At 40.8% G+C, this 72,089-nt stretch overlaps 2 protein-coding genes across 2 annotated transcripts; one reads left to right on the forward strand and one right to left on the reverse strand.

Annotated features, from left to right (window-relative positions):
• Positions 1-22,471: 22,471 nt before the first annotated feature.
• Positions 22,472-25,031, forward strand: MC5R (melanocortin 5 receptor). The gene is made up of 2 exons (XM_075142157.1): positions 22,472-22,694; positions 23,518-25,031. Exon 2 carries the CDS (start codon positions 23,600-23,602, stop codon positions 24,575-24,577), a length of 978 nt encoding a protein of 325 aa, XP_074998258.1. The 5' UTR covers positions 22,472-22,694; positions 23,518-23,599; the 3' UTR covers positions 24,578-25,031.
• Positions 25,032-62,779: 37,748 nt separating this feature from the next.
• MC2R (melanocortin 2 receptor) lies at positions 62,780-63,739 on the reverse strand. The gene has a single exon (XM_075140675.1). It carries the CDS (start codon positions 63,737-63,739, stop codon positions 62,780-62,782), a length of 960 nt encoding a protein of 319 aa, XP_074996776.1.
• Between the last annotated feature and the right edge of the window lie 8,350 nt (positions 63,740-72,089).

Raw genomic sequence — 72,089 nt, forward strand, 5'->3', positions numbered from 1 at the left:
TCGCCTTTCTGTCCTGTTCCTATGCATTCAATTGCATTCATATACAGCACTGACACGATACTGTGTCTGCGAAATTTCGTGTTAGCCTTTGCTAGAGTCTCTCTCAGGGAATATAATTAAGGCATGCCTTCGTTCTTGTTTTCCCAAGGCCGTAGGTTTCTGACTTAGTTCTTTGGACCATGCCTATACAGAGGCCAAGAAAGTTCTTCTTTAGCCCAGCTGTTGTAGCCTTTGACCAGAGCCTTCCTTGCTCAAATCTGCATTAAAAATTGCTGGCAAGCCATATTCTGTGTAGGTAGTCAGAAATAGGAGCAGGGCAGGCAAGAGAAAAATGAAGTCACCAAAAATTTAATTCATACTTTCCACTAAATTTTATTCCCAATCGTCCTCTACGTTCTTTTATTTATTTCCAGAGGCCAGAAAAGTAAAGAAGAAATGATCAGTAATTTTTAATGAAATTTGGTTATGAATTATGAATCAATTTAGTTGATGAACATTTTTATTAAATGAAGGACGTAAGGTATTTATAATTGTTACTCTGCTTGGGAGAAATCAAATCTAGGGGAGGTGGTTCAGGGAGCACGAGTTACTCCAGGTACAGCTCAAGCTTATATGCAGATCTCCAGCTTGTTGGTGGAAAGTGGAGTAACTGCAACAGAGAACTCTTCTCTGCCTGGCTTGCTGATACTCCAAAAGGCAATCCCTTATTGAGGCAAGACATCCTCAAATGGCAGAAGTGAAGGCAGCAGGATCATCTTGAAATAAGGGTAGAGGATATTTCCTTGATATTTGGTGTGTGACTTTCTCTGTAGTCTCAGATTTGGAGGCAGCATTTCACATGCCAGATAGTGACAGTCACGAGAGTTGTGTGAAGCAGAAATAAACATGTGCCCAATGTCACTGTTGTGCCTGGTACTCAACAGTGTAGAAAAATACGTTCAAGCTACAGTTTTCTTGAAGGAAGGGGTCTAAGCCTGTAGGTATTTTTGCAGTAGATCTGTGTCAAAATAGAAGTCCACTTACTTCCAGTCCTAAAAGTATGACAACTGTGAACTTTTTTCTTCTCTTAAACTTTGTGAGTCTGTCTTTGCTTGAGCCCCGTCACGCTTGCTGAAAACCTTTGGCTAGCACGTGCTATTGGGATGAAAAGCCGCATGAAACTAAGATCAAGCTTCAGTCTGACTTTCACTGCGGTCAGAGGGAGTTTTCCCACGGTCTTCTATAACTTGCCCCTATTTTGCTGAGGATGTCCCACAGCTATGCAGGAGAATCTGGATATAACCACACTTTTTCATCTGTCTGGCAGGACTTTGCATCATAAACATTGAATCCAAACAAAAACCATATACTTTGAAAGGTTCATTTTATGATCTTATCCATTCTTCTTTTAAAAGTCAGTTGGTCCCTTGCCTTGGTGATTTCAGCACTAACTTTTCTTTCAATTTCTAGAAACCAAATGATACCTCATCACTTGGAAACTGTTTCCCTAAATCATGTGGGAACTTCAGGCACATTCAGAAGCAGAATTTGCTGGGAGCTGTAATTCAGAGACAAACCCATAACTGACACACGTAATTACAGCCTGACAGAGGAAAAGAAGTCAAGCGTAAAGTAACTGAGGTATTTCCTTAATCACATCAGAGCACTGACATAAATGGAAGGATACAATAACAGCATGGCAGTAGGTTTTATTAGTAGATGACATATTTGGCTGTTGCAGCCTTTAAAATCACTTCCAATGTATCTTTAAATTCTGCTTTTTGCATTAACCATTTGTGTTGGATGATACAATTATTTTCAGCCATCCTCATTACTTGAAAACTTTTTAGCATCAGAGCTATCCAGGTATCATATGGTGTCTGTTCTGGAGGATATTTCATCCAAAGGGCTGCAGGTACTTGCATTTGGATCTACTTTCCCTTGCACAGAAACAGCAGCGCTGTGTGCACTGTATGTTTAGGCATATGTATGTCTACCCTCTTGTATTGTGAATACAGTAGTTTTTAATGTAATAATGTAAAGACTCTTTAAGGCAAGAATCCTCTATTTTCTTTAACGTTTCTCGTAAGCTCCTAAAATAGCAGGAGCTGGGAATTTTCAAGGAGACTACAGGGAGCTGGGATCTGGCTTTGGTTCAAAAGAAATTATGATTTTTTGTCCCCAGTCTTTCTAGGCTCCTTTTAAAATTTTAACTTCTGGCTGTTTTCAGTAAGGGCCAGGGTAGAAAATACTGTGAAAAGAATAAAGTTATGTTACAGACTTCTGGGAAGCAGAAATAGATGGCAATTGGAACTCATTTGTATGTTGTGTTTAGAAGTGTCATTGCCCTTTCCAGTTTCCGGTGCTACCAAAGAAATGCATGTGAAATACTGATGCAGTCAGGGCTTCTTGTGCTGGAGGTGGCCTATTTTTGCTATCCTAAGTGTGTTTGGCTTATAAGTGGAACCACTATACCTTCTTTCTGGAGTAAGGCTGGCAATCCAAGGAAGTGGTTCATAGTTCTCATCAGCCTGCACAATTATTCCTTCAAACTAGTTCACAGTTCAACTTGTTCCTTGGTGTTGATTTTGCACAGACGGGCTGTAATCAGAATGCAGGCTCATCATACGGTCATATTAATTCTGAGCAGCCTGGTGGTTACGCAAATGTGAATGTCGAACACACTATTTGTCTTTTTCTGGCAATTGCCTCCATCCCTTTGCTGAGTAGTATCACATGTCCGAAAGGCATTTTGTCAGCTTCTTCACGGAGGAAAACCCAACGATGCTTAACCTGGGAGCGCCATGATGCACTGTGTTCTTTTCCATCCAGCCCCCTCTTTGTCAGCCCAAGACCAAGGTCAGGTTTCCTCACAGCAGCTTTGCATCAAAGATTTACGCTGCCCCAGTCCAAGACAGTGGCTGCATTCTCCTAAGACAGGATAACTTTTTCTTGTCTCCAGTGTTACAAAAAACTCTGAGCAATCCAGAGCACTAGCAGGGGCAGCATACTTTTTCAAGAGTCAAGATTGCTCATTAAGTGAGGGGGAAAAAGTGCTTGCAAACCTGTGTATAGCCTTGCAAGGTGGTAATACCCATCCTAGCAAAAGTTAGGCCTGCCTGCTTTCCCTTTGGGATGACCCACAAATGGAGCAGAAGCATCGCGAAGTCTTTTGTTCTGTGCTGGTACAGAAGATGGTGGTCAAAAGGTAACAGTGAGGTGTGAAAACAGTAAATGCAGGCAAGAAAAGTAGAAATTGGCTTTCCAGCACAGGGTGTTTCTGCCAGGCTCCTGTGTTTTTGCAGAGAGAGTGGTAATTTTTCACTGCCCTGTGTCACGGTGAACACCAGTACTCTGGCTGAATATGTCTAAGTAAATGTAGGAAAAGGGACGGTGTTCATATTACTCTGCATAGCCATATACTTTCTACTGCTTTACTGTGAATCCCAAACTTTTTTTCATGCATTTCTTTGCCTGCATCTGACTTTAAAGGGCTGCAATAGAAAGCAGATTAATTTCAGAGTAAACATGACCTACCTATTAACAAGAGCCTACAGCAGATCAGCCATACCAGAACAAGTTGGGATATATATTCTTCTGATGTGGTAGTGTCATAATGTTTAGCAGTTGCTTTGGTTTACCCTGCCTGTGACTGGGTCTGCATATTGCCATGTGACTTTTTTTGGTGAGACAAGCCATTTTGTCCTTCCTGGGTGGCTTTCCCTGGGGGAGCTGTTTGTAGCTGATAAGTCACCTTGTGAGTAACCTCAGTCATCACAAATAAAAGGCAACGCTTTCCTTGGAGGAGAAGAAGCAGGAGACAAGACCACTAGTCCAGAAATCTAAGATGGCTTTCTGAGTTGAGAAAGCTTTTTTTCCCTCTGACACACTGCAGTAGGGAGTAGAGCATGTGTGAAAGTTCCTGCTTTTTCGTCTCTCTGGCAGGGCTTTGCATCATAAACACTGATAAATATTTATCATGAAAAAACTCAGTCATTTTTTTCTTCCTAAGAGAAGTAAAAGTAGAAAAAAGTAAAACAAGATAGGCATAAATTTGTTATGATCAACTGATCACTTGTGGAACAAGGAGACATGTTAGGTGGTTTTGGCACCGGTCTTTTGTCCAACAACTAATCCCAGTCTCAAAGTGAAGATATTCTGCAGATCTGGGCACTATGTGACTTTTACTGGTGCAAAAAATACCACCTTTAAAGCTTTATATGTTGGTGGAAACTTTAAAGATCATATTATTGCAGTGTACACTTACATTTTCATCTGGTATTTTGTGTAGTTGCTGAGTTGGACTTAGCATAGGACAGCTACTGAAGGAATAATGAGTGACTGAGATTGGCTTCTGTAGCAATTTGGTCCATTAAACCCTCTCTACTACTCATTACTGCCCAGGAAATATCTTCTGCTTCAATTAGTACGGCGTAATTATATACCGGCTATAGTGGCTGTTTTTCTGCAGCAAGCAGTGGCCCTGCAACATATATTGCAGCCCTTGGAACCCTGTCAGATATAATCAGAATGAAGAAACAATACTACTTGCACAAGCTGAAAGCAAATTGCTCTTATTCTCTTGCTGAAGAAAGGCAAAAAGTAGCTCATAATTACAGACAAATTTTACAATTTTTATCACAACAGGTGAGCATGTAGGCTGTTACGTTAATGAGAGATTGTATATGAAGTAAGAGGTGCTATTCAGTGTGCCTGAAGATTTGGCTATAAACAGACTAAACCTCTGTTAGGTGAGGGTATAGTACTAAAGCCACCCACTGCTTTGAGTGTTTTTCGTATAAAAAGTCCTTGTATGCCTCACAGACGTTGGAATGATTTACCAGGAAATACAAGTGGAGGGTGGAGGGTGGCATCCAGCTGCACAAGAATGCGAAGAGGTGAAAGGTAAAGATGGTACCTATGGAAATTGTACAGAGTTTACTGTTGCCCCTCCACTTCGAAAGAAGCATCATGAAGAGTGCAGAGGAGTTGCGATTTTTTGTGTGTTCGTAACTTCCATGTTAAGACTGCTTCATTCACACGTGGTAAGGTGGATACCTCAGCTGCCAGCCTTACAATGCCAGCAATGAAAGCCACATTGTCTTGTAGACTTTTTACATCTCTCAAGTGATAGTAAAAATCATGCAGGACGAGTTAGCTGACCTGTCTTTGCCTCGTTTTCAGAGTATGTCCTCAATTATACCATACAGAGGTATAAATCGCCTTGCAAAGGCATAGCTTAAGCCACCTTCAGGATCTTTGGTGATGATGTGGGAAACCAATACTTCAGTGTAAAAAGGTTCAATATATTACCCGGACTTCAGGCTGAGTTTCCAGGTAAGTAAGATGACAGTGGAATCAGTAAAGCACAATGCAGAAGAAAGCTGTTCTTCCTATTTGTCCAGTCCTGAGGGAGGAGCTTGTAAGACTTGTTCTACACTGCCAGGATCCTAGCGCTGAACAAGTCCTCCTTAGTCACCAAAAAGGCCCAGAATGTCCTGTTTCCTCGACAAGGGTAGTAGCAATCAGATAGGGATAGCTTCTTTGTCTTAAATGTCTTCCAAGGACTTTAATAAAAAGCTCCTTCTTGGCTCCTTTTCAGGTATTTTTGCATATCTGATGTATAATTGTTCCCTCTTTATGTTGTGTGTGTGTGTGTTTCTGCCTCAGAGCAGACATGGCACTGCAATTCAGATCTGTCTGAATATCATTGCAGCCTGTCTTGTAATAGAGGCTGGATTTCAACACAGCACATTTCACCGGTTCTTTGTTTAACCTAAACAAAGAGTATTTCTTTTGAGGCACTGCCCATCTGCCAAGAGATTTCTTTCAAACACTGCAAAAGAGTTCTGTAGGTCTATGACTAATTGCTCAATTCTAGGAATTTTACTTGAAGAAGACCATCACAGACAAGGTAAAGTTTGTTGTCTTTGCCTCGTCACATAATACATTTTAATCTCTGAATTAAAGTGTAATAAAACCTAATAATTTTGATTTTTCTTAAATGTAGAAATGCAGTGTCTGGTTGTACAATTAGACTGCGGTGTTAAAGCATTGTAATACATATTCTAGACTTGTATTAAGGTGTTTTCCAAGTACAATGCTGTAATGCTTTATGTATTCCAACTTATTTTACTATAATCCCTCTTTTACATAGGCTAAACTCTGAGGGCATTAGCTTACTATTCATTGTAAAAGAGTTACCTTCATTGCCCAGTGGGCTTGCAATCAGCATATATGCCAAAAATAATAGATGGAATAGCACAAATAGTACCTAGACAAACCAATAGTGTCAAAGTCTACAGGAACACTGGAGAAATCAAATATGGAAAGTACTTGTACGGGGTCTGGCTGGGCCGGAGTTCATAGCAGCCCGTGTGGTGTCGTGCTTTGCATTTTGTGGCTAAAGCAGTGGTGATAACACCCCCGTGTTTCGGCTACTGCTGAGCAGTGCTTGCACAGCATCAGGGCTGTCTGTCCAAACCACTCCTCCAAAGGCCAGTAGGCTGGGGGTGGGCAAGAGGGGGAGGGGACACAGCTGGGACAGCTGACCCCCAACAGACCAAATGGATATCCCATACCATATGACATCGTGCTCAGCACTAAAAGCTGGGGAGAAGGAGGAGAAGGGAGGACGCTTGTGGTTATGGTGTTTGTCTTCCCAAGTAATCATTATGCACATTGGGGCCCTGCTTTCCTGGAAGAGGTTGAACATCTGCCTGCCGATGGGAACCAGTGAATGAATTCTTCTTTTTGCTTTGCCTGTGCACAACACTTTTGCTTTCCTTATTAAACTGCCATTATCTTGATCCACGAGTCTTTTCACCTTCCTTATATTTTCTCCCAATCCCATGGCAGAGGTCAGTGCAAGCAGCAAGGTGGGTGTTTGGTTGCTGGCCAGGGCCAACCTACCACAGTACAACAAAGCTGAATTTTAAAAGATTACTGATTTTAAAAATTATGTTTTAAGGCACCTTACTGGAAATAATATAAAAAGATCTGATTTTTTAAAGATGACCTGTTCAGCAGTCATTGAAAATCAGGTCCCTCGCAGCTGGGCATGCAAAGTCTTTCTTAAAATATCCTGCATGTAATAATGAGATAAAGCTACTCTCATTAGCTGCAAAAATGATTTGTGTGCCCTGATATTTGAACATCAGTGTGTACCACATAACAAAAGTAACATGGTAGTAAAACGAGCAAGTTTAGGGGTCTATGATCCTCTTCCTCCTGATGGCAAAATAATAAGTTACAGAGCTATAGGAAAGATTATTACTGGTGGCTACCTTTGTGTTATATATTTGTGCTCAACCTCCTGAGCAATACAATGTCATCTCTCACAGCTTCTGCAGTCTTGTCCTCTCTCAAGTACATGTGTTCATCACAAATACACAGCATAATATTTTGCCTCCTTGAGACCCAATTAAACACTTGTGTTGAATATTGAAGATTCTGTTTATCACTGCATTGTTTTAAGTTTCAAAATTTGGTAGCTGCACAATTAGTGTAATCAAGTGACAGAGCTGGAGAGAGAGCATGATTATGACTCTTGTTTTTACGCAGGCAATTAACAGTGGATGGGGAAGGTGCTAATTACTGTGGCTGGTCGCAATGCACTACCTAATTGCTTGCCTTTGCTAAGTTGGTTCAGTGCAGGGGGTCTTTAGAGAAGAACCTAGATGTTTTTTGGCAATTTGGCAATGTGAGCTGAGTGCTAGCTTCAGTGGAGCAGGAAGTTTTGTAGTAAATTTGTCCTCGATACCACTTTACTCATTGCTCTTCCAACTTCAGCAATAGAAGTGCAATATTTAATATTCTTTATTCACTGCTGACTTTGTAAGAAGCATTTTTTTGGCCAGGCTGGGATCACTTTTTATTTAATTTTGTATTTATTACATGTCCAGAAAGAAAAAAAAGCAACTAAGAAAAAAAAGAAGCAGCCATTATTTTTTCTTTCATATTTATATATTCATTAGAAACTACTGTGCAGAAAATCATTGAATTGATAATCTAAAAAGGAGATGAGGAAGAAAATCTGTATTACATCTGCAACATCAGCAAAACAACCTACCATTGAAGAGAGTATTTGATTTTACACTTCCACACTGCAGTAATGGCACATGTGCTCAAGGATATCAAACCCTAAATCATCAACATGGTTTTGAATAACGTTCCACAAGTCATGGCCAAGGTGAATTCCAGTAACTTCAGTGGGTAAAATACTGCTGTGGTGACCTTTAATAATACCAAAGGAATGGGGAGAGGCAAAGGGGTGAATTTCTGGACGAGGCTTTGCTCACACCTGAAAGTCACACCAGCCTGTTCAGTGCAACTTTCAGCTCCCATCTGTTTGAATCTGTTCCTTGAAATTTTCACAATTTCCTAATCTGTGGTCAAAATGCCCTTGAAGAGAAAAAGTTGTATTAGAAAGCAAATTGTTTTGAACTACTTATGGCCAAATTTACCATTATGTGCTTTAAAGATTGGGTAGAGTGCTCCTGTGAAAAGCTGGAAGCTGGAATTTTCATTAAAGCTGTGCCCTATTGATATTCTGAGAGCTCCCAATGCTTTCTCTGAAATCAGTTAGTATTTCTGCGTGTGAGGATAGGTCACTGTGCCTTCTCTGCCAGTAACAGTTGAACTAGACGTGCTATTAAGTCATAATTTAAGGTAAATGTATTCAGAAGTATGTCTATCTTACATTGCTCATCAAAGTTTCCCTGAAAGTCTTCCAAATTTTTTGACTTGATTTTAATGGTAAAATCCCAATGTGACTTTTACGGCTTTAAAAGAAAAAAATTACTTTAATCTTAAATATGATAGTTAAATATGATCGTTTGTCTCTTGACTGAAAGCAAAGGGCAGAGCTTCATCTAATGGGAAGCTTGGCATTTGCAAAATACTATTAGTTTATTGATCTTACTACTAAGAAAAAAGCCCACTTATCTTATGGATCAATCAGAAGGCACTGGCTTCCCAAATGCTATTTGAAAAAGAAATGATTCTTAAAGTAACTTTTTAATTTGGACCAATGAAGGAAAACTGGGGGTAGCGGAATGTATTTACATGGCTTCCTTTAACTTCTCGCCCCTGCCTGAGAAAGGCAGGTGATCCTCTTCAGGACCGTGTACCAGCTGGGGTTTCCTACCTTCTGCTCCAGCTCCACTGTCTGAGAGCTGTCTCCAGCACCCCGTGATGATCAGTCCTCAATGTGTGTGTCTACTCCTGACACAGATACAACACTTTACCTCTTATCACCTTACGTATCTTACCTGGAGAATAAACTGCTGCTGAACGGAAAACACGGTGTATGTGACGGGAGCCCCCGGCGCGTGTGCTGTTACCTGCTCCGCTGCCGCCTGAGAGGAGCGGTGGGTGCTGTTGGGTGGGCATGGTGAGTCTTCCACTGTGACGGGGAAAATTAAATCTGAATTGAGAAGCGTCTGCGTAAAAAAATTCTAACTGAAAACCAAGGCATGCTGCAGATTTGCAGAGGATCATGTTGTGACCTGAGGTTGTGTACTGCCCAAGTCACAAGTTTGTGTGCACATACTGGAGGAAGCTGGGGAGGAAAGCAGTTGTTCTTATCAGAAGGGCTCAGTAAACACAAGATTTGAAAACCCAAACCCCATATCTTTAAGGCTTGTCTGCATTAAAAGATTACTCTGAAAAGAGGTAAGGGGTTAATTTATACTATAGTTACAGTAGAGCTTATTCCACAGAGGCTTTCATTCTGCAATCGGATTCATGAACCAAAGATTTATGACATAGTAGCTAAGGTATTAAGAACATCAGAAGTAACATTTTCTGTGGCAGACAATATAGCAGCAATCAGAGGCTAGTGAAGAGCTGTTGTCTTTAACTCCAGAACTCTGACTTTCAAAACCAGTGGCAATGTTCAACTGCTTTTTTTCCAGACTCATCCCTGTACTGTATCATAATGGAAGCTTTTCCCCACAGCCTTCCCCCTGCTGCTCTGGTCCACAGACTGATATTCATAGCATCAGATGGTGTAGTGGGTGGTACGGCCTCGCTGTACCTCTGCCCTGCCCTGTTCTTCAGCAGGCACTGAGATGAAAATCCGCTCCTCCGTGAGCTTCAACCCCTGCATCTCTCTTACACAGCGACCTAATCTCATGTGAATAAATCTAGTGCTACAGGAGGGGATGTCAAAACCTTTGGCTGCCAGGAAGAAGCACTTGAAAGAAGTATTCGCTACCCAAGATGGAGTTGTAGGTAAGGAGACTCACACTACTGCCATTGCCCTACTCCTGTGCATCCAAACCTAGCAGTGTGTTTCATGTCTTCACACTTCCTGCTGTAGGAGCTGGAGGTTTTGGTCACCAGGGCACCCCGTGCTAGCAGAAGAGCTGGTGGAATTACCTCCTGCATAGATAACATTTCATCACAAAGACTGAACTCTGGTCCTTGCGCCAAAAGCTAATCTTCAGACATTATTCAGCTGAAGTCCATTATCTGACTGTCAATGCGACTGTGGCTATACCACTGCTTCAGAACAATACCTATCCTTCAATCAAAAAAAATTTGCTAGTCTCCTTTAAAGTAAAAACATTAAAACAAGTCTGAAACAAATTAAGGTTGTCCTGTGCAAGCCTTTTCAAACCCATGCAAGGGAGGCATATGGGGTAGAAAACTTGGAATTCTTTGTTGTTAATAGTAATATTGGCTTTTTTTGCAAACAGCAAATCAAATGCAGTTAGTACTAAAAGAAAAAGTTCATGCAAAAAGGTATTTAGATATAGCAGTTGATTTCAGAGGAAACTGGCAGAGCACAGCTTCTCCAAAAAAGCACAAGGATGGTATATTTTAACCAAGATTTCAGTATCAGGCCTAAAAGGTTTCTGTACCCTTTAACAAGGGCAGTGAGTACCTTGCTGACATAGTTGCTCTGGCTTTTTTTCAGGCAGCAAATAGAAATAGGCTGAACAAATGTGTCATTTCTCCTCTAAGTGGTTGTGTGCGAGGATCCAAATGCTCAGTTTCACTCAGGGCTTCCCTATAGACGGCAGCTGTTTTGCATTAGTGCCACCAAGTGAAAGTGGTACAACTTCTCACTGGAGGTGTAGTTGTACTGTTACAGCCCATTTCCAGATGCAGAGGCAGACGTTATACACAGAAACATCTCTACCCCTTCAAGTACAACAAGGTGTGCCAAGTGAAACCATCCTAGTAAAGATGTCACACCTCTACCTGACATATCTTTTCTAAACTAGATGAAAAAAGTTTAACTGGAATTTGATCTTCCTGTCATGATTGTGAGCATTTCCAACCTTCAAGGCAGAGCTGTAAAAAGATAATGATGCATTGGTGTGGTATTTACAGCTTGGCGTTCCGGGTCTCACTCCTGCTCTGCCAGCATCACTCGCTTGGCGCCGGATGACCCGTGTCCTGTTATGGGAAGGGAAGCTAGAGCTTCTCTTTTTAACCATTGCACCCTGTCTGACTTATTTTCTATCATAGTTACCCTGAACTTGGCATTGCTGTAGGTGAAATAAATATTACATCAGGCTGAATTTGAGCCCCATAACTATAGCCTTGAGCAATGTGTTCAAAGAGATGCCTACCACTTATTGAACAGCTTTGGGGCCCACGCTCTGGCTCAGGGCAGTGGTGCCTCCATCGCAGGTCCCCTCGGGGGGCAGGGGCTTCAACCCCAAGCCTCCCGCTTCCCAAGGAAAAAGACGTGCTCGTCTGACTTCGGGACTGCTGTCAGAGGCAATCTTTTTCTGAAGCTACACCAAAGTGAGCTCTCTGGAGCTGAAAAAGGATCAAAAAAGAGGAAGCTATGATCTCTGAAGAGTAGCTGGTCAATAGGACCCTCCTCTGAGAAAGGAGAAGCTGGTATTTTGGACCTTGTTCCCTGAACAAAGTGTTTTATCGTCGTTGCATTAGAAACGGCAACGTTTCTAGAAACGTTTCGTAGAAACCTCAGAGCACTCAACTCCTCTTCCTCTGAAATAAGTATGTGGTCTTTCAGGCAGGTAAAGACTGTGGTGGGGTCTGGGTCAGGAAAGGAGGAACAGGCAGGTATTTCCATGCTTCTGCTGAGGGAGGCTACCTCGTTCCCTTCGTCTACTAAATGGCTCCCTCAGCTAAGTAAGTTTTTTCTGAGCTAGCTCACCCCCTTGTTAATTGTGCTGTGCTTCAGTAAATACAAAACCCATTTGCTATGCATCCATATTCCTGTTAACAGATTTAGTTTGTTAGCAGATACACATCAACAAATAAGGTCAGTCATATTTATTTTATTTGTATGCGAAAAACATTTAAGCTAGCAGAACAGTTTTGGTTTCTAAGGCTGTGGTTGGGCACAGATTTCCTTTGGCAGCTCTGCTGGCTGCAACAGTTTCTGTCTCCTGTTGGCCACTTTTTCCTCCCCCTTGTAATGCACAGATGTGGATATATAGACCAGAGCCCAAATTTAGCAGAAAAATAAACATCCTTTTAAGAGGTTACTTTTTTTCAACTCAGAACTGTTCCCTGATCCTGTTTGCCATATGGCTTCCAAGTGTTCCTGCTGGCATGGCCAGTGTGGAAGTGAGGGAAGTGAGGGCCATAGCTGTGGAAATACACACGTTTCCACGCATGTCATACTGCGTGAATGCTTCTTTCATGGTTTCATTTTCCAGTGTTTATTTGCAAATGATTATTTTCAGATACTTCAGATAACTTTAGTTATGCCAAAGAAATAGGAAAGATGCAAACCCTTCCCCCAAACCAAACAAAAAACCAAACCCCCAAACCCAAAGCCCCCACTATATTTTCATAACTCTAGGGTGGAAACTGTATAGGGCAAGGTTTTCTAAAACTTCTTTCTGGAGTTAGTCTTTAAGTCAATACTTAATGAGCCAAACATATGTCCTGAATTTCAAAAGTAATGATCATTCTGGAATGTATTTTGGAAAAAAACCAATTCAATGATTGCATAAGACAACCTCAAGAAACACAAATAATGAGAAGTTAAGAATAAAATAAAAAATGGGCTGAAAGAATAGAAAGAAAAATTTTTAGACAGGGCTAAAGTGTTAAAATCTAATGTATTTTCATTTTATTCACTGTGTGTAGTGGACACATATTCACATGGAAAAAACATTATTATTACAATTGCAAGTAGTTGGCACGTTAGAGCCTGCAATATTAAAATTGGCAAAGACCTCAACTGTAAGGGATGTAGGAGCTGTGGTTTGACATGGCAGTAAAGTTAATGTTCTGATTCTCTGTTAGAAATGTGGCTGTGATGTAAAGCTCTGATGCAATACAGACTAATTCAGCTGGCTCAAATTTCTTTAAACAATTTTGATGGGTTAACTTGATACTGGCATGCTTTATGGCAGTGCTTGAACCGCCTGTCCACCCCGTTCTAACTCTATGTCAGATCAGACATTGATCAGGCATTGCAGGGCATAAACTCTATATTGTGTGCTAAATCCTGCACAAACCTTTAGGATAAAAATACTACTTTCACTGATTCAGGTGTCCTGAACTTTTTCTCACTGTATCCTCTAACTCATAGGAGCATGTCTTCGTAAGAAATTCCCATGGCCTTCCTGTTATTCTCTGGCACTTTACAAGCTCGCTATGTTACTCTCAAAATAACATAAGAAAAAGACATTAAAAAGAAACATCTAGTTACTGACAAATTTACTGTCTTTTAGGAAGACTGTAATGAAGATGAAGAGGTGCAAATTTCATTAGTTGATTAAATTATCTCTCTTATATTATCAATTCTATAATAATATTAAACTTTCATTTGCCTTTGTATTTTAATCAATTGTTGTATTATTTATAACTGAGAAGCACTGCAATTTTTTCCTAGTCTTGTTTAGTCTGCTGAGAACAGACTTCTGTAAATCTGAAAAAGAAAACTGTGTCTTACTTTAAGTTTCGTTTTGTCATTATTATTGTCACCGCATTAGTAGCAGCTAATTTTAACTCTCAGTGCCAAAAACAGTACTTGGTTGCAAACCTGAAATTAACTGATCATTCTCGACGAGATAATCGATTTTCTCTAGTTTGCTTCTTACGATGTCTTAAGACAAAACTCCAACTGTCCTAGAACTAAGGCTGAAATCAGGCTGTATTGGGAAGTGTACTTTGTGTTTCCTGGTTTTCAGAGTGATGGTATCATTGAACTTGATAATGTTGGTAACGCAGGTCAATACTGAATTGAAACGTATGCTAACCAAGTGCATTTCTTTCTCATTGCTGGAAATTAGGCTCCTTTTGTTTCATCCTATTCTTTGAATAAGTGCCTGTGAACTTGCTCTGCCTGCACATTTATTCTCTCGAGAAAAGTCAGGAGACTTGCAATTTCTCTTTGTCCCGATTATTCTAATTGAACTGAAACTTTGGATTAACTTGTTTGTCCCCTTCTCTAGAATAAAAAAAAGTTGCATATATATAAGCTGACTACACTGCTACTACTTCCCCTGAATCCAAAGTTAATTCTTCGCTACTCCCTTGTGTGTTTGTAAGTAGGTGTTCAGACCTTAGTTGTTCCCTGCTGGCTTTCAGGGAATTTTTCGTATAAGCTAGTCATTGATGGACCAGGACGTATCAACAAAAATATACTTGGTTTTGTGAACCAGAGCCATGTTCTGTAGCTGTGTGACATTACTGACATTAATGGAGTTATGCTAACGAGTGCAGTCCTTGCTGTTTAAACTTCTGTAACAACATTGGTGGTGGCTCTATATGTCCATGGGAGAGTACAAGGAGTACCAGCATAGTCCCTAGAACTAGAGGGCCATGGTATTTTTGTAGTATCAAACTGCTGCTCCATCAATGTGTCTTACATGGACATGTGGAACAGGAACTCCTATCGTGGTGTTGTTCTGCTCTAAGGTCTACACAACTGCATCTTCCCTTCCGACTCCCCAGTGATTTTCTTCAAAAGCGCTCAAGCTTTCTTCCTGTCAGCCCTGGAGACCATGAAGGCTGGCAACTCAAATACAGATTCACAGGAAGAATTTAATTTGATTTTTCCTTAAGATTAAAGCTTCAGGTTTTTTTCCAGATTTTTGAAGTGCCTGTCTTTCATCCCCCAAATGGAAATATTTCATTTGCTTTCATGAAAAAACCCCAGCTTTCAACTAGCCATAGAGTTTGAGGTGTATTTTAGGCATTCAACATCTTTAATAAGCACAAAGGTCACTTTTTCAAAGATGCAGCTTTTCACCACTTCGAAGGCTGTGACGTTTAGCCAGCATTGACCTCCACGCTGCAATAATTGAGGAGCTCAGCAAGAGGAAGTAAGAAAGATTGTAGATGCCAAGCAATTTTCTTTTTATTTATCAGCAGTTAGAGATGGCATGAAGAAATGTAATTCGATTGAGAAACCATGGCATAGTCCAGCTTAGCTCTTGCAGAAATCAATTTCCCAGTTGATCCAATAGAAATTGATTTCTTGGAGACACAAATCTGCCATCTTTTTTAGCCTGAATGATTAACCCATGCACTGGGCTTTCTGGGTTATTTTCATTAGAATCAGAGCTTGCTCTAGAGGCTGCCCTCTCTCTGAAATCACACTGGGTTTCTTTGGTTGTTTTTTTGGAGGGCCACGGCGGGGGAGAAAGTAAGGGGGGTTTTTTGATTCATGTTTCAAAACCTGCCAAAAAGAAATTATCTTCTTTTATAACCAGGCACTTTGTAAGCCCAGGAAAACCAGAAAACTGCAGTTTATAGGCAGCTTCACCAAACCAGTATGAATTTTCTCAGGTTCTGCTTCACTCTTAATACTGACTTAGACACTAAATACAGCAGGGCACATGGTGTCTGCTTTTGTGAGGGGTTAATAGTGCTCGAAATTTTAAATGCAATGAATTTGAGGGGCTCATGAGAGTCACTTGGTTTTTGTATGTCAGCGAACAGCTTGCCATCGAGGACAATACTTTAGTGTAAACTGATTTAGGTTCTTGCTAGTACAACTGAATGCACTGGTTACTTCAGTATGGAAGACAATATTCTGGGCTCAGACACAATACTGGACTTCTTTCCTTTCTGCAGGTCTGTTTGTTTCTGGCTAACATAATTTACCTTTTAAATTTTTACATCTTTGGTTTCAGCCATAGCAAAACTCCACATTTTCAGCAGGTGAATGCTAGAAGAGAAATAATTCCTACTCCTGAAATAATGTTGTTTATTTTTTTCTTTCAGGACACAGTGGTTAAAAAAACATCCTGACATTAAAAAAAGATACTGTATATTGCAAGCCTGTGTTGTAGGAAAGCTCAGAAAAAGTAGTGTAGTAAGGGCTTGACAAAAAAATTCAGTTCTGAGCTAAATGGTTATTATTTAATTCTCATTTCTGGTGCATTTAGACACCTCATTAAACAGGAAGTAACTGCATTTTTTACCAGCCTGAACAGAGAGTGAGGAAAGAACCTGTATATCAGTACAGAGATATTAGAAATAGCACTGAAAACTACTTCTAAAGAGAGAAATGTTGATATTGCTGCCATAGCGTTCTTGAAAATTGCCTGGGTAGCATGTATATTTACGTTTAATCATCATATGTATTGAATCAGAGACATTTGCACTTGCCCAGATAGGAACTGCATGCACACATTGTTGCATCTGCAATTTTGTGTGTGTGGCAACGTCTCTTTGTGGGTACAGTGAATTCATGATTATTCTCACCGTACGTCTTCCCGAGGTTGTCCTTCATCTTGTTTGTCATCCCCATGTTGGGCTAAAATGCCAACACCCGACTACAGAGACAGCCCAGGACAGAGCGACGCGGAGTTGCCAGGGCTCTCTGCTCAAACCAAGCAGCCACCCCAGTGCTCCCAGGGGAGGATTCACGCTGTGCTCCTGCGGACATCTGGCAGGAGGGAAGTGAGCAGCCGTTCAGGGGATCTCTTTAGACCAGAAGTTTATAAAAACCCAGAAATCAGAATTTTTTCACTCTTTCTGAGGAATAGGTGTCTTTTTATTCTCAGATGGACATGCAGGAAACTCCCAGGGAAGGATGACCTAAGTGCAGGGCACTGGGTTTAGAAGGTTTGTTGTTTGCTAGTGGTCTGTAATCGCTTGGGTTTTATCTGTTAATGTAAATGCAGTGATGTGCTCAGACGCTCTGTGCGGTGCCTGTTTGTACACGAATTTGTTCACATTTGTTTCATGAGGAAGATGGAAACTCTGAACCAGGGAGCTCACAACTTTGATGAAACTTAAGGAAAGGTGGAGTTAAGCTGCAAGAGAAGCCGGAGCTGGACCATGAGGGTAGACAGTAGAAAAGAGAAGCCTGAATTTCAGAATGGGTCTGTATCTTGGGAATGTGTGAAACTTTACTCTAGGGCAGAAGAACGGTGCCTATGTTTCTGACGAGGGAGGTTTAAGTTCAGTGTCTGGGCTACGTGCTAGTAAAGCAGGTGAGAGAGGAATAGCGGATGCGTGGCCAGCCTGTTCAAACCGGTCCTTTGAAAGGCCTTTGTCATCAAAAGGAGACCTCTGTTTCTTGAGCCAAGGGAAATAGTTGGCAGGCTGTCATCAGAGGGCAGGCCAGTTAAAATCAGAGAGGACTTCTGTGAAACAAGCCCCATGTTGGTCCCAGCTGGAACAAAATGAGTCTTAGGCTGGGCTACTCCTCCTTAGATCCCCTCAAGAAGAGTACAGATAAAGTCAGCTGGTTCTTGCTGGGAAAAGAATGATCTGCTTGTGAATGTTTGTTGGTAAATGGGTGACTGGAAGGTCCACCTGTCACCTAATGTGTGCCTGGCACTGGTGTTACGACGGGGACTGGAAAAGCAGGGAATTCTGAATGTGAAGATGGGGTGTTGTATGTCAGCATTCACTGAATTGCCTGTGGTCACTCTAAAAAAGTTAAAATGCTCAAATATCAGAGTCCCACTGAGAAGCTGAATTATACAACAAATTAGCAGCATTTTATATATATATAAAATTATTCTCATGCACAAGCATTTTATGAAGCAAATGAACAATGTGCTCTTAATGTTTGCCTTTGCCATACTGCAAAGCTCTTATTACCCTTTTACAGTTTAGGGGACTAGTTATGATATTGTCCAGTTTAGGTTATTAGGATTTTCTAAATTTCTAAAATGCCTTCTATACTGTATTGCATCTTTCACAGCTTTCTACTCTGATGCGAGAAGCACCACTGATAGGTGCTGAGAGTGGCCAGAGATGACCTCAAACCATTTTGAAGCACTCAGGTGAAAGGGGTGATGGTTGGAAGTGTTAGTGCAGTCATACTAAGTATGGCTGATCCCACCCTTTGACAGGACACAGTTTACCTGATATTTTGATGTCTTTTTTCAGCCTTGCTTTTCTGTGATTCTTCCTGCAAAAAACATTCAAGTGTTGATTTGAAGATTAGGGCCACAAGGGAAAAGAGTGTATTCACAATACCACTGCTTACTGCAAAGCCTAACTTTTAGGCTTTCAGCTGTCCCCTGCACAGGGAAGGGGACTGAACTACAGACGGTCTATCACCACTTCATTCAGCTTTTTTTATTTAAGGACAGGAAGTATTGATGCCTTTTATTTTTGACCTCGATTAATTGCCTTTCTTTATAAAAGGCTAGCTGGATGGTAATGCTGGGGAGGTAACAGTGGGAACCTTGATGGAGCTCAGCCAAAGCTACTCAGCACTGAGGTCAAGAGAAATAGTTTTCTCAGTTTGAGAAGTTAGAGACCATTTGTTATGTGATTCAAATGCAGAGAAGGCCACGATCTTCACTTCTGGTGATCCATGGGTTATCTCTTACAGCGGTCTGAGAGGATCCTCTGTAGCTCTGAAATACTACGCTAATGACAGCATAGTCAAGGAGTAGACAGAAGAGAGATTTCGTAAATAGGCCAAGAGCAACAATCCAAAGCTATATTTTGAAGGACAAATGTATTTTCATCAAACAGATAAAAATAGCTACAGAAGGACACTGGAATTAAATTGCTTCAATGTATTAGCACTAGACAAATTGGGTAGATTTGTATTAGCATCAGTAAAACTCTTCTCTGAACCTGTTAAGATTAGCACAGATTAATACCAGAATGCATCTGGGTGTAATAAGCTCTTCTTACAGAAACTTCTTTGGGGGCATGTTGTACCGTTGGCCTCATTTATGCATTCATTGATAAAATCAGTATCTTGCTGTCACGAAGGCGGCATGCAATTCCCTGCTGGTTTTGACATGATGTAACTTGGCCTACGGGTCAGGGTATTCACGGCCTCTCCTGTCCCAGCGGACGCGCGGGGCGGAGGGGAGCTTTGGCGTGATCGCTGGTGGTGGTGGTGGCAGCGGGGTCTGGGTGTCCCTGCAGTGACGCTGCCACGGCTCCCGTTCCGGAGGCAGGTACGTGGCTGGAGCGGCTTTCTGCTCTCTCTCACCGCTTCACAATGGAAAGAAATGGCATGGGACCGAACACAGGCCCTGACGTCTCTTTCTCTGTTGGCATTGTGTTTTACTTCTTTCTTATGTTCATTCGTCCTTTTGGGCCACTTTGGATCTTTTTGCCTGGGGCCCAAAGCAAACTCTTGAGTTCAGTGGAGTAGGGACTTCAAGAAGTGAGCATTTTTCTTACTCCAGGTAAGATGTTGCATGAACAAACCACCTTTTCCTGAAGATGCATTTTAGCATCCCTTTTGGCTATATGTATACCACGGACCTCAGGAGCACTCCCAAGGGCTCCAAACCCAGGCTCCTTGGTGTATGACCCTGCTGTGTTTGTTTCTAGGCTGCAGGGAGACCTGTGCACCCACACCCCAAGCCCCCAGTCCCCTCCCCTCCTCTTTCCATCTGTGGAAAGAAAATGCTGGTTTGGAGACAGGACGGAAGCTTCCGTGTGTTCCTCAGGGTGCCCGCTCTGTGGGCACTCAAAGGATCAGGTCTTGTGCTGTGTCGGTAGAGCCCCACAGCTAAATACCAGCTCAGGCTTTGTGATGCGTGGAGTGCTGTGTGCCCACACTGGCAGTCCAGTCATGATCCTTGTGGCCCTGGAAAACACCGAGCACTAACCTGTCTGTAAAGACAGAGAATTTATTTAACTGAACAAACAAGGGAGCCGAACACCAAGATCATGAACATCTGAAAGACCACTCTATTCAGTCAGGAGTCCTCCAGCTGGAAGGTGAAGCCGCCCTTGGATTTTTCCTGAGAGAATCCAAAGATCTGCTCCTGTGCCCCTTTACTGACCATCCTTATAATGCACCTGCATGCCTCCACCCACTGCTAATTGGGTGCCCCTTCAGCTACTTCCTTCTCAAACTATTATGCTCATAGCTTCTTGCTGCAGCAATATAATGACAAAACTCTCTTTTTTTGGAAAAAAAAAAGTATTTTTTGCATTTCATCCTCTAACATAAACAAACTACATCTATATCACTACCCCAGTTTCCAGGCAGGTAATTTTTCTGCCGGTTTTGTAAATAAGGGAGTTTCTTTGTCTAGTGTAGACGCTTGTACCAGGGTTTACGCCTGCAGTGTCTGGCTTGTGGAGGAAGAATCCAAAGGCTGATTTGTAATTTATATGTGAGAGACCTGGCATTGCTTAAGGAATAACAGCCAAACCATCCAGTCTGACGTGTGATTTATTTCTTGTAATCAGCTGGTCTACTGAGTCCTACCAGGTACAGTGAGAACTCTTCTAAAGGCAGCTAAGCTGGGCTGCAAAAAAGTTTATTAAACTGAACATACAGAGGAATTTGTAAATGGAAAGATGAACAGAATTTAAAGAAAGAGTGTAATAAACTGAAAAATAGGATACTGGAAGAAAAATAATTGGAAGTGGAAAGAGCGCAGCATCTGCCCATCAGTAGATATAGGAACAGTGAAAGAAGTAAAATTTTACTTTTAGGTATATGATTCCCAGGGTCTACAGTAGGAAAATCAGAAACTATGCAAAAGATAACCAAAGATAACTAAGATAAGTTAGCTAAAGATAACCTAGGAGAAATAAAACATGCTGTACATTAAAGAACAGAAAGAGAACTGCAGATGGGCATCCTCCAGTCTTTTCTTTTGGGCATAGCGAAGAACTATGAGCACACAGACAGGTTGGATACAGCAGGGAGTGTTGCTGTTCACTAGCTGGCATTACCTGCTCAGATCTAACAGCTGCACTTGAGCATAGTTTGCTACCTCTATTTTGTGATAATCTAAATTCTCTTTCCTGTAGTGGGGAGAAGGGGCATGCAAAGTTCATCTCCAGACTATAACTGTATAATGCTAGAGGAGCCATTTTACTGAAATGAATAAAAATGCTTTTCACTGTCTCCTTTGGTGCAGGGACTATTTGTACATAAGAACATTTCATACCATGGCACAGGTCTTTCAGTGTCCCTAGAGTGAAGCTAGCAGTAACAATAGAGGAAGCTTCTGTGGAATAGAAAATCAGAAATATGGGTTTAGCTGCATTATAACAATAAACTCTATCTGAACACTGAAAACACAAAAATGGCACAGGATACAGCAGTAAAATCTGTGTTTTTGTTGGTGGCGATTGTTTAAGAAAAATGCTATAGGTTAAAAATAAACATTTGAAGCTGTTATATACCACAAAAGACCCCCAACCCCTTAATTTGTGGAAAGGTGGTGATTTGGAGAAGCAGAGGCTTTTTATCTCAAGCTAAATTCAAATCATGCATGGTATTTGGCTGGTTAGTGGTTACATAAAGGGCATTTGGTAGTGTCAGGAAGGCGTGTGCTTTGCGTTCCTCAGTCTGCGTGCAGAAGCAGAGCCCATTTGCTAAAGAAAAACTTTCACTAATTTTGCCACCTTTTAGGTAAGGCCCAGAATGAGCATGGGCTGCCTGACTGATAGACCCCCCCAGAGGGACTTCAGCCATTGCAATACTGAGCACTGAGTTTCCCAGTTCTTAGACCCTGTGAAACCTGGGGGAATTCACATCCATCTTGGGAAGCCCTGGCTCCCGGCACGATGCACTGTGCACTCCTTCCACGTCTGCACCGAAATCTCTATTTTAGCAAGGGGACCGGAACACAACCGTTTATTTGTTCTTTTTTTTTCACACAAATTACCTGAGTTATATCTTCTATTAGTGGTGTGATGGGCTTGACTGTATGTTCTCTGAGTTTTGTAACAGTGTGGTTCTTATTCTTGCAAAATGATAACTGTGAATATAAGACAAATGCTTATAACAGTAACAAGCCTCCCACTTCAATAACAGTCTTCTGCTCTCACCTCTTTTGGAGTACTATTGCAGTATGAACTTATTGTCAGTGAGTACTAGCAACAGCAGAGAAAACAAAAAAGAAATGTTTTTGGAAAGGACCATGCTTAGTGTATTTCTCCTTTTAATATTTTAAAATATATAAAGCTCATAATGAATTTTAGATCAGATCACTGTTCACTTAGAAAGACAAGAGAAGACCACTAGATGGTGGTAAAAACCCAAGCCTTTGCTAACAAAATCTGTGAAAAGAGAAGTTCAGAGGGGCAAAGAAGGGGAGGAGGAGCCACAGTTTGAGTACTGAAGTCATTATTGCTTGGAGTCTATAAAAAGGCAGTTGCACAGTAAGTAATTTATACGTGGTCAGCCTTGACTCTATGGATTTAATCATTGCTTTTCCTCTATTTTTGTCATCCATTCCCACCAAGGAGTCCCCAGCCCCAGATGTTGGGTCAGGAGGGGGGGCTAAAACTTCTGCTCTCTGGAGGAAAGGTTGCAGGCGATGAAGAGGAAGAGCAGCTGAAGGAGCAGCTCTGGTAAACAGGTACAGTTAATTCTTGATTGCAAACAAAAGGTTACTTTTAAAAACTGAAAATTTGTTAGCTTGATATGCTTTGGATTTTATTTGCAACAAGTCACTGACAATCAGCTTTGAGTGTTCCCCTTATTAAGAATCTGATGGCTTACAACTTGCCCTGAATATTGTCATTACCAAAAGAGTATTGAATAAAATGCTGATGATCTGGAATAGAAAACTTATTTTTATGACAGAATTCCACCCATACCAATTCTGTAACCTTAGTGTATCCTGAAATGTATGGATTTGCCTTGGTTAGGTCTTTAATACTGTGCTCTTAATTGAGCATGTTAGTATTGCACAGATAAGCTGTTTATAACACAGTTCACGCGAAGTTAAGAAGTACAAAGGTCAGGAAAGCATTTAAGTCTTTCACTGAAAATGTTCAGTTCTTAATTGTGGCAATAATTCAAACTTCTATATATTGTATTCAAGTGAGCAGGTGCTGCCAAACCTAATACTATATTCTCCTGCATTTCTGGGGTCTGAGAATTGAGACTTTGAAAACTGTTTGTTGTTTGGTGTTCAGCAGAATTTCCAGGACATTATGCTCACTTCTGGGGGACCAAATAGAATAAATAAAACTATGAATGAAGAGTGCATGAATCTCTTCATTAGTTTGTGGTTTTCATTTCCCCATAAGGATGGGTAGAAAAACTCTGATTTAGAATGAGTAGAAGAATATAGTGTGGAAGAGGCAGGATGTGTACAAGCCAAATTAAATAGAAATGGGTGATATTTGTTTTGTCAACTTCTGCCTGTTCTCGTCATGCTATGTTTTTTTTGGCAGGGTCTTTTGCCTTTTGGAAAATGCATTCACCACACTCCTTGGAAAGTCCCTCAGAAAGAACAGAACGTGTTTGCTTCCAGAGATGAACACGTCCTCTCAACTGTATGTTTCTGAACTAAATCTGAGTGCCTTTGGCAGCAACTTTACTGTGCCTACTGTCAAGAGCAAGTCATCACCGTGTGAGCAGGTGGTCATTGCGGCTGAGGTGTTCCTAACTCTGGGCATTGTAAGCCTCCTTGAAAATATCTTAGTTATATGTGCAATAGTTAAGAACAAGAACTTGCATTCACCCATGTATTTTTTTGTTTGCAGTTTAGCAGTGGCTGACATGCTGGTTAGTGTGTCTAATGCTTGGGAGACCATAACGATATACTTAATAAACAATAGACACATAATTATGGAAGATGCCTTTGTCCGTCACATAGACAATGTCTTTGATTCAATGATCTGCATTTCTGTGGTGGCTTCGATGTGCAGTTTACTGGCTATAGCAGTAGACAGGTATATCACTATATTCTATGCCCTACGTTATCACAACATCATGACAGTGAAAAGATCAGGGCTTATTATTGCATGCATCTGGACCTTTTGCACGGGCTGTGGCATTATCTTCATTCTTTATTATGAATCAACTTACGTGATCATTTGTCTCATCACTATGTTTTTTACCATGTTGTTCCTCATGGTCTCACTGTACATCCATATGTTCCTCCTGGCTCGTACTCATGTGAAGAAAATAGCTGCTTTGCCTGGGTACAACTCTGTCCGTCAAAGAACCAGCATGAAAGGAGCCATCACTCTGACTATGCTTCTTGGCATCTTCATTGTTTGCTGGGCTCCATTCTTCCTTCATCTCATCCTGATGATCTCCTGCCCTCAAAACCTCTACTGTGTTTGCTTCATGTCTCACTTCAACATGTACCTCATTCTCATTATGTGCAACTCAGTGATTGATCCCTTGATCTATGCCTTTCGTAGCCAGGAAATGAGGAAGACCTTCAAAGAGATAATTTGTTGCTATAGCCTGAGAATGGTCTGTGGGTTATCCAACAAGTATTAAGAAAACAAAGCCAAAACAGTGAAGAGAATCTGAACGCAACACCTTGCCACACCTTGTAATTCTGCTGAAATGCCTGTGGAACATCTTTCTCCATTCAGCTGTCATGATTTCTGCGGCAACCAGAAACCATTTTTTAATATGTGATTTTACCTTTCCTTCCCTCCACGCACCTCTCTCACACTGGCGGTAGGAGCTACTCAGTGCATCTGTATTACGGGGAGAAAGAATATTTTGAATCTCATTTACCCTACTGAAGACTGGATCTTATAAGAGGATTATATAGGGAAAGCCTTATTTTTCTTTCTGCCAAATGCGAGTGTGACCTGCCATGCAAACGAGCCCATCAGCCTCTCAGTGTGTGTTTCTCCTGATATTCTTTGTCTCTCTACATACAGCATGGCTTATTTTGATGCCCAGATTTAACAGTTTTTTTGCTATTTCCTTCTGAAGACATAAAATCAGAGAAGTAGCTCCAATTATCAGGGTTCACATACCTCGCTCAACAGTTATGACCGATATATATGCACCAATATATCATCAGTCTTGTATTCCACTCATGACTGTAACTGTCATAAAATATGTATTATGTAAGAGGACAGCGTTACCACGAGATTTTCATACCTGTGTGTTCTTATCACTGTGGGGTAGGATGTAGCATAGGTGGATTTTAAGGCTGAATATGAAGACTGAGCTGATTCTAGTTTGTCTGTTTTCTTTATTCGCCAGGGCTAGGGACGTAAAGGACACATGGCCTCTAGAGTCATGTAACGTTTTGTGGAGATGGAAAGACTGGGTGAGTTGCTGCCTTTATATAGACATTAGAAAAGCGTTTCAGCTAGGAGTAGCTTTTGTTACTGGAGGAAGCTGTAGTGTAGATTGCATCTTTCAAGCTGGGAGAGACAAAACAAGTTTGGTGATCAGAAGGCATAGCAGGCAATGGCAAAACAGGGATTTCAAACACTCAGGCACATGTAACTATAACAGAGTGTGCTGACTTTTGCTCCCCAAACAAACAGTTTTTGTCTTTGTTGAGAGGATTCTAAGGTGAAACCCTCATGCCTTTTGTGTAAGTAATTTGCGTCTAGTCATGCTCTCATAAACATGCTCTGTCATGTGCAAAATATTGGATTTATCACAGATGAAGGAAGTGCAACTGTGGCATTGAATACTTGATGCCCATGGATGGTACATATGTTGCACTGCGATATAAGCTATGAAAATATTTCAAGCAGTGGTACCCTACTGACTAGATAGGGTCAGAAAATAGCTTGGAAAAATGAATTATTTCTTCCGAAAAGCTGAAAGAATAACCTTTGTTGTACTTGGTTTAGGGATGCTCTAAAACTGGTGTTGTCAATAGAAGGACTATGATTGATTCAATGGGTCTTATACCTTCAAGGTGGAAGTCCTGATCAGGTGTTAGGAAAATTTTTTTACCATAAGGGTAGTCAAACATGGGAACAGGTGCCCAGTGGTTGTGCAATCTCCATCCTTGGAAATATTCAGAACTTGACTGGACGCAGCCCTGAACAATCTGCTCTAAGTTGAAAGCTGACTTTAAGTCAGCCCTGCTTTGAATGTTTTGAAATAGATGACCTCGACAGGTCCCTTCCAACCCAAGTTATTCTCTCATTCTATGGAACAGCTTGCATATTATGATAAAATTATATTTTTTTTCCCTTCTAATTTAATCTCTTGTGTAAGAAGAATTGTAAAAGATTCTCCTCCACACATTTAGAAAGATAGCATACTTTGTGTCTTCATTTGCTTTGGAGGTCTCTGGCAGGATAAGTAGAGTGCATTTTTAGCACCTTATACCTTTTGTCTGCTGCCAACTTAAAAGATACAATGCCTCCAGCTCGCACATATCTCCCTCTGATATGAGTGGGAATGTTATTCTCAGTGGAGACACCTTATTATGTTGACTGTAAATATAATGGTTATATCAGTGCACTAGGTGCTGGAATCTTCCTTCAGCTATATCTGAAAATGGGCTTTCAGAGGTATGTTTGTGGTGAGTAACGAGAATCTTGCCTTGTTCCAGTCCGCCTCATAACCCTACCCATAAATGGCACCTAAGAGTAGGCTCTTGCTACTATGAATGTAAAGAGCAAAAAGGAGACAGTTCAATTGCATAGTGAAAGGCACCAGCTGATGTTGTAAATAAATCATTAAATCTTCACTGGGTATTGCAAATAAGACAGTCTTGTACATAATTGTAAATCAACAAAGAGGAAGCCAAAACGGTAATAGCTTTGGGTATTTTCTTGAACTGAACATTACTTTTTTGTTGGAAGTTTATTTGATGTATAAACACAGACATATGAAGAAGCTATTAAACTGGATTGCTGGAAAACCCACTATTATTTGTTATTCATTGTAACGTGTCCGCTAACCTTATAGATTATTCACAGAGGGAGTATTGCATTACAGGCTTTCACTTCTCAATTTAAACAGATGCCTTATTAAAAAACACATTATGAAAGAGAGTTACAGACTCATACAATGTATTTACATTCATACCTATGTTCCTCTAGGTGTCAGCATCACGCCCTCATTATAAGCTTTACAGGTGGGAGCTAAGACAGCTTAAGGGGGAAATTAAAGTATTTTCAAGAACAGGCTAGAACAGTTCCTGCAAAAAAAGGCTGTTTACACTATAGGAATGCATATAAAATACCTGTCTCTCTGAGGCCATGGCATGTTTTAACCTGTTTCTTTCTCCCGCTTAGCCACAGAATGAAAGCAACATTTAGCATGCTTTCACTTCTACCGGAGCTTGGAAAACACTAAGTATTCTGATAGATTGGGACAAGCAACCATTGTGTAAGTATGAAATTTGCTGTGAAAGGACAGTCATGGAAAAATTAGCTGCTAGGCTGTCATTGCACCGTGTCCCCACAGCTAATGGTGCTACTCCTGCTTACACTGCCAGTCATTTACGGTTTGTATCAGTCATTGGAAAGAAGCTCAAATCACACTATTTCTGTCCCAGAGCTCCAAAACCAACTTCTATTGCTCACTGTTGCTTTGATGACTGAACACTTCACTGCTTCTAACTTGTGTGTCACTATTTTAGAGTTTTTAATAAGAAATTATTTTGAACTCACTCCTGTTGCAGGTGGGGTAAACTTCTATAAACTCACAAAGGGTGGTGAAATTGCACCTGCATTTTAAGTAGATTAGTAGGAGCAGGGGGAATATTAAAAAAAAGCAACCAACATTTCTAGCTTCACCAGAACTTCCTCTAGTGAAGCAGAAGACTGGATTCTTCAGTCTGTAATAATGCAAAGGGTGGTTGATGGTAGCCATGTTGCTCTGTCTCCGGATCGCACTGAAGTACTTCATGTGTCGCTCTAAGTTTTGCTTGCTTTAGTAGATTGAAGTAGACGGTTGGCTTTTGCAAATGATGGCATTGCCTGGATAATCCCATACCCAGCATGCTCCTATACTAGCATTAGGAAAATCTGAATCTTTTCTCCAGGCCAAGGCCATGATAAGGTACCCGGAAATATTAGTTTTCCAAGAGCCTTAGCATCTCCTGTAACACAAACCCGTCATAACTGAATGGAGCAAAGAGGTTGTTTATGATCCTGAGCCAGCCCATTTTCCCAAACGGGCACAAGCCTGTCACAAAGGGCTCTAACTACGGAGTGCTGCCGCCTCTGGGTCTGGGCTGGGAGGGATGGGTGCTTTCAGCTCTACAACCTGCAGGCCTGCAACTTCCGTGCAGCCAGTGTCCAACTCTCTTTTGAGAGTGGTTGCACATTCCCACTGCTTAGGCTTTTCCTCTTAGAAAACCTTCTCTGAGTGGCTCTCTGGGGAGTTTAGTTGCATTTTTCAGGAATCCTGTGCAAAATAACTGCATAAACCACAGGAATTTCCTGCACACACAAACTTTAAGGAAGCAGAAAAGGTTTATACATCACTGGGAAAGCAACCAAGTCCCTCACACAGTCTGCTTTCTGAAATCTCAAAGGACTCTGTTTTGTCTCCAAAGCCTTTTTGGGGATTCTCCTCCTCTCTTGCAGTAAATCCTTCTGCTGTTGCTGGTTAGCCTCTTGCACAGAAGACCAGCTCGTGGTGACCGCTGCTGTGTTCAGGGATTGCAATGGACGGTCCCAGTCTTCAGCTGTGTTGGTTTGCATGCATGGTTAGGAAGGGTGGGTGAATAAGATATGGGATCACGGATGTGGAAATGGGGATCCCCATATCAGGGACAGAGAGTCATGCAGGCTGCGGTGGAGCTGCCTGCATAAGTCTCTGTGCTGCGTTATCTCCCTGGGAGATGCTCTCCTTCCTTTTCCAATCTTATCATGTATTACAACCTGAGCCGTGTGCATCTTGGATCCAGCTTGTTCTTCATACGGGACAGAAAAGGAAAATCTGAGGTATGTGTGTGTGTGTCTATACTTACATACATGCCTACATGTGTATGAGTTCTTACTCCCAAATACAGAGTACAATCACAAACGACATCAACAAACGAAATGTATGTGAGGATGTATAGTTTCTTTTTCCCTAACCTTTCCGCTCCTTGTAATCCAGTTATTTGTTATACTGCTTTCCAATTTGCAGCTTGTTTCTCACGTATTTCCTCCACCTGTGAACAAACTAACAACAGCCTGAATCTGAAGCAGAAGAAAAAACCTCAAGCTTTTTTTTTGTCCTGAGCTTTTGAAAATGGTAGTGAATCAGTGTGACAGAACAAAGAGTTCCCCTAGCACCTGTCACACTGTCTAGTAAAATTTAAATTCTTATGGTCCTTAACCACTATCCCTAAAACAGTTTCTTCTTGCGCTGCTTGCCTAAAAAACCCTAAGAACATGTGACTGGCTGTACTGAGCACTGAGACGGAAGGGTCTCCATCAAAATAAAGAGCAGCTGTTTAGGGGAATTATACAAAGTCTGGACATGTGCATGGTAATCCTCAGGAATACCCTTACAGCTTCCAACAAGCTATGGTTTAGGGGCTTCTCGGGCAGGAGGTCATATTTACAGCTTTGTGACTGATAGCTCTCAATGAATGTCTCTTACAAGAATTTATCTAATCACTTTTGGATCTCTTTATAATCACCTGCAATATCTTGTAACAGTAAGTTTCACAGTTTAGATATGTTGTGTGGAAAAATGATTTTTTTTTCTCTTATAAAACATTTGCTTGAAAGTTTTCTTCAACGTCCCTGAGTCCTTATGTTGTAAAGACGAGAAATAATTGATCCCTATTCACTTTCCCTGTGCTATATATTCCCCTATAAACTTTCTCTTTTCCAGCCAAGAATCCTAGCCTATCTAACCTCTACAGGTATTTTCATACCTTGTTGTCCTTATGCTGTTTTCCTAGATCTACTATATTCTGTCTGACTCAGGGGGGACCAGATAAGCATATGATAATCCAGATATAGGTGAAAACTAAATTTCCACTGTGTGCAAGTTTTGTTCTCTATTCTTTTCTCAGCAGTATGTAACAATATACTTTCATTTAGTACAACATGCTCCATAATTTGGAAAATTTCAAGATCTCTAAAAAAATTCCCCTCTGCAAATGCTCATAGGAACATGTACACTCTGTTCTCTAAATAGGCTTCCGTTTTCAATGGCGAGGGCTTTGGTCATACATCAGCATGTAAAACATATGCCCAAAATACGGTGCTTAGGAGCGCTTCTGTGTTTCCAGATCCAAGTACACGCCTTGGCCGTGTCCCAGGTCTGTAGCAGAACTCATCTGATGGACACAGCTTCCATCTCCCTACCTCTGATGGGAAAGAAGCCTGGCCACAGAGGCTGGAAGGGCCTTGCTGTGTGTCCCAGCCATGCTCTGGGTGGCTGAGGAGCAGGGACCCCATGTTCAGACAAAAACTTCTCCCAGAAGCCCATCATTTCTTGAAGGGTAGTAAGAATACCATTTGTGCAGCTACCTCCAGATGGTGATTCGTCACTCCTCGCCTTTCAATTAGGCTGGTTTTACACCTGATTAAAGCAAGATGAGAATTGGAATTATAAACTTTCTATGCTGGCTCCAGATGAGTTTCAAAGGCACCAAATGAACTTTTTTGATGCCCTGTTGTATAAATGCCCTAATTAACAGCAACAAAACAAAACAAAAACCCACAAAGAAAATGGGATTCATTTTTCTCTCTAGTTTGCCAGTTTTTAACAGGACACAGTTAATTTGGCAAGCAATAAGTGGTGTTGCCCGTAAATTAGTTTTTTCATTGGCTTTCGTGTCTTGCACAGAAACTTCATGCCTACTTCACCTACCCTGAAAAAATGCCCCTAGGAATACCTATCATCTTTGTATTATGCCTTTTGTTTGTCATAGCTTTGCTCTGAACTGCTTTCTGGAAAGCTTTGCATGGGTTTTGAGTCAGGATCTAAATCCCTGAATTTCTATACCCCAGCAGTTCATAGTGCTGGGATAGCCTTACATAGACCTTACTATTATTTCTGCTTCACAGGTTTCTTGTGCTTTTTAAAGGCAGGGGGACCCGTCCAGGATATTCTTCCTTTCAAAGGGTAGCAGGAAATACTCCTATACCTTAACTTTGTTTTAAATCTATAGGAACATAATTGTTAGCAGTGCCAACATTGACCTCAGCTCAGAGATACACTAAAAGTAGCTCTTTCCCAAAAGCTTTCCCTGGAGGACATAAAGAGCCCTGACTATAACAAGGAGAGGAGATTCCTGCTCTCTGCTCATACAGTGGTAGATAAGTGGTGGAGCTTGGGGAAGCAAGCATTTTAAACCTGTGTTAAGTTCACACTTCACTTAAGAGGATGAAGATGAATTGCTTTTTCCTGCTGTGAGGACTGGGCTGTACTAAAAGATGTCCTGGCAGACAAGCTTGTGCCAAATTCAGTTTTAGAGAAAGAGCCAGGCAGTGCTGGAAACTTGACCGAAAGTCTATGTGCAAAGCCCTCACCAGGTGTGACTGAATCCCATTCCACTGAAGTGTCTTATAAGACATCTTCTCCCCACAAAATTATACAGTAGGAATTCAGGATGTGGTAGCTCTCTAGTTCCTTCCTTAGAAAGGAAAATAACTATTTTAAACATTGGAAAATCAGTGTGTCAAGAAATGCATTTATTTCTCACGTTCCTCAGACCAAGAACCTGCCAGCTGTCCACAGTGGGGCCCCAGGATCCAGAGCTCTGACGGGGGGTCTCTGCAAAGTCAGCTCATAGGGAACCTGCTTAACTCACTTGGAAAAGGTAGGTTAAACCTTCGACTTCTCCTGGGCTTAAGTGCCCTGCTTGTAATCACAGTTTGTAAAGCAGGTGCTTAAAAAGCCCTTCTTTCAAATGGCAGAGGAAAGAGATGAATCACTTGAATTTCAAGTGCAGTTCATGTCCCTGCATAAAGTGCATAAAAAATGAAGAAGTAGGAGTCCTTGAATGAAGTCCAGGTCTTTCATCTCACAGTGAAGCTGCTAAATATTCAGGTTTTCACTATGAAAAGGGACGTTGGCACGGCCACCTTTGAATCTGGAGGTGGGTTTTTGAAGGTGTGTAGCCTGCTGTTTTAGTTACACTCTGGGAAAGTCTGACAGTCCCTCTGGTGAAACAAGTGGAGAAACATCTTTAATTTTGACTGGATTTATTTTTAAGATGGGATCTGCCGTCTGTAGCCCTCGGTGCCTCTGCCTCCCAAAGCAGAAGTGCTCAGCTTCCAGAAAACTGGAAGGTGCAAGGACTTTAGGTACAACAAGTGACAGGTGGATTTAGGCTCCCAGCTCCTCTTTCAGCTCCTTGGTTTTGTTAGCCACATGCCTGGCGCTCCAGTCATGCATGATTAATAACTGAACTTAGCCGTGGCATTTTAAGCAATACACTGGAACTGTATTTAGAGTGGGGGATATTGCAAACATGTTCAGCTTAATTAGAAGGGAATGGAAAAGAGGAAAGCCACCCTAGAGCTACCTCATAGGAGACAGCCCTGGCATACAGACGAGCAGGGGATCAAAGGCCTGTTGCACAATGTAATGAGTAAATAGATGACAAGTGCAACATTAGCTCTGGTGGACCTTTAGAGGGGAAGGCAGGCGATACAAGGAACACCATGTGTATTTCAGATGACCTTTCACTGAAAATGTCAATGAGAAGATTGTATTGAATTTGTAAATAGGGTAATAAATAACTGGACTGAATAATGAAAGTTTTAATGCTCAGGGAAGAACCAGAGCGAAGATTCCGGGAGGCTGGACACCTGGAATTACACATACTTTAAAACTTTGCTGAATTAATAATGGCCAGTTAAGTGCCAGCATTGTTAGTGCTGTGAAAAAAAGCATCTAATGACAAGAATATGGCTAATAATAATCAAGGAAATCTGTAGTGAACTAACGGAGTTGATAGAGGACAGGTCCCGCAGAGGCTGCTCCCAGACCTTGTCCTAGGTCACCACTGCCTGCAGCAGGTCCCCCTCACCCGCACTCCAGCTGTGGAGGGGGGTGTCTGTGAGGCCCTGACAGTCATGCACTTTGGGATAGGTATAATAAGCCTTCTCCATAGACAAATAGGGAGGTATTTAACCATCTCCAAATTGATTTTTGTTTTGTTTTGTTCTGCAGTTTACTTTTCTATGATATTTTTAGTCTTTCAGCTTGACTGGGTAAAATAACTTCTGAACAGAGCTGATTAAGCAGGTATTTAGAATTCAGTATCATCTCCCTTCCGAGAGTCTCAAAGTATTTTGCAAACACTGATGAATGAAATCTCAATCCATTGCTGCAAGATTGCTTGCAGAAGCATAGCATCACACTGAGGGTGAAGGTAGAGAGCTAAAGGTGAGTTATTTTTGAAAGTAGAGCCCTAAACTACTGATTTTGTCCCTTTGCGGTTAAGTAGCACTTCTCTGAAGTCACCACACAATCTGAAGAACTGGGCTTTGAGACACCAGAAGGACATCCACAGTGTGACATGGAGTGGTAGGATAGTCCCAAGCTTAGTTTTCTCCTGTACCAGATCTGAGAAAAAGGGTTATGCTCTGTGCTGTGGTACCAGCCATGTCTCTGGAGTCCCTGCGGGGCTGCAAGGGCAGGCAGGGCATTTCCTGCTCTCAAAAAGTGGATTTCCAGCCCTGACCCTTCCTCCTCTCCCCTGGAGCCCAGACACGGTGTGAGCACAGGAGGCAGCGTTCAGATACCAGTGCAGTGTTTGCTAATGAGGTTGCCCTCTCAGGGGATAAAGACGATTGGATATATTCCTTTTTTGTTTTTTTTCTAGTTTCTGGGCTGTGGCCGGTGGCCTATGAGTGGCATCTTTGTAACAGGTCCAGAACCTCTTTGCAATGTAAAAAACTGTTAAGCAGCAGCTATGATCACTTCAATGAATGGAGCTTGAATAAATAAATAAATACATTGCTAAGACATTGGTTAAGGATAAGGAGTGGGACACTGTGACTTGCAGGACGTGGAAGTGTCTGGAGGCTTTTTCAAACTGTTTGAGAGCACTTTGCACACTAGTTACCCCGCCTAATGCATCCTTGGTCCTCTGAAATGCTTGTACTGCTTGTACTGCTCTGCAAACAAACCAAATACAACCCATTTTCTTTATTAATTAACAGATACAGTCACAGTCAACAGGATTTCAAGGCTTACGGGTGTCATATTCATTGCTACAGACTTGGATGTTAGGTAAGGTAAGGTTTTATTAGACTGGCATGGCTTTTCTAATAAGCCAGGTCACAGGGGAAGCACACCTTAAGAGTTGTGCTTGATGGGTTTTTGCATTTTCCTACGATGTTTTAATTTAACTGTACTTTCAATATAATATCTGCTTTCGTTTAAAATGCTTTTCAGACAGGGAAACTTTGTAAGGCAGGGGCAGGTTATCGGTAGTACAAAGATATAGTAAAGTACCTCTAGACTGAAGTGACCAATGTAATTCAACTTGACAATCTATTGATTCTTAAACTTAATAATTTTGCCACTGGAATTCCTACCAGGTACTCTTATGAGAGCGTTTACATCCACCTTCTTTCAGTTTTGGCCTGTAGCGTGAGGCTCAGTAGTTCCAGAGGGAAGAATGCTCAAACAGTAGCTCGAGGACTTAGAAAGGGTGCTGGTAGTCTAAAAACATTATTCTTCATGCAAATGCCTTGGCAAAACCACAAACAAGGCAAAGACAGAAGCTTGTGTCAAATTCTCCCTGTTATTTTCTGAAGGAGTTAGAAAATTCTCTGTAAAAAAAGGGAAGTTAGAATATTAAATGCCATTTCTTGCTCTTGAAATGTGCAAATTCACGGAAATTAGATGGAGATTTGTTAATGACATCCACAGTTTTAAGCTAAGATTTTGCTATGACTTGAGGTATTTATAAAACCAATGGAAGCAATTTTTAGTCTACAGAAGTTATTTTTCTTGTATAGGGTAGCAATCACTTAAAAATCTTTTCTACTTCTCTACTAAGGGACATTTGACTCCCAATTTGTTGGGGGCATTAGGGCTATTGCTGATCAGCTGTCAGTGATCCTCTATTGCTATTTTGTATTGCTTGTGCTGCAGATGAGGCAGTTTTTTGTTGCACTTACAATGGTTTTCTTTCCAGTTTTACTCTTTCACCAATCTACTGTTCCAGTCTGGTAGTATTATGGGTCCACTGAGAACTTCTTCCTTAAGTAACCGTGGACTTCCATAGCAGCTAGGGATAAGCACTGCTTGTGCCTCCTGCAGCAACACATTCCTCTGCACTGCAGAAACAGACTAAATTTAAAATGAATTCATCCTGTGGGAAAAAGAAAATCAGTGATGGATGAAAACAAGTAAAGCTTTTTACAATACCTTAGTTTTACTAAGGCTGCTGTCTTTGATTACTCACCCTATATGTAGCCATCTGGTCTAAAATCCCCTTAGTCTATCTGCAGTCAGATGGCTTGAGGGTATTTTTTTCAGTTTGCAGGTTTTCCTTTGGAAAGATCTGTAGTTGACTGGCACCTGCTGTTCATTAACTTTATGGCAGCGTTCTTGGTTTAGTCTCCAATTCAAGCAAATTGATAAGAACAGTCTGCTCTTTACAAGTGCAAACCGGCTTTCTGAATTCTGCAGGACCGTTTGCATACTTGATGCCTCTAGGTAGGAGGACAGTGCTAGAGATCGCACGACTAGATGCAATATCCCTGCATAACACAGCAAAATATGGCACGAGGACTGACCTGGGGCTCCCAGATAATCCAGCCAACTAAATATGGTATTGTATTTCGGCAAAGTGTAACAGTCAGCCGCTGACAGCAGCGTCAGTGCCTGTTATGCTTCTCACAGTCTTGGCGCCAGCTTGTTTAGGGATGCTTCAGAGATCTCTGTGCTGTGGCCCAATGCAAGGGGTAGATGTACCCTGAGTAAATTGCTTAGCTGGATCATTGTCTCCGTATTCTGTACTTGTCAGATTTAAGTGCCTAATGATGTTAGATAACTCTTCATGTCATTTATTTTTGCAAAGTGTCATTAATCTCTGCCTCTTCTTCATACGGTATGCACGTATTTCATTCTGGAGCTACAATTAAGCAAGAAAACTTAAGTAAAAGGATTGTGTAGATACTATCAATGGAGTAAATTCTTCATCAGATGTGGAAATGTGAATTTTCATGTCTGGTGCCACTGTTGTATTAACATAATGAATTGAGAGGCTGTGAAAACAGTTGTGGCAAGAACTTGCTGAAACTGAGTTGTTAATAGTGAGGAACTAATACCTCAATGATTTTGATGCAGAAATCACAGATTGAGATTTTTATGGCCTTTATTACGAAGGACAGACTCGTTGATCATGTTAATCTGTTCTGGTCTTAAAATTTTGAAATAAGTTTCATGAAAAGTTAGCAAATGTTCAAGTCTCTTTCCCAAGAAGCTAATAAAGAGTGATAACTCTGTCCTTCCTAAGGGATAAATTAATATGGTCCAAAAGAAGTTTACCTACATTTACAAATGTGGAAGTTCATGCCAAAAGCTTTCATGAGACCAGGTTAAGACCAGAACATCAAAACTATACAAAGGTTAACATAAGAATTGAATCAGAAATCAGACAGTCTGAACTGTGAAGTAGCTTTGTACAAAATTTTGCTTCAACTGAAAAGTGTTGAGAGTATAATTAATTGATAAAAAAACAGAAAGAAGAATTAAGCTCATGGAATAATTTATGTTAAAATTAATTTATCCAGATCTAGCAGTGATATGACATATTTATTTCATCAGCTAATTTCCTGGAATTTTTAACCTTATTTGAATCAACCATGATTAACCTTATTTAGTTTTGCATTGATTATGGTTACTGCATCTCTAATTATCCAGAGCTTTGGTTATTTGTGTATTTTTTCTGCCTCCAAAATATTTAGTATAGATAGCAATGAATTACAAAGTTTGGAGGAGGTAATATGCAAGGGAATAACAAAAATCACCTTAAATTCACATCTGTCAATGTTCATTTTTAAATTCCCACAAGTAAAAGGATGAGCTGTCATTCGAGACATCCATTCAACCATCAGAATGGTAAACTGTGTAAATAAAATTGTAAAAGATAAATGATAGAATAATTCCTGATTGAGATGGGAGAACTTGTTTGGAATAAATTTAGAAATAAGTAAAAGTGTTTAATTATAGGTTCTAGAGCAGTTCTGAAGTTTTCAAGTGTACATTTAACTTGATTTGAGCAGAAATTCCTGTTTAATACTAACATCTATGAAGTCTGGATATCGTTTTAGTAGCCCCATAAACTAGCTGGTTAAGAATTATTTTCAAACAGTTGTCTTTACTTGCTAGTGCTTGTACAGTGCAAGATTTTTTTCAGTGGGTCCTCTTAAAACTCGTTTGAGTTCCCCCAGTGCAGACTGTTTTGCCAACTTCTCTGTCTGCAGAGCAGGGATTGCAGGGCCATTAGGAGTTACCAGCACCTTGACTTTTTGTGTCCTTGGCACAGGGAGGAGCAGTGAAGGGTGGTGTGGTACAAAGACTCTGGCTAAGAAGTTGATTGGCAAATGTATAAATAAGCACCATGAATCTTTATGCAGCGGGCAGGATGTTTGGAAGGAAGACACATGTTCCAGATGTCCTCTGATGGTATTTTTTTTTTCTTTTAGGCAAGATAAAATACAGGGAGAACTTTAAAGAGCCTGATTAATTGCCAGTTATATGAATGGTATTATGCATTTTACCATTATATAACCTATGATTAGGCGACAAAATAAAAGCCAGTCATTACTGGGGACTTGAGATATTCTTCCCTCAGATGACTGTTTTGTGCAAATTCTTACTATGGTGTTAAAATATTCTGATTTAGTTTTTTTTTCTCCTAAGGAATGGACTTAAAAGAGAATGAATGAAAATAACCATTATGCCTCAGCCTTTTTTCTCAAACTAAAAGCGAGTAGAAATGCAGTAAATGCAAGGTAGGAATTTCCCAAAGACAGTATCAGCTACAGAACACCATTAGACACAAAATACCTGAAAATACTCATCTTAATCCAACCACAAATTTCCTGGGAGTGCAATGGACTTTTAAAATGAATGGAGAGTTGAAGAGGCAGACTATTTGAATCCTGCTGGGGGATACTTCGCATCGTGTATTATTCTACTTATTTCAGTTCAACAACTTGTGGGCCAATTGTATATGAAGCAGGATTTTTCTCCTCCTTTGTGGCCTAGACTGAAAGTTGCAGCCTGGCCACAGGGGGAATAAAGGCACCCGCACAAATGCAAGAAGACAAAGCAAAAACCTGTGACTAAGTTTTCTCTCTTGTTCCAGTCATGTCATATTTGTGCATTCCCCTCATGTGACGGAGAAGGGAAATGAGAGGCACTACCCGCTTTCTTAGCGTGGGACACCGTGGGAAGTCGTTTTGCCCAGTTAGGACCAAGCAAACGGCTCAAGAGTACTGAGCTGAACATGTCATCCCATCGCTCCCCTTTATCAATCCAGTGCCACTGGGCTAATTGGCTTGGAAAGTGGGATCAGGATTAGGATTGTAATAAAGACACTTTAGTAAGTGTTATAATTGCAATCCTCACCCTCCTGCTTTATGTAATGTAAACACAGACTAATTCATACATGAACAATCACCATGTATGAGCCAATGCAGGGGTAGGAATAATCGAGACTTAAGGTTTTAATACATTTCAATTAGTAACTAGTGAACTTTCATGACTGGAGGAAAAATACACACTTTACTGCTGCCTCTGCCAGCCTCTTGTGCTACAGCTTATGGGGCAGGCTCACAATTTAATTAAAACAATGTTATTGTTTTACACAGACTTGCTTAACAACCTTTTTTCTCCTCTAAGGCTTGTGCTTTTGTCTATGGTGTTGCCTTCTTGCTTTGGAAAGTAACTTCTCAAGGTTTACCGACCTCATAATTATTCTCCGTATAATCTGAGCACTTAAATAGCAGAGAGTCTAACATGTTGGAATTGTTACTAAAAAGGGGAAACCAACATTGTATTACGAAGTAGATGGATTGGTTTGAGGGGAAAGAAGAAAAGAGTTAATTACATAGTCTGTCTGAGAAATAACAACTGAAGTATGGGATTAAGGCAACTGGGGCATAACAGTTTGTGAAAGTAGTCAGAAAGGAATTACACAGGGTTGTGCGCCAGCTGAACAGAGTGGCAAGGCCAGTGCAGGCATGGCTGTCTGTCAAAATGACAGTTTCAGAGAGACTCCCAGGACACAAAGCCTGCTAAAAAAGGGTGGCCACAGGGGCTCTAGTGACAAGACATTTATGATCATAGAACTGGAGCCTGACATCCCTTGCTCCTCTTCACGGTTAGTAAACCGACCTTGCTCTTCTCTCATCCTGAGAAAGGAAAGAGCACGCTCTGCCCATCCACCAGTTTCACAGGTAAGCTGCTTATTTTTGTCTCTTGTCTACTGCTATGCTATTTCAGATGCCAGTGTCTTTAGGACCTTGACCATGGAGGCCTTCTTGTGCATCCTGGTTGTTCTGAGATGGGCCTGGCCATGCCTTATGACAGCCGCAAGCCACACTAGAAAGTTTTTTTCTGATAATGTATTTAAGTTGGTCTTCTTATTCTCCTAATCTAGATTTGCTGTGGATGCTCCTGAAGCTCTCATGGAGTCAACTGCAGTTACTTCAAAAGTAGCATAGGCAGAATAGAGCTGATAAAAAAGAAAAATGTTCCCAAGACGTAGCTTCTGCTATTACCTGATTTACTCTGAAGAGTTTCCCCCCTGAGCTGCAGCATTTGTCTGCAGCCTTGGTCATGGCGTATTCCTCACTGGAACAGGATGAAGTCTTCCATTCAAACCACAGCTGAATGAATGTCCACAGGAGGACAAACACACTTTATGAGATTTTTAAGGTTCTGAAATTTGTCGTGCTTTGTAACCCATTTTTATGAAATGTGACAGTCTCAAGGTTTCAGATTTAAGTCTCAGGCTTTGCCTGTCATTTCCTCCGGGCTTCTGAAGTACCAGGGACCCCTTGGCTTCAGAAGCGTTCCCTTACAAAGGCCATTGAAGCTGACACCCTTCTACAGAATGATTTGGCTTTAGCAGTACAGGACAGTTCCGGCACTGCAAAAACCTTTCTCAAAAAAGGGTAAAAGGTGATCATTGAATGTATTTTCCGTTATATTTTCAGCTTCAAATGTACTTTTATGAAACTTCACTGTTTTTTAAAATGGAAGGAGTGATTCTTCCTGCTGATGCTCACCAAATTTTATTGGTGAGGAAAAAAGCTAAAAAAGAATGAAAAAGGAAAGGGAAGGAATTGTTTTATTTAGTTTCAAAGAGGGTTGGGCTTTCACTTTTTTTTGAAATAAAAGTTAAATTTTTGAGGGGGTTAAAAGTTCCAGATATTTTCTCTGAATGCACTTCCTGTTTTTTCACCAGCTCTACAAGATCCAAAATTATTTCATCTGTAGCTGGCCAAATGATTGGGTCTCATGTAGCAGCTTGCTCCTTCATAAGTTGAAACTGTATTGCTGTAACTCATCCTATGTTGTGATAAGCACCTTCATAACTGAAAAGCTTTATTTACTTTAAGACAGTCTCCGAAACATCTGAACAACAGCTGCCAAAAGGAAAAAACACTTTGGGTCTCTTCTTCTTACAGACTTGAACTCTGGACTTGAGTGCTAATTTTCCATACCCAATTGAATTGATCCAAAATGCCTGAGAGGGAGGCTCACAGATGCCTTGTTGAGTTATTTGCTTATGTGATTACCAGGAGTAAAACATTTCCACCCAGTAACTGTCTTATACACTGAAAGCGATATATGTGAACCTTTTGAAGATACAGGGGTTTCTCTGTCTGAGACGTCTCTTCTGTAGGAGCACAAAGGGAAAGTACTGTTTATCTGCAAATGCATTTCAAAGGATGTTACCGCTGAAGGAGTACAGTCTTGTGTTATCTTTTTCTTAGAAAAATCTGTAATGACAAGACCTATGAAGCCAGTTAGGATTTAATTTTTAAATTACTCCAAAGCTCTTTAGATCTAAAGGAATGGATTTCAAATTTTTTATGTATTCAGGCTTATCATTTTCCTATCTCCTTTTACATTAGTTGAGAGATGGTGTTACTTGATTTTTCACTGTTTTGTTGCTACAAAGGAGGGAGCTAGGAGATTTTTCTGGAGAGATGGATTACACAATAAAGATCAACCTTTCTTTAAAGACTGGAAACAGTGTCAAAACATGAAACTTATGTGTTTCTTTTGAATAATTCTGCTTCAGTGAGTAGCTAATACCTGTTAAATAACTCCCAAGAGGACGTAATACATATAATTTCCTACAAATGGCAAATTTGAAAAAGAGTGTTGCTCCAGTGGAATGTGGTAAGACTTTAGATAGCTGTAGGAATATCTGCTAGGCGAGTTTCGTGCTGTGGACTTCTGCCAATGTATCTTAATTGGCAAAATACACTTTGTACGAGTGTTGATCCTGCTAGATTGTCTGAACTGTATTAATGTCAAGTCTCTTAAGGGTCACGGGAAAAAGATGATAGTATTTAATTCTCTTCTGTATAAGCATTTGAGTGTCTTGCCTCAGAAACTTCAGCTTCTTTCATTTGACAGACGAGGAAGTATAGACCCTTGACTGTTCCCAATGTCCCAGTTGAAAGTGAGATACGCTGGTGGGAGCCAAAACAGGAATATACATCCTGCTTCTCCACTTCCAGTTAGTGAGGTTTCCTGCAAGTTCACTTCAGCTAAGTGTTGTTTCTGTAGAGCAGAGGCAAAAGTTAGAACAAAAGAAGTGAGCAAGCATTTGTATATAAACAAAAAGGATTTTTGCTCTCTCCTGTGTAATGCATTCTTGAGGAAGCATTCATTTGTAACAATATGTTTATGTATAAAAGAACAGCAAGCACAAAAATATAAACCTCCGAAAGTTCTATATACCCCTGTCTGGGTCTATTTTAAGACACTTCACTGCTGTATTTGGTAACTAGTACAATTGTACTCTATAGTGGTATAGTATATATTAAAAAAATGTGAAAAGTCCATAGATGACTTAGAATTTGAAGTTCCATCTTAAAAAGCAAAGAGGGAGCCAAATTCTGGATGGAAAATTATTGGCACATTTTCTCACATTTTCTCTTCCTTTAAGGTGACTTAGGTATTTTAAGAGATTAAAGATCCATCTGGTGCTACTCTTATTTTCTCATTTCAGCTTTACTCATAGTATTTACTAAGTATTTCTTTCTTTTTTTTTAATTGATCATGCTTCTTATAGTTGAAGCAAATATAATTTCTTTATACTGATGTACTGGTTTTGGCTGGGTTAGAGTTATTTTTCTTTGTAGTAGCTCGTATGGTGTTATGTTTTGGATTGGTGACCAAAACAGTGTTGATCATACAGGGGTGTTTTAGTTATTGCTGAGGAGCGATTACATAGCAACAAGGCCTTTTGTGTTTCTCATGCTGCCCCACCAGTGAGCAGGCTGGGGGTACACAAGAAGTTGGGAGGGCACACAGCCAGGACAGCTGACCCCAACTGACCAAAGGGATGTTCCAAACCACATGATGTCGTGGTCAGTGATAAAAAGCTCAAGGAAAGGAGGAGGAAGGGGGAACACTTGGAGTCATGGCCTTTGTCTCCCCAAGAAACCGTTACACGTGATGGAGCCCTGCTTTCCTGGAGGTGCCTGAACTCCTGCCTGCCGATGGGAAGTAGTGAATGAATTCCTTGTTTTGCATTGCTTGTGCATCCAACATTTGCTTTCCCTATTAAACTGCCTTTAACTCAACCCACAAGTTTTCACACTTTTACGCTTCCATTCTCTCTCCCATCCCACTGGGGGTGAGTGAGCAAGTGGCTGTGTGGGGCTGAGCTGCTGGCCGAGGTTAGCCCACAACAACTGACTACTTAGAACAGAACAGGATGGACTCATAACCAGCAGAGGCGGAAGAGTGTTTTGTAGAAGCAGCAGCCTTGCCCTTTTGCTGAGAAACCTGTGATGCATGAGCTACAGGTGTCACTATGGTCCTCTGAAGACCTTTTTCCAAACAAAACTCTGTGAAAGAATAATTTCCTAAGGCAAATTATGCTGCCACAGGTCTAAATATTGCAGGGCACTGAGAGCACATCTCTGTGAAACTCTGCAAAATTCTCTGGCTCTTTGTGGCATTCTGTTTCAAAAAAGAGTTTCTGTTCTTCTCAAAGCCTTTGTTGTGCAGTTGGAGGTCAGGGGATTATACAGGCACAGAAATAAGTAGATACAGAGCTGAATACAACTTCCGTGCAACAAGACTAAAGCAGTGACAGAGGCACTTCACAGCTCTCAAGTGACCCATGTTATTTTGAAGGTATGACACTGGAGTTCACTCAGACTTTGCCTTCCCGCTTGTTCTGTTGGCAAGGTGAAAGAAAAGGAGGAAACTTCCTCAAGCAGTTTTGATCTGCTTGAGCAATCCAAGTGACAAGGAGCCCTGTGATGAAAGGTGAAGATGTCAAAGATGATTCAAGATTTTCAGACAGAAGCAGAGAAGTTAATGAGTTGACTGGGATGACAACTTTCATGGAAGGATAGAGGGGACATCATAAATGAATTAGCTCCCTTTTCTGCTTCTCTCCTTTTCATTGTGCTGTTATGACAAGTCAATGAAGATTATATACTTTCAACATCAGAACTCTTCATGTTTTAAAAATTAAGCTCTCTCTTTATTAAGAAAACTATGTCAAGCATAGTTGCTAGTAGCAATCCAGCACATGCCGACAGACTGACTTATTTTTCCACTTTCTTCTCTTTTGCAACATATGCTGTCCTTGCCAAGTTCTTTATAACATCTCTTTACAGACGTTATTGTTGCTGAAGTGTTTTTGTGAAAGCTATTGACAATTCAGGGGGACTACAGGGATTTAAAGGTTATTAGCTCATCACGGAGAAATAGTTTTACTCTCTCCTGGCTGCTTTAATGCTACATCATGTTAGATCTTGGTGCTCTTGCAGTATGCAGTTCCCTGGATCATTCTTGTTTGTGTCACTGCTGACTGCAAGGTAATGGCTCCTATGCTGTTGCTACCAACCTTCCTTTGTCAACTTCAGGTTCCTTCTACATGAAGCAAACTGAAGTTTTTTCTAGGTCCTCCTGGTCTTGTTTGGCTCAATGAGCCAAGTAGTTTCATGAGTTTATCCACAGCTGCTGTCAGGCTACTGCCAGCACTACCCTGATTCTGTAGCCAATCTGAACTTGAATCGCTGTGTTGTTCTCCACTTGTGAATGCTGCATTTTCAGATCTTTTCTTGAAAATGAAGCCAATCTTCCTAAGCTAGTATTTGCCTGTCCATCCATCCTTCCTTCCTTCCTTCCCTTTTCCCTTCCTTCCAAACAGGCCTGCTGAAACACCTTGCTTCTTACCTAACAGGCCTGTCATCACATTAGACAGGGAAAAAGCAGGGATCCTAAATCTGCCAGTGAAGTAAAATCACTGAGACCACAACTTACGTGGACAGAGACTTCTGAGGTCAGCATTCGTGGCAGAATCCAGAAGCAGGTAGAACCTACCTGTATTAACTTGTCTGGGGGAAATGAAAGTGAGTGAAGGAGCAAGCCTGGGCTTCAGCTTCAGGTGGGAGAAGGTTGTTGTGTTCCCCTTTCCATCAGTCCCAGGATAGTCAGGATCAGGATTCTTTTTCTGATCCCCCAGTAAGCCTTGGAAGACACCTCAGCTTTAAAAATGTGCAAAACTGCCTCAAGCAGTTTAAAAGAGCACAGAATTAATGATGGACTTCTATTAGAAGCTTAAAAACTGTAAGTTCTGGAGGGAAATATGGTGGATACCTAAAGTATGTGACACTTGGAATGATATAGTCATGCACTGTTAGATGACAAGTTGGAGAAGGAAGTCTGCCTGGGAAGGGTTTTCGTTTCTTAGCCAGCATACTTCTCAGCATGCTCTTTTCTTCCCTACTGTTGTAGATGGGAGAGGGCTATAATCTTTTCCATGTGTGGACCAGGTATTGTAAGCAAAGAGTTCTAGTTTTATGTGCTGAGGTACTACATAAAAACAGCTATCATTCTGAGTATAGTTAAGCAAAATGACTATGCATCTATGGCGTATGTCATTCCACATGTAAGTGCATGTGGACAGCTACTGCTGATGTGAGTTCCTTATGAACTAGAGGACACTACAAGATTATCCCATGTAAGTCACTTGCCTAGAAAATTCAAGCCAGCAAGTAGAAATATCATGAAGAATTAAGGTACTGTGCATTACTGTTACTGTGGGCTCTACTCTGAGCTTGGTGTTGTGCGTATGCAAGAAAGTATGGACGTACGTGGAAACGCTCTTGCTGTATTAGGGAGATCCACTATACTGACAAGTCTGTCCACAGAGAAAGGAGCCATCTCTCTCAGCAGGAAACATTTCCCTGTCTCCATTGCGCAAGTGTTTGGGAAGGTCAGGAAGCTTGGTTTTACCCTCATGGCACCAGCTGGGAGAATATCCCACTGATAACACAAAAGTAAGAGGCAGAAGAATAGGTACTGGCTGGGATGTAGTGTCTGTTTGGGTTGTGGTTGCAACATACATCTTGCCAGGTCTTTAAATGTAGTTTCCCAGTGGCTCAAGAATGACTTCAGGCATCAAAGCTGGAGTGATTGCTGAGTGGCAGCATAGGCCTGTACATTGAAATCCACTTGTGCCAAAAGAATGTGTCCCTATATGATCATTAGAAGTGGGAAGAAATGTGTATGCAAACACAGACCCGAAAGCACAATACATTATCTTTATTTATGCTGTTGTGCCTGAACAAAACAGATCTTCTAATGACAAAGCTGGTCATCAGCCAGCAACAAGGTACCAGGCCAAATGCTCTTCCAGGGTGAAATACGTGGCATTCCCAGCTGCCTACTTACTATTTTTCCTTTGCCGTCATCTCTCCAGAGCTCACCGCATGTATTTATTCTATTGCCTACAAACACACTCTGTCTGTGAATCCTCAATTACTCACTGTAATTATAATAATAATAAAAGAAGCTGAAACATGGTTCCCTGAAATACAGATACTTATCTCTGCCTGGGTAAGGGACTAATTAGTAACTATTCACTCTGGCTTTCTGCAGTTTTAGGTTTTTTTTTTTGGCAGTACTATTGGTTTGTTTTTTCTACTCTCTTTCAAAATCTTTAGTTATGCAACAACTAGAGATGGAAAGGACTGTGGTTACCAACCTTTGTCCCCAAGATAGCTGCCTTCACATTATCAAAATGTCCTTTCCCAGTTCCATTTATCATCTCAAGTAACATTTATAGCTTTCTAGTTCCTGAAGAAAGTACAGGTTTTGGACTGGTTCTGTTTGAAACATTTTAGTTTTAACATAAGCTCTTAAAAATAAAATCAATAGATTTTTTTTTTGTGAGAAAAGTAGTTTCCTTGCAGAATGCTATTTTAATTAGCTGGGAAAAAGGTAAATTTATACACAAGACAATTAATCTATGAAGCGCTTTTTGAGCAATTTTAATTTTTATTAACACCATGTGTTAAAACAGGAGTTACAGTGGCTGGGAAAGTAATGAAAAATACTATGAATATAGCTGCCATGGTGGTAATGATGGTGCAAGTACTGAGATTCCATCTGACACAACTAGGTGAAGAAATAGTTTTTTACTTCAATCAACATGGCAAAAAGGAAGTGAACAACTTATTATTTTCTGATAGCCTTTGATTTAAGTAGATTTAATAAAGCTTTCTATGAAAGATAAAGAAAACTTCTTCCCTAAGTGAGATCTCCTGCCGATGTCACACGTCTGTTAATAAACCAGATCAGGATGTGTCTTTTAGGAGGGAATACATTATCCCCTTTAATGGAGATTCCATTACTGTTCCTTGGTTAATTACTATAATTGCTTAATTTTTCCTCTGTCAGAGATAAAAGTTTTTGATCAGTGGAGCTTTCAGAGGTCAGGCAAAATAATGACTTGTCTGCAAAATATTCTAGAGATTTCTTTCAGTAATCATTTCATTGGCTTTAAATCAACAAGTGCTGTCATGGGTGAAGGCATAAAATTGTACTGTGCTTATCTTCAACTGCAAAATAGGCGCTTTTTGCATCCAGAGAAGCCAATGGCTGCAGTAACTGATTGTGAAACTCCTGTCTGTAAAAAAGATGAATAGAAGTAGCAAGCCACTTACATTCTGACAAATAAAAAACTCTGCCAAAATGAGGTGGGAAATATAAGACATAGCTTTATACTCCCATTTTGAGAAATTTTGGACCTTTCATTGGAGTGCAATTCTGTCTTTGACACTGACATGAAAGCTGTCTTCATTAGTATAATAATTACATTCACGTAGTCCCTGTAAATAAAAGCTGCAGCTATAATAACTAGTAAGAAGATTCTGACTCTACAATTCCACGTTCATTTTTTTTCCAGCATTTGAATGAGTAATTCTTTAGGATTTTTAGAGGTTTCCCTTCACCATTAAGGTTTTGGACCCCGTCAGTGCTGTAGATCGCAACACTAATTCTGTTTTTTGTTTCTGCTCCATTGTATACTAAAGACAATGATGTGAAGTTCTTATCTTCCCTAGAAACCACCATCCCAACAGTGCATTTGTTAGTGAGAAATAGTTGTCCTTTGTGCTTTGATCATATTGGCCTCATTATTTGGGCTGTTTCTGTTTGTCCTTCCCCAAAAATGTATTTTTTTCTTACCAGTCAGCTTCTGTCTCTGAGGCTTTTGTACTGCTTTATCGAGTGTCTAACTGTGCTTCTAAAGTGGCAAAATAGCATGATAATGATATAACATTATTATCTATTTATCTATCTATCCTTTTCTTTATTCATCTGACAAGTGATACATGTTGGTGATCTAAACATGAGCTAACAACTCATGAAACACATCTGAACCTCCTAATCAAAATTTTTGGGTGGCTATTGTTAAACTTCCTATTTTTTCCACATGTACAAACAGCTCTGTGGAACTTCATCCCATGTCAGAGATATGCACAGACTGTTGAGAGCAAAGAATATGTGGTTTAAAAACTCAGTCAGTCTCATGGAGACAAACCTGTGGGATGACTAGTGAAATGTCAAAGAGTCACCCAGTATTTCTTTTCAGTGGTTTTCAGGCTAGGTAGAGCTCACTCCCTTTAAATGAAGGCAAGAGGGTTGCTCCCTGTAATGGGCTCCTTTGAGAGCCTCTGTTTAGACCAGATTCTGCATGGGAGCTCGTCCCTCTGGCTCTTCCAACTCCCCGCCTGCAGCAGCACAGCAACTTGTGACCTCTCTAAGGGACCTAAAGCCATACTGGTGCAATAGCTCAATTCTTTTATAGGACATTTGTGCAACCAGCAGGGAACTATAGTTGGGAAAGGCATTTTTTCCTAGAACAAAAAGGGTACTGAACAACAGGCATCTGTATACAGATCCAAAGGTCATGGGCTGCAAACCTAAGGGTAGACTTAACCAAGTTGTGCATCAGCATAAGGGACATGCAGTCCTTGTCGGTTCTTCCTCTTGTCTTGGTGGGTTGTCATTTTATCACCTCCTCGTGTCTTAAAAAAGGGTCTGCTTGCATTTCTGCTCCCCGATGTTTGCTCTAATGCAAGTTATTGGTGGACAGGTGAAGCTCTTTGTTTCAGACTGTTTTTCTCAGCTGTCGCATTCTCAGCCTTGGGGGTATGTACAATTATATTTGGTAATGCACTACTTGTCAAATGGTCTACAAAACATGCCAAAGATAATACATGAACTTACTCTAAGTCAGCTGAGGACAGACATCTGAATCTTGAACATGTGCACAGACATTTGAAATGTAGACAGCAAAATGTGGCCAGGGAGTGGAAGGGAAGCAATGCTGGCTGAAGTGTGGATACAGTCCTTCCATATATTACAGCTAATTTGCTCCCATGGAAACATATATTTGAAAGCTTATTTCAAGTATCTGTTCTTTACTCTCACCATTACGTTTTGCTACAGCAGTTCTGCCCTGAAGGGATGCTAGTATTCCTTAAGGGAAGCTAGTGTACTGGCTGTTAAATTCCGCACAGTAAATCCACTGCTCCTGTTATATCTCTTCGGTAAAAACAAGAAAGTCAAAACCCAAGAGTTAAAAACAGAACAACCCTATTAAAAAGCCCCTGTGATTTAAACAGGGGCCAAAATACCATAAACAATCACAGAGAGGTCAGTCTACACCGCTAAGTACTAAAACTAATTAATTCACTGCTCTGTTTGTTGTAGGGGTGATTTTTCTACCTTTACCTTCTTTCCTGCAGGGATGAATTGTGTTTGGGTTTCGACTCACCGTTGTTTTCTTCCCTCCCTGGAGTATCAGCCTATGCCTTACCTCCTGTTTCCTTAACCTCCTCCTCAGAAATAGAAGCTGGCTGCATTCTGGTCTCTATTTCCAGATAAAGTCTTTCTTGCCCAGCTAATCTTGATTATGTCTTTTAATGTCATGTACTAATTTACTTAAAGAACAATTTTCAGCTGCAGAGACCTACTGGTGTGTGTGTGCGCTGATAGCACAGAGTTCATACTTCTTGGGGTCCTTCAGCTACAATGGTGAGGGTGGGATGAAATGTTTTGTAGCTATTCCCTGTAATGGGGCTCAGATACTACTATTAGTCTGGCCCACCTTGGGTGTTACGGAGGAAAGCATGAGGGAGCTTCTACCTCTGTTACAAGAACGTTTCCTCCACATGGTCAAAATATGTCCTCCCCACTTTTCAATGTGTTTATTACTTAATCAAAAATCAGTGTGCACTTCAGGTAATTCACAGATTGCTAGGCTTTAAGCAGAAATGTTAGAATTAAATTCCTTTTCTACCACTACTGAATTATATACTGTTTTAAATTTAATTTCTAATACTCTATCTTTAGTCCTTTCTCATTTCTTATTGCTTGAATATTGTGCCAAGGAATTCTTTCACAACCTGGAACATCTTGGGAGCAGTGGTGCTTGACATTTTTCTCTTGATAATTATAACACTATTTCTACTGTTGCTAGAAAGCACTACTAAAATGAAGCCGTTCGTTTCTTTGCTTTTTCTTTCTCTTAAGGTTACATTTGCTGTCAAGTCCTTTGCTCTGCATCACCTACCCTGTAACTCTGGCTGCCTACCTGCCAGCAGCTGCCACGCTTTGCCGCAGAGGTTTGTGCACTTGAAAGTGTGGCTTCTCCTACCCGTACCCACTTTCAGAACCTGGGGGGACTGTCTCCCAGTGCTCTGCAGGTGCTAGCAAACATCAGATTTCTCTTCTGTGGGAAAGGCCTCTTCTCCCCACCGCTGTCCTGCTAGTCCCGCAGTCTTGTACTAATGAAGCTGGGCTCTGGGCCCCTGAGCTCACAGGCAAGACAATCTGCCTTGCAGTCTGTTGCGGGGAAGCTGGTAACTGGTCAGGTGCACAAACCACTCCAAGTATGCCTTTCCAGGACTTATTAAGCAGACCTGAGCAAAGATATTTGTTGAAGAGATTCACCAAGGGACAAGAAAGTGTCCTTCAGCTTGAAATTAGTGTGAGAAGAATTGAACTGATGTAAAAACACTTTCATTTCCATATAGCTTCATCTGTGACCCAAAAATACTGATATGAAAGTATCATTAACAGAACAGATGCATTTCTGAACTGCCAAATGCTCTTTCTGACTCTTATTCTAGGCATTTGTTTCACAACATTGCCAGTTGGTAAGGCACACTTCTTGTGGGGGAGGCTTTCTCATCAGTATAGCCAGAAGGGCTGGGAAGCAGACTGACTTAATTCAGAAGACCTTTTGTTTCCCCCTCATTTCCTATCATGTTCTTTCAGGAGAACATTTTCCAAACTCTTAAAGTGAAAGTCTGGGCTTTTACAAAGCTAACTGCAGGCAATATGAGATCATTTAGTAAACTTAAGTTTACCTGTCTTCTCTAGGAGACAAATTCTCCGTTACAGGCTTAGTGTAATACAGAGTGCCTCTTAACAAAAATAAGATGCTTTCTAAGTGGTTCAAAACCAGATCTTTCTTGTAATCAGGAGGAAGCAGAATTGCTCTCACTTTCCAGAGATTTGCTTTGCAGTTGAGCTTGCAGTTGGGAACTACGGTTATGCAGTACCTTTTTCATACTTTTTTTCTGGATGGTTCATGCTCCACAGTTTGCATAGGCCAAACAGCTGCCACTGAGCTCTGATTTTGCTGTGTACTAGATACCATTCTTGTAAAATGCTGCCATTGTCTTGGTTGTAATACTATGAGCTTCATGCAATAGACTAATGTTTAAAACACCCCTGCAGAAGTACGTAAGGCTGGATTCTGGTCTCTCTGTTACCTGAGGGACTTCTAGTTCAGACTTCCTGGGGTATCACTTTGTTAGATTCTTGCTGAAGTGAAGTACATCAGCAGTGCAGAGGGGAGGACCTGGGTCGCAGAGCTCCTTGACCCACAGGGGTGCTTCTGACCCACAAGTCTCTCTCTTCCCCCGCTCCAGTGAATGCTGGTTTCTTCACTGCACAGTTCCAACAGTAGGAACATCTTCAAGGAAGAGCAACCGGAAATTTTTCTACCTACCTAAACCCCTGTGGCCCAACAGTTGCTTTAGAAAGGCTGTAGATGGGGTTTTGAATTCTCTCTGTGTAAGAAGAATGTGAATCTTGGTCTCCCGCTTCCTGGGGGTTGCTCGTGTCACTGATTTTGTGTGCATTTGCTTGCAAAGAAAACAGAAACAGCTGTAGATGTTCCTGTTTTAGTCACCAAATTCCACCAAAGTCCTTCATTTTATTTAGTCCTAAAATCTTTTTTTCACAGTACTGCCTTTTATTCACATTTTCTGTTACAAATATAAGAAGGCAAACATTTGAATAGACTACTGACTGTTAGTTCAGATATGACATTAGGTAATTTTAGTCATTTAAGCTAAATTTTATGATCATGACTTAGTTGCTGGGAGGACAATCAGCTGAGGAAAGTATACTGTAAGGCACTTAGTTATGGAATGAATATAAAGAATTTTGCAGAGATAATGCATGAAATATTTTTTGAAACCTCAACATCTGAATTTCAAATGAATCTGCAATATGTTTTAAATTTTATTTTTGAAATACCAGAAGCACCACACTTAATCTGACTCTAATATGATTGACCCCCAGACATGATACATTAACAGGGACCAGGATCACAACAGACAATACTATGATGATGATTTAAGGAAGAAACTGAATATTTTTGAAAGGTACGGGGAAGAAAATAAAAAATAAATTAATAATTAAGCCATCAAGCACAAACATAACCCCTGTTCATATTATAGATTCAGGAGCTGTTTTGAATTCCTTCCATGAGATACGATATCACTTTATTTACATATATCCAAAGAGATGATAACACAGGAAATGCACTTTAAGGCTTCTTTGGTCACTAAATCAAATAGATGCAGGACTGAAACTGAAAGCCTGTGTGACTGAGTTGAAAGAACCTTTATGAAGAAAGCAATAAAAAGAAAGTATATCTATTGTATGTCTGTGAAGATACGTACAAATATTTCAATTCCTTTGTGACATGACATTGAGAAGAGCCACAGCAAGAGATCTGGGTGAATCAGATAGTCACAGCCTGTCCGTTCCTTCCAGGCACCAGGTATTCCTTCCAGCTGCTGCCACCACTGATGTCCCTCCTCCTTGGCAGCAGTAATGGCTGATGGTGCTCAGGATAATTTTTCCCTATTAGCCAGCTCTTCACTGGGATTTCTGAGGCAAGTGCTCTTTTTGCCATGTGGTACTGTAGCTCTGGCACTAATATGTCAAACAGAAATAACTGCTTCACAGGCTATGTCAGGTCTGCCTCCTCTCTATATCTTGCTTGACTATGGTCAGAAAATCTTGCCTTTGACATGCCGAGACTGACGTTGGTTCCACAAAAGATTACAGGGTTCGAGCTTGAACAACAGTTAAATAAACAGTAAATATCTGGACCATTTTGAGAACACTCCTGAGCAGCTGTCATGGGTTATTCTGTTATAAAAACCTACTGCTCTGCATTTTCAATATAAAATATTCTCAAGTGTTCAGACTTTACTTGGCACCATCAAGGCAAGAGTGCCGACCTCTGAGGCCATTTTATTATCACCCCTCTGTTTAACTCAGGTTGCCTTCTAACAGTCAGAGGAGTTTTCACCCAGTTTTCATGATGTGATGGCAGAAAGCTAGCAGATGGTACTCAGCACACAAAGCCATGTATACCTGCAAAGTTTACTCTCATCACTTGAAATGAGAGGATATTTTTTAGTTTATCCCAGTGATTTAAGGTAAGTGGATGTCCAAGGCTTATGCACAGAACCCAGTTTAACATTATTATCTGTAGTTTATTTGTCGGTTAGTCTAAGTCAGCAGTTTTTGTCAGTGTAAGAGCACAAAGGATGCTTCAGGTTGGGATATCTAAGAAAGCTGGTGCGACTTCACTAAACTAGTCTACTGCAAGCCATTTCCTTCACCTGTGGTTTGCCCATCCTTGCAGTCCTACTGCATCTGATTTCTAGACTAGTACTGTTAATCCTTATTTGTAGGATTAATCAATTGTGGTGGGTTGACCTTGGCCAGCTGCCAGATGCCCACCCAGCTGCTTTTTCACTTCCCCTCCTCAACAGGACAGGGGGAGAAAATAAGATGAAAAACCTTGTGGGTTAAGATACAGACAGGTAGATTGCTCACCAGTTACTGTCACAAGCAAAACAAACTTGACCTGGGGAAAAATAGTTTATTGCCAACTAAAATGGAGTAGGATGGCGAGAAACAAAGGCAAAACTAAAAAGTCCTTCCCTGCACCTTCCCCTTCTTCCCAGGCTCAACTTAATTTCTTCATTCCTGACTCCTCTATGTCCTCCTCTGTCCTGCAGTGGGACGGGGAATGCGGGTTGCAGCCAGTCCGTAGCAGTTCCTCTCTGCCGCTCCTTCCTCCTCATACTTCTTTTCTGCTCCAGCATGGATCCTCTCCTTGGGCTGCAGCCCTTCAGGGTAAGCCTGCTCCAGCATGGGCTCTCTGCATGGGTTGCAGTTCTTTCAGGAAATGTCCACCTGCTCCAGTGTGGGGTCCTCCATTGACTGCAGTGTGAATAGCTGCTCCGACATGATCATCTCCAAGGGCTGCAGGGAAATACTGCTTCACCATGGTCCTTGCCACAGGCTGCAGGGAGGTTTCTGCTCCACCCTCCTTCTTCTCTCACCTTGGTGTCTGCAGGGCTGTTTCTCTCACATTTTTTCTCATTCTTCTTTCACAGCTGCTGCACAGCGTTTTTACTCTTTCTTAAGTACGTTTTCATAGAGGTGCCACCATCTTGTCTGAGGGGCTCAGCTGTGCCCTGCGATGGGTCCATTGGAGCTGGCTGGAACCAGCTGTGTCTGGCATGGGGCAGCCCCAGCCTCTTCTCACAAAGGCCACCCTGCAGCCCCCGCTGCCAGCACCTGGGCACTTGCACCCAATACATCAATATTGAACAGAAAATGCAGTTGGGAAAAAAAAAAAGCAATTATTAGTTGTTATTGCAAATTAAGAACAAAAGCCCTGTTCTGGACTTCTCTGCTCCTTTCACTCATCTCTTGACATTCCTTTGCTTTGTTTGACTCTGAATGTTACTTTCTTCATTTCTGCTTCTCTCTCAGGTCTGCACACTTCTGCCCAGCAGTTCAAGATGAGTGTGTCCTACCCAATCCTAGAAATTACTTCTTTCTTCCCATCCAGGTCTCAGCACTGCCCTTTTCCCTCCTAGCCTGACCCTGGCTTTGCTGACAATGTTTCCAGCCTGGCAGCCCAGGGACCCCTCTGCCTGATGACCTTTCTCATGCCCCTGATACTCCTGAGCCACCCAGACAAAGCCTTCAGTAAAGACCCCTATGTACAGAAAAAGGCTGAACAATTGACTTAGTTCATTTAACATCGTTATTTTAAAAAATGATTATTCTTCAGCAACCCTTTTCCTTGGGTCTGTTCCCAGACTTCTGACAACCCCTAGTGCCAGCTCCTCTAATGGGAAACGCTACCAGTCTCAACCCCTTATTAACCAGCCAGCTCTCACTTGCAAGGCTGCGCTTCTTTCATCTGCCTGCTCATCCAGGAGCCAGCAGCTTCCTTTTATCCAAATTTCCCCCTCTTTTGAAGGCTCTGCTGTGATCTGAGAGGAAGCTAAGCACAGACGAGAGACCTGAGGCCTCCATCAGTTCCTCTCGTCTTGGCCTCTGACGTGGACCACTCCGTGCCAGGCTGAAGCGCTTTTTTCTCTCTTCCTTTTTTCCTCATTGCACAGACTGCCAGTTAAGACAGATTTAGCTGTCACACGAGATGATGTGATTACCCAAATTGCTTGGCTGTGGTTTCATTTCTCAAGTAAATGAAAATGTAAGACTGTAGACTGCAAGACTGAAACGGTACATCAGTGGAGCAGACTCCGTAGATCATTCTTTCAAATTCAAGTAAAAGCTCAAATGCATATTTAGCATGGTGGATAATATAAATTAATTTTGAAAGTGAGTAGCTGCAGGAGTCCCTGGGATTGGGAAGCTAGTTTTGAATTGGAAGACATCTACCCTAGACTTTCAGTGTCACCAAATACTGAGACCAAATTTAAATTGTCAGGAAGGGACAATTAGCCAGAATAACATACGTGATAGGATTTTAAAGGGCCTGAAGATATTTCTTGCTGGCTTTAGAGACTGTATTAAACTACATGGGGTTATGCTGACACCGAGGCTCCCTGCAGAGCTGAGTGCTCTCATGCTATGCCGCAGAGGCTCCTGTGTGGTTTCAGATTCTGTGAAAGTGGCTCCTAACTGCCTGATTTCAACTAACAGCTTAAAGCCAGGGTGCTGCAGGGGCCAGTGGCCACGGGGCTTCTCTGGGGTCCATCAGGGCAGGGCCTGGCAGCCAGGACTCATCCCACTGCCCCAGCCAGGAGCAGGGCAGCCCCAGCCCTGGGGCAGTCCCAGCCCTGGGCATTGGGCACCTCCTTGGGGATGGTCCAAGGCTGGGCAAGGGCATGGGCCCGCGGGCGGGCCTGGCTCGGCAGGGCCCATGGTTGGGCAGGGCAGGGCTGTGGGGAGCTGGAGACCATCTGTGCTGCAGTGTTGCTGAGGTAGGGGCTGGTGGCTCTGGGGGACTGACACGGGGTCCTGGGCCACAAAGGTGGAGGGATCCCCGGGGGTGGGCAGGGACAGTCAGACCTGGCAGTGCCTCAGGGCCATGACGCTGAAGTGTGTTATTGACGGTAAAGCTGCATACAGTGCAACCTGCCTTTTTGTGGCAGTTTGGGTATCCATGTAAATCATGCATCTGACTTACTACAGCTGGATTGTCAACAAAAGTATCTCCCCAGGCCACGTGCTCCATCTCTTCCATCCTTGGTCAGGTTGTCAGAGTGTGTAAAGTTGCCGGTGAAGTAACTCCTCTCATTAGCAAATGGTTTTTGACTAGCTGTACCTTTATTCATATAGTTCATATGAAGTTTAGATGTAACTGTTGAAGGACTGAAGTTGTAATAAATGGTAGTGTAAAGGTGCTGCTGAAGCAATAGAATGTGGAGTAACAAACCCATCTCATGGTCTTAATGTAAAAAAAAAATTATGGAAAGCAATAAATAATTTTATTAACTCATTAGGCATTTGTACTCCGGCTGGGTTATCCAGAATTACTTGATAGCTAATGGTCACTCATTAGACTATGTGTGACAGTTCAAAAGTATGATCTTTGTGTTATAGCAGTAATTTGAGGAGATTTGCAGACGTAAGAACTGCTTTCAAGTGGACATGAAAAGTTTTCTTAAATGGTCACACTCATTTCTCCAGAATTGTACTGTAAGTCCTTTTCTTTGAATCAGAAGCTCACAACGGCATTGTGTCTTCTGTAAAAGTGACACTTCAAACAAAGCTGTATCAAAGCACTATCAAATGATGAACACATAATATCTTCATAGACGGCTATCTGCTCTAATTACCTTGCGAGAATTAAAAAACAGACCCTGTGCCTGCTTGGGGAATAGATTCTGTTTGAATAAATGTATCATTTGAAGAGTTTAATTCAAATCTGACTTAAAAAGATTTTTTAAAAAAAGTATTGGCTGGAAATGTAGACATTTAGTACTGAAAAAAAAGTACTGAAAGTTCCAAGCCTCCAACGCTAAACCAAATCCAAAAAACCAACCAAATCAATAAGGTTGTGAACATAATCACAATTCGGTACTATTACAAGCAGTATTAGGTCTCACGATAAATAGATACTTTAAAATCCTTTTATTGTTTTCCTTGCCTGTAATTTTAGCTGTCTCTAAATGAAGTACCTAGCTTGAGATTTTTAAAAAGAGAAGGCTAACATTTGCCTCAACTCATATTATAAACAAATATTATAAATAAATATTGCTTGCCTTTGACGGTGCTCTGCACTTCAAGTCAAGTTTCTTTTTCAATTACTTAAATATTGTTTGAAAAACTGAAATTTTGTTCAGCTAATAGGAGTCCAAGACACCTGTTTTTCTGAAAGTCTTGCCTAGGACCATGATTCATGGAAGCAAGATTTTCCTCACATAAATAAAGTCTAAACTATATTTTCTCACAAATAAACTATATTTGTCTTGCTATTTTGTGAACAAAATCGAACTGCTATGCAAGTCTGTCTCTCACTGGCATACCAACTGCTTCAGTGGAATTAGTTCCCCTGGGTGCCTTTATCAGATTTGTTCACTTTGTTCCTGAACATGCAGTTCAGTTCGAAACAACAGAAAGCAAAACAACAGGAGCTTTTCTTCTTTGATTTTTCCGTAAGTGAGTAGGAAACGTTTTGTTGCCACAGGCGTGTGAAGTTCTGTGGGCCTTTCCACATGAAACATCAATTGTAGTCTTGCCTGTGATTTTCAAGGGACTGGATTTTCCTTCCAGGCTTATTAGCTTCTGGTAGGATCCGAGATGAACTTATTTCTCCCAATGCTAAGGTACAGTTCTGCCCCCCAAACACTTGTAATTTATAGCTGGGCAGATGAAGGAAAGTCCCAAAATCTGAAAAAAGTGTTCACTGTTACACATTAATGTATCAGAATAGAGTTTCAAGAGTGACTTCAGTACAATACAATGAAGGCTTCGCAAATCATGGCTTAAAGAATATGTTCAAAGAGCAACACAGGGAAATATATGGAGACATTAGTATGTGAAACAGAAAAACTTATTTGCTTGGAGACTGCACAACAGTTAGAATGCAAGCCAAATTTACAGCCAATTAGGAGATAACATATGGAGATTTACCCATCTGCTGACATGCAACAAATGCTGGCAGACTTAAAGATGAAAATCTTCCTAGAAGCTTTTTTAATCAAGAATATTTCGTGCTCTTCCTGAGTCTGCCTCCCCTGAAATGAAATATTTTCAAAAGAATGTTCCATTTAATCATAACTGGTGCACACTGAAGAAAAAAAAAGGTCTTATATGTGTCTTTTGAATTTTATATTGACTCTTTTATACAACTCTTAGGCTCAGCTTGAGATCCGATATTCTGCCGCAGATTTTAGCTGTATTGCAAATGCGTAGGATCTGCATTCCTTACAAATTTACATGGAGAACATGCCAAGTTCTGCTGTCCTGAACCCATTAAAAATGGAGACCAACAGGCAGTTCTCATAATTTACAGCCTGCTCTCTCTGTGCTTTGTCTTAGATCCCCTCATGTAGCAGCTTTTTCCCCACCTTGCTGGCTGTCTGGATATCGGACACACAGTCTAACAGTAACAGCCATCAAGTTTCTATCACCAGTTTAAAGACATAACCTCAAGCCATAAGTTTAAGTGTTGCTCAGGCATCATGACATGAACAACGGGATGTTGTTCTGAGTGTATCCACAGATGAGACCAGGTAAGCTACAAAGAATAGGCAGTTAATTGCTGGTAATGTTAGGTAGGAATCACTTCTTGACACTGCTTGGATCTCGTGGCAATCTGAGAACCAATGTCAGTAACTGCAGACATACTTCCAAGTCAAAGAGAACAATGTGGGTTAGAATCTGCCAAAAATTTGCTGCCTAAGTGTTGACTCCTTGTTTTAACAAGCTGGGTGGAAAAAAACATCTCACTGGGCCATAACGTACATAACCATGGCTGCTTCTGGTTTTGCAGGTAAGTGGTGGCTGGAGGCTTGGGGGTGCTGAGAAAGGCAGTGGGACAGCCCGGGGAGGAGTGGACAGGTGCTGGGTTACTGGAGGCCAGTTTGCTCTGCCCTTGAAGTGGGCCCAAGAGGAAGGGGGTCAAAGGTGTGCTGTAGGACTGATTTTGTATTTTAAGTTCTTACTTTAGGTGCCTTTCGGGTCTTAGGTCGAGGGTGAAGCTGAGGCATGGGTAATGAAAAGGAAGGAGTGAGCCCAGCTGCTTGGTGAGCAGTTTGTGCCCCAGGCTGTCCAAGGGCTCCTAGTGTGGGTCTGGAACCATGGCAGGAAAGTGCCACCACTCTCAGCCATGTCCTGAGGGTGCAGCACAGGCAGGGTGGTGTCGAACCTGTAAGGCAGGCTGGAGGTCTGGGATGAGGGTGGGCATAGCGCCTCATCTAACCTCCTTGCCTCAGGCTGCTCTCCCCTTGGCACAGCCTGCGGCAAGGTAGGAGCCCAGGTCCTTGTTGCAAAGCAAAGTGCTGGCAGTGTGGGGATGAGAGTTAGGCTCTGGCTCCTAGGGTCTGTGAGCGATGGCTTGCCCTCCTCTCTCCCTTGGGCCTGGGGATGCCGTAAGGAAGGTTGGTGCCAGCCAGTTCCTGAGACTCTTGAGTAGGTGGGGGTAGTCAGATGAAGGTTGAAGGCAGCCAGGTCCAAGTTGTCCTGTTTCCTCCAGGCCAAGCCAACACTGTCTCAGGGCTACTCTGAGCTGCCACATGTTGGTGTGGTAAAAGAAAGCAGTAGCTGGTGGTCCCATCTGGGGCCTGCTGTAGACATGGCCATGTCCACCCTCAGCCTGGGCTCTCACATTTGTCCCTTTCCTAGCCAAAACTGCCAGTGTCTCCACAAGATGAGCGGTCCTTTGCAAGGGACTTTATACAGAATTTCAATGATATATTTTACTGCTGAATTTTGGATTTTGACATGAGTCCATCTTGAATGTTCCTCTTTGCAGTGCTAAATGTATGTTCTTTATTGATTACTTCTCCATGTTTAGAAGTTATCCGTTAATTTCTATTGTACATATTTTATTAAAACTTACACTTGGAGATCTCAGTCTGAAGATGGAGATGTTGCATCTATAGAGTTAGAATGGACTTCCTTACAATGTGCAGTGACTTCTAATATGATGGAGGTTCTTAGCTCTCTTAACTATGTCTGTTTTAGGGAGGCGGATGGAAAATAAAGTTTTGAGGGAAGGTGCATTTCGTAGATATTTCATGTGTTGCAGAGTTAACATACGGGTTGCCTAAATAACAATTTTCTGTGCAATATTTTTTATCATTTTGAAGGTCATCAACTGTGTACACAGGCTGTTATGGTGCTGTAGGTCTTTTGTTTTGCCTTGTCTTTAATATTGTATACTTTTTTCTTTTTTTCTTAGGTCATTTTTTGCTGTGCGGCTTTACATTTGTTCTGCTTTTGATGGAAAGGAAAAAGTTCTCATTAAAATAAAATCATAGAATCATAGAATCATTAAGGTTGGAAAAGACCTCTAAGATCATCCAGTCCAACCGTCAACCCAACACCACCATACCCACTACATCATGTCCCTAAGCGCCTCATCTACACGTCTTTTAAATACCTCCAGGGATGGTGACTCAACCACTTCCCTGGGCAGCCTGTTCCAAGGCCTGACCACTCTTACAGTAAAGAAATTTCTCCTAATGTCCAGCCTAAACCTCCCTTGGCGCAACTTGAGGCCATTTCCTCTCATCCTATCGCTAGTTACTTGGGAGAAGAGACCAACACCCACCTCGCTACAACCTCCTTTCAGGTAGTTGTAGAGCGCGATGAGGTCTCCCCTCAGCCTCCTCTTCTCCAGACTAAACAACCCCAGTTCCCTCAGCCGCTCCTCATAAGACTTGTGCTCCAGGCCCTTCACCAGCTTCGTTGCCCTTCTCTGGACACGCTCCAGCACCTCAATGTCCTTCTTGTACTGAGGGCCCCAAAACTGAACACAGTATTCGAGGAGGTGCGGCCTCACCAGTGCTGAGTACAGGGGCACGATGACCTCCCTACTCCTGCTGGGCACACTATTTCTAATACAGGCCAGGATGCCATTGGCCTTCTTGGCCACCTGGGCACACTGCTGGCTCATGTTCAGCCGGCTGTCAATCAGCACCCCCAGGTTCTTTTCCTGTGATGTGTGATTATATCTGAACTCCCTTCTAAACTTGCATTTTATAGATAAAAATTTTTTTGTAATAAATATATAGGTTTGAAAAGTTTTCATTTTAGTATCTCTGTTCTCATTTAAGATATTTTCTTTGCTTAGTTCTATAGAAGCTTTCAGGTTTGTTGTCCCTTTCTTATATCTTTATCTGTAAGCCTAAGTCCACCTGAATATGTATGGTTTTGTCCATATTCCATACATCTTGAAATTCCTGTTTTTCTTAGTGTTCCATCAGAGTAAATTCTTCTATTTATCTATGAATTCTAATAGATTTTATCTTTTCCTCTCCTTCTTGTTCTAGCTGTGCTTTGGCTTTCTCGGTTTCATGGCTGCCTCTTACTAAATATTCTGTCTCTGTCACAGCTGAATAACTCCACTGAATTATTGTGAGGTTAATTCCTCACCATATGCTCTGGACTGCTTCAGGATGTTTTGCTGCTGAAAACTATTCTGCCTTAAAGTTTTGTGAGTTTTGTATTATTTTGGCAGGAACAATCAAAAATTTTCCCACTAGGATTTTGTAAATTACAAACTGCTTTTTTGCATCCTTCCAGACTGGCTAGCTGATTCCTTATCCAGGTGACTGATTTCCTTGGAGGTCTTTGAATTTTCTCTCCAATATTTTATTTTTTGAATTCTTTGTTGTGGCTTGTTTAGAAAGTCATGGCTTAATCAAAGTTCTTTTACCATCTGCGAAGCTTATTATTTTATTAAAGCAAACTGGCCCAAGGACTTCCAATGGGGAGCTGGCAAGCTCAGCAATTCCCTTTGCTAATCCAGACATGGCTTTGAGGTTTTAAAATTCAAAACCTGTCTTTGCTGCCACAACAACTTTATGTTGGAAAAAACTTTTCAGTCACTAAAAATAGCTTTTAAACCAAAACATCTTCTTCTCTTGGACTCACACTCCAAAAGTTATTTTTGAAAGTTAGAGAACACTAATTGCGTAATTTTAAGGAGACTAGATGTTAAAGAACAGTCATGAATTCACTTTTCCAGCAAAATCCAATTACATGTCCATATTTTCTGCTTTATCATAAACTTTTATATAAATGTGCAGCTTAGCAACAAATGTTCATTTCACTGTGATTTAAACAACAGAATTTTAAAGCAGTATACACCTTAAATTCAAATTACTAATACAAAATGAGTTGGCATAAACTCATCTCTGGGGTGATGCAATACTTGCTGCAGAAGATTTGTATCTGAATTTTTCTGAAATGACAAAAGATAGATAAGATATTTTTTTACTTGCACGAAAACTGTCGGCAGAATTAACTTCATCAGTAATATTTCTGGAAGTCTGGTTGGCAAAGATTTGTGTGCATACTTAGTTTTTATGCATTCTTTGGTAGCCCTCTGAAAATCACTGGCAGTATCCTACAAGCATAGTATTACTTAGGGCATAATTGTTAGTATTTTTAACTCTGCAAACTGATGTTGCACAGCACCCCATAGCTGTGCTTCTATAATCTTCATTTTTCGTGGAGTGTTTACCAGTTCCAGTTTGACCTGGCACAGCAGAACATCTTCTTAAATGTACTCCGTAATTCTGGGCTTCGGAATGCAAAAATCATAGGGTCGATGATCGCATTGCACATTATGAGCGTCCCATTCACATGGAAAATGGACATGTAGCAGGCACAGTAAGGGTTATGTGGGCAAAACCTTGCTAAGAGGATGTGAAGAACAAAGGGGGCCCAACAACAAAGGAAAACTCCAAGGAAAATGGTCAGTGTAATGGCTCCTTTCATGTTAGTTCTCTGATGGACTGTGCTGGTTGGCAGTGAGGCGATCTTTTTAGCATGAGATCGAGCCAGAAGGAACATATGGACATAGAGGCACAGTATAAAAAACATCATTAGAGGGAACAGGATGGTGAAGGGAATGACTGTTGCGGCTTCGTAAGAGAAGAGGGCAATAGCAATGCTACTGCCAGCACAGAACGTCCAAATGATTGCCAAGATAACCAAGGCCCTTCTTAGTGTCATGATGTTATGGTACCGCAAAGCGTAGAAGATAGTGATGTATCTGTCTGCTGCAATAGCTAGCAAGCTGAAAATTGACCCCAGTAAAGACAGAATAAACATGGAATCCATGGCATCATCCAGCTTTTTCTCAAAGTCCCCACGACGTGTCAGGTACCCCATTTTGCACAAGATGATAAAGATGTTCTCCAGAGTTTTGTACAAGCTACCTAACATGTCTGAAATGGCTAAACTGCAAATGAAGAAGTACATGGGCAAGTGCAAATTCTTATTTCTAATGACAGCAATAAGGACAAGCAGATTTTCCAGTATTCCAGCAGCAGCAACAGTGAAAAAAACTTCCTCTGGCACCACAACCTGGGTGCAGTCAGTGATATTTAAGGAGAAATCACTTATATTTTCGAGGGAAGGAATGCTTGTCTGCCCTGGGTGTTTGATTAGGTTGGAAGGTCTCTCAGTGCTCATTTCTTCTGGTCATGGAAAGATTCTGGATTGTTGTTTCCCAGGCTTGGCTTTATTCTGAAGCTGACCTGTCAGTCAGAACTTCCTTCTTCTGAGGAAGGTTTTCTCCTTCATCTGGAGCAATTTTAAGACTTAACTGAGATGTTTTGAATTTCTCCTACAAAAAAAATGTTGAAACATAAATATCAAGACAAAATTTATCACACAGAGAGGGTAAAAATAGACATTTGAAATATCACCTGTTGCAATGGAATGAACATAGATCATCATCAGAGAGAAGCAAAGTTGGTTTGCATAAAATAAGAGCTGCTCCAGGCTTCACTGAGCCTCAGAGGAAAACAAAGTGTAAATTCTCTTTTAGCTTCAAAGCAGTTTTAAAAAATATATGTAGTTTTGTTTACCAATGAGCATTCCACGTTTACTGAAACTGAACTGACAGACTTCAAGAGTTTGGCAATCTTTACTGGCCCAGCTGTTTGCTTTGAGAAAGTCTGGCATTTCTCACAAGACTTGCAGTATTATTAGACACAAATGAGACCAATGCCAAGATAAACTGTTACCCAGGACAGTAACATGTTTACCACCACACTGTTGATGGTGAAATAAAATGCCCTCAATTTAGATGTGAACATTTGTAAATATTGATATTTTTCTGAGGCATGCTAGATACCAGTGAAAGGCTTCCTTTTCATGTAAATTGAAACCGCCTTTTGATTTGATGAACATATTTCTAATGCAGATTAAGATCCAAAGTACAATCTTTTCTTGGCTGTATTTTACAACTATCTAAAAGACCAAATGTTTATTTCAGCATCAAGATGATGTTTTTCTTTCTCCATAATGATCCTGATCTAAACTACATTAGAGCATATATGAATCTTTCCAAAGGATTAGGCTTTTTAGGCTTTTCAGGCTTTTCATTAATGCATAAATGGATGTGATATTAATTTAGCTTGGATATTACCCATAAACAATAAGACCCACTTTTTCTTGTAGTTTTTATAGCCCCATTTGTGAAACACAGATGCTGTTGCTATTTGGAATGTCCCCTTTTCTAAAGAACTGATATATTCCCCCTCTGTTTTTAAATTTAAAACAGCTTTTAATTGCTTGGCACTTTCATACCAGTAAGTCTTGAAATTCCTTTGGACATTTGTTCATAGTGAGGGTTGCTGAATGCCATAACACACTTTATGTGTTATTACTGTTTCAAAGAGAGAAGCGAAAAGTTTTAATTACTTTGTATATAAACAATGTCCTCTGCAAGTGTCAGTGGGTATCTGTAATTAGGACAGCTGAACTGCTGCTTGAATATGATTAACCTTAATGCAGATGGATGTATTTGGCCACTTTTCAATGGAAAACAGGTTTCTGACCTGGGTTTGCTAATGTTATCTGCTGAGATTGCCAGTAAGGTGCTACCTGTGGTGAAGAATGCTGAGATTTGGACCACCAGCCATCATGAATTCAACAGAAACAAGCTCACTTAAGAGAAAGCATTCAAGAGAGTACCCATACTCATCTGAAAACAAAGTCTGTATAGTGGAATAAATGACCTGTATTGCACTGCAGCAGGTGTGGACATTCCCAAAGACAATTAGGTCAACATTTGTCAGTATGTGAAGGAAGGAGTTATTAACAAGAATAAGAGACTCAGCAATGTCTTTGTAATGATATGTTTTTCCTATTCTGACCTAGAGCTACTATCACAGTTAAGTTTTATGATTCCTAATCTAGCAATCTGCTTGACAACTTAATTTTCACTCTGAATAGAAAGTCAACACGGACACTTCAGGCAAAGCCTCATTTCAACGGGATTTAAACAGGACAATCAGTTGGCAAAAATGCATCTGTTAAGTCACTATTCTCTCAGAACAGTTTTTCAATAATGCTTCTTTGCTGATATAGTCATATTGCTGAACTAATCTGCCTGACAAATATGAAGGTTCCTGTACTGAAAACATGTAGTATTAGGAATGGCATGTTATATTACATCTGCTGCTTATAATTTTACAGTAACTTCATATTAAGTACAGCATTTGGTTAGAGCAGAGAACTTATAAGGGCTTTAGAGCAGTTACAGTAAACTGCTCTAATATAATATAATTTTATTATAATATATTATAATTACATTATACCACTTAATGTTGTTTTCAAACAAATAATAGAAAGCAAGAAAAAGATGTTCTTATTTCGGAGTTTCTTGTTTCAGCACGTATACATGGCTATTGCACACTGTTTTATTAGGGTTCCATCAAGGATGTTGCCAATTCTCTCCTTTTCTGATACTTCAGTGTGGTGCACAGCCATATTTCTGTCTCAGACCTCCCAGACAGAGATATCTGTGTATACAGTGTCATACACTGGTAGTAAATCCAGTGCTTGATCTACGCAATAGACGTTGTATCATACATCTGCAGTAAGTCCCACATTTACAGGATTCTTTCACTGCTACAAATCTACCAGGTAGTGTGCTTGAAGTAGTTTAACATTTCTAAGGAGTGTAGGACAGACTACAAATGGGATATAAAGCTGTTGTGAACACCTTCAGTGTGTCCTAAAAATGGACAAGTGGAAAAAGACGACACCTTGGAGCTTGGATGCATATTTCCACTGGCTACTGAAATTAGAGCCAAGGTAATTTCACACAAAGCTATAAATAACCATCAGGTGAAAAAAAAGTTCACCCTTCTGTGTTTTTTGCACTTCCAGAGACACCTTGGATGCAACAGATTTCCTCTCTACTGCCAATACCTTGCCAGTTTGCTTCATCATTGTATTATCCAGACAAAGGGTTCATGCCACCCACTACACCATTCTCTGAAAGACCTCAGATTTATCTTTTGCAGGTATCTCCAAAGTCAACCTTTCAGAGCTAGTGTTTCCGTGTCAAAATTGTTAAAAATAGAACACAACAGTTTAACAATAAAAAAGTGCCTTATACTACAATCATTTCTTCCTGGCAATGGCTGAACTATTTGGATTTTACTTTTCTCAAGGTCATTCACGGTCTAAGTTTGCCTGACTGTAGCAAGAAAAGTAAAACAGTCAAAAAGCAATAAATGACAAAAAAGACCCTTTAAGTTTGAAACACATTTGCAAATGTAGCTGTATCACGAAAACTGCAAAAACCTCAACCCATTCTTTTTCATGTTTAAATTAGGTCCTGGAGGGAGAAATCAACAGCTCAGTAACATTGGATATTCAGAAACATTATTTATCTAGAAAGAGGCAGTCTCCTGAGCTGGTATAATGGGCAATGAGCTGATGGCAATAGTGAAGTTACTAAAACTGCACATATTTGTAATATTATCAGCAATTTCTATTCGATTTGTAGTTATCTAAAGAAAGATGAAGCAGGAAACTGGGAGACTGGAAGCCAGGACCAGAAACTATACTGACAATATTGTACAAACTTGGGAAACAAAGAGAATTCAGACTACCTTTCAATTGTATTCATTCATCATGGTTATGGTTTAGCTCTTTACAACACCTGACACTTGCGAAGCATGTTCACACTGGTATATATTACACAGCTAAAAGCCAGCCCCAGTACTTCAGCTTGTGACAAGGCTGAGAATGCCTCTGTGGATGCTGGGAGTTCCCAGCACTGTGCAGGATTAGCCTTGGACAAAAAGCATAATTCTCTCCTGTGTGCCCAGTGCCTATTGATTACAAAAATTCAATTTTCTCTACAGTAGAAATGCAATGACTTAGCACCTGAAAGGTCTGGGAGTAAAAGGTCTGCACTTGATTTTATTTTTTTTATTGGATGAACACTTATTCATTAAATAAATAAACAACACACTTCCCTCCATCCCAAAATGTTAAATAAACTGGCCTGGTCAGCTGTAATAGCAACAAAAGTAATTTCAGCTGTGAACTATAATGATAAGATATAGTAAAGAAATTATATAACTGAAATACTGTATAATTTCCCAGGGTTTTATTTGCGTCTATTAATTTTTTACTAGAAAACCATACCTCCCTTTATTGAAAAGACTCCAAGCTGTATTTGCTCTCTAAACAGCTGGCAGTAAATAAAAACTGAAAGGGTACTGAGTCGTCTCTTCTGCTTTTGGACCACACAAAACAGCTGAGTTAACTAACCAATTATGTAGACGCAAAGATTTGTTTCTAGTGTTTCTAGAGTGATGAAATGTATTAATTCCCTGTCCTTCTATGTATATATATATTTTTTAAAAAAAGTAATTTACTGGGAATGAAAAAGAACAAGTTTTTGTGTTTCAGACACAGTATATACAGTATACTTCCCCATCCATTCAGTATATACAGAGGTACTTATTTGACACTTAAAATACCATGACCTTTTCTCAATCCCAAAAAGTCTTCAATGTGTTAACAAATGCCTTCTGATGATATTGTCTCTAGCATTTCATCCCCAAAGCTATCCGGTGTAAAAACACTCTTTGGCTTAAATATAAGTACCTCGGGCATCAGGGCACCTGGTGACCCGTTCAGCTTGGTTCTCCTTCTAAAACTTGGTCATAGTCGAACGCTAATCCCTTGTGGAGGTGGTCGGACAAGCTGTGTGTGACTGTTACGCTGTCTGGTGCTGCTTAGGGTGACCTTTTCCTGAAAATGCCAGCATAAGTCCCATGTTCAGTGGGTGGGAGCTACATATATTTTCAGTCACTTCCATTCAAGCTGCTACAAATTTGTATCAAAATATGTTTGACAAAAAACTATGGACAATTACCTTTTTTTCTTACTTCCAGCTTTGACATATATACAAGACATTTAAGAAGGAAACTAGCCACTTAAAAACATTGATGTGGAGGCTTAGTTTTTAAAGCTGTAAAATAAGTAAAAGGAGAAACTTTTTCTTTATTTTCTTTTTTTTTTTTTCTTCAATAGGTAAGCAATGGCTTTCATGGAGACAAAGAGGACTGGACCTGTTATAGCAAGGTAAGCTATGAGGACAGGATGTTCCCTACGCTTTCTAACAGACATTTCTTTTTGTCTACCAGCTGGGCTTAGCCCTGAACGAGCAGGTAGGTGAAAAAGGACACACAGAGCCTCATTCTGCCTTGCCCTGCACATGGTATAGTTCTTTACAGGTGTTGAAAGTAACTGAGTCGGAGGAATTACTCTACAATATTTACAGACTCTTAAGGGCTCTGGTAGCTTGCAAATTGCCTGCTCTACCTTCCCTAGCTTTTCTGGCCGTAGCTAAAGTGAAGATCACTGGCTGTCTCAGAGTACTTAAAATATCTCACTGTGATTAAAGTACCTCAACATGGCCTGTATAAAAATCCCAAACAGAAATCTGTCTTCTTGATGAACAGTAGCAGATCATATGTGAAACATCCTCAGCTGCAATTGTTAAACTCTTGAGGAAAATAGTTTCCTCAGATGGCTTGGGTTTTAAATCCCTCACCATTCATTAAACGGACCCAAATAACGCAGGAAGCATCTGAGAAGTTGTTACTTAACTTTAGTGGCAGCACGGTTGTTCAATAACATATAAATATTGCTCCTTTTTGTGAAGTGAGACGGAGCATTCTTTTTTTCTGTGTGGAGGAGAGCTGACTGGTAACTTTGTGAGAGGTTACAAACAAGCCGTGAGCCAGTTTAGCAGCTCGCCGTGCTGAAAGGCAAATTTCCAGCTCTCCCTTCCTATCTGCGCTTCTCTCTGCTCCTGCCCTCTCACACCTGTCATCTCCCTTGAGGCTATACAAACCTTTCCTTCCCTAAATAACAATAGTAATTATTAGTGTGTATATCTCACATTTCCTCCTTACACCCTGGTGTACACTGAAAATGGAGTATGCTGGCTGTGCCGACTGGTGCAGGGGCTGCAGTATGAGGTGGCTGCGATCTACGATGCGTAGCAGTTTATTCAGGGTCAACTACCCCTAACTTTGTGAGCTCTTTGACAATAACTACATTTCTACCAGTGCCAACACCATGTTGTTTCCATCCAGCTCAGACATCCCTACCAGCATAACAATCTCTGTACAAACCGCGGCATGAGTAGTTCCTTGGTTGTGAAACTCGGATGCCAGGGTTCCTCCTCTGCTACGGCTGATTAACCAGGTCCTTCCTCTTAGGAATCTATTCAAAGCCCTAAGGGCCCTTCCTTTGGGAATCCTGCTGAAAGTATTGGTATTTCCCAGGAGTGACTGAGAGGGCAAAAAAGAGTGCATTTGATAACTTTCTTTCATGCAAAACTCAAAAATGTCTGTATTTTAAAATATGCATTTTATGTTACAAACTTTGTTCAGCAAATACTGAACAAAATGACAGTTGTATGGCAAAAGAGTGACAGCATTAATTTCCATCCTGTTCTGAATGCGAACAGTCTCAGTTGCTTGCCTTTAGGTCTGACAGAAAGACCTTTCTAGGGAAGGTCTTGCAGAAACACGAGTTTCCCCTGCTTACGGCGGTAGGTACATACTAGAACAAAGTACCGCATGTTCAGAGAACAGTGAGATAACTGGACTCTGTGCTTATTTTTCATTTTTCCGTTGCTAAAACCTCTATCTTCTCATCAAAGTAAACATATGTCATATGAAAAACTAATTTAATACAGAATACATTAATAGAGGTATTGATATAAACACAGTCCTCTTCCTTCTAAGTCTTTTTTTTTTTTCCATTATTTAAAATTACATTCTAGGTAAAACAATATTAAAAAAGGATATGTGAAAACTGCGATGAAATATTAAGATAGTATGATAGCTGGTATTTTATCTTCTCATCCGTTGAAATTTTATGAACAACTCCAATTAGTATCCATAAGCTATTAGATCATTTATTCTTTTGCTTTGATCTCCCTCTAGTGTTCGATAAAATAGGATTAGCCAGGTATTAATGAATGATTACAGCTATTCTGGTTCCTCACATGTGCCCAAGACACTATATAACGTTATGTAGTCTTATTTAAATTTCACGAACTGGCATCAGACCTAGATAAATGTCTGTTGTATAAAAGTGTTCACTGCCATTTGTCCTGGAGATTTACTGCATCAGAATAATGAATATATGAAAATATATGATTTCAGTGTCTAGTACTTTCTTAGAACTAACTTCACACTGATAGACATAGAGACAATACTTTTTGAAAAAAACAGCAAAGAAACAAAAAAAGGGAAGTGTATACGTATACAAGCTAAATACAGAAAAAATATTGTTGTGTCTAAAGCCACACATGTACCAATTGGGCTAAATACTGGCAAAATGCTACTCGCACGATTGTAGCTTCTAGTGGCTTCCCTATAAGCAGCATTTCCAGAATGAATTTAGGCTGCAAATCACACTTGCTGAAATCTTAATTGTCAGATATGTATGTGTACACTGAAGAGAATTCTATATACTAAGTTTTTTCCCGACTTTGGGAACTGTGTAAAAAGAATTTTCTGACTGGATCAGAAACTGGACAGACTGGAGGTCTTGCAAAGAATACAGATGAAGAAAACCTGAAAGATGGGTTCATTTCTTATGGATACTTCTTTTTCTTTTCCCTTTAAGATCAACTTTGAAACAACACAATTACACGTTTGTTTTATGAATAAGGAAAAATGTCACTTTCAGGAGAGATTTTCTCACTCATATTTAAGCTTAGGTATATTCAATATGCCATGATTTTGTTGCCAACAATAAAAACTGCAATAAAGCATGTAAGCTATGCAGAAACTTATTGGCCAGGATTGCTTCTCTCTATACAATGCTAGTGTAGCTCCATTCAAAACATGCACAGCCCTGGGTATTTCAGCAAAGATACTGAAAGCAAGAAAAGATGGAATGAGTTCTCGATATACTTCAAAAAAATCTTTGCAACAGCAGAGAGGAAAAGGAATTATTTAGGATGTTTATGAAGGAAATGACAAGGGTCATTAAAATGACAGTGAGAAAAATAAACTAAAGCTGAAAAGTCAGGAAACGCTTTCTGATTGATTAACTCCTTGCAACAGTATTATTTTTCACATACAATTGCTGAGAGTGTAAGCTATGCTGTTATCTCGAGTATCTGGAACTAAAAAAAATTGCATAAAGTATTCGAGGTTATATAAAAATGCTTGTCTTGTCATGAGGCATAAACACAGAATACCCACAAAGTCATTAGTGAAATAACCCTCTTCACATCAAGTGTGTGGACAATTTATTGAAAATGAGCAATCTATAGAGAGAGCAACTAGAACTTGTAGAAAATCAAGGGCTGTAAATGCATTAATGCACTAGTGGCTGGAGTTTTGCTTCCTTATCCAGTATTTGCACTTTGGAGGGACCTTCCCACCAGTGCAGACAGCAGGCTGTGCCCTGGGGGGGGGGAACTTTTACAAGTCATTTAATACACAGCTGTCAGGGAAGGGAATGAAATTCAGTGAAG

This window comes from Calonectris borealis, chromosome 2 (genome assembly GCF_964195595.1).
Source record: "Calonectris borealis chromosome 2, bCalBor7.hap1.2, whole genome shotgun sequence".
Taxonomy (NCBI): domain Eukaryota; kingdom Metazoa; phylum Chordata; class Aves; order Procellariiformes; family Procellariidae; genus Calonectris; species Calonectris borealis.

What these genes read in the sequence shown, in the direction of transcription:
- MC2R (XM_075140675.1), bottom strand. Translation starts at nt 63,739, where the DNA reads ATGAGCACTGAGAGACCTTCCAACCTAATCAAACACCCAGGGCAGACA.
- MC5R (XM_075142157.1), top strand. Translation starts at nt 23,600, where the DNA reads ATGAACACGTCCTCTCAACTGTATGTTTCTGAACTAAATCTGAGTGCC.